A 72,089-nucleotide genomic window follows, 5' to 3' on the forward strand; every position below is an offset into this window, starting at 1 on the left:
CTGTCCTTGTTTGTCTCTCCTTCCTCTGACAATGAGAAAGCTGGCTTTAATTACTCATAATATATTGACTTATATGCTCAAAATTATAATATACATCATTTCAAAAATTCTAACCCATACACTTGTGAGAAATTAGAGTACAATATTTGAATAGAATTATTGCCTTAGAGTCAATGGTTAGAATACTATTTTCTAAGTTACCTGGGTTGATTCTTACTCCCCTCAAGTTCCTATCTAAACAGAGATGTGGATTTTTGTGACTAGGTAATCACCTTGACCATATTGCACATACTAACTATGTGAGATATTCGTGAGGGAAGGGTAAGTTTACATTATCAAAAGTTTTCAAAGAAGCTCTGATAGTACTATTCTATAAAAGTCAGCATTAATTTATTTCAAATCTCATCATATATTTGCTTTAGGACTGTTGTCAAACTTTCAAATACAAAAGATTCTCGTGTTTCCATTAGTATGTCATTTTCCAAAATATCTCTGATCCTTTCTAGATATATCAGCCCATACTCCACAGCTGACTTTTATTTGGACCTTTATATAGGCCAGGTTTTATGCTAACAATTTAAATGCATCTGGTTGTATAAATTTGCATGCACAGCACTAAAATGTACAATGAAAATATAGCTTCCTGTATGGCATTCCTCAATAAAGCTCACTTTTTGGGTATCACAAAAACACCCCTACCTACACAGAGTATATGTGAGTAAAATAAGTCTGATTCAATAATTTACGTGTAAGATACATACTGAGATTCTTTGAAAAAAAAAATCTAGTCTTTCAGATCTCATCTGCCTTTGCCAGTCGTCTCCAGGATGGTTATCTGTTGGCCCAGCAGTGGGATGGAAGCAGTGATAGGACAGCATGAATCCCTACATTCTCAGTGGTGTAAGCTGCAGAGAATGTTCCAACTTTTCTGGAGACTGCTAAGTATGACTACCTCCAACCTCCAATTAGTCTTTAGGAATGATACATAGGCAGCAAACCCTGGAGCCCTCAGTCTTATAGTCCTGCCCACCACCCCTGTCCAGAGGCCTTCTCCTCTTTATTCGGCTGAATAGGACACACAGATCTGGGGAGACCAGGGAGCACTATAGTATGCTCATTGAACCCACCATCAACTGACACTTCTACAACATCCCTTGTATGCCACATTGGTACCCAGCTAATGTCTGGGATCCTTGGGGGCCTATAGCCTTTGCACATGGCTCCTACAGAAGTAGCCACAGAGTTAACTAGGGCACTTCTAAAGCCTCCAGAGACAAGGCCCCCAAAGTACCCTGTGCATGAGAGGGGTACTCTGTACTTTCTCAAAATCTCACTTCTTCCCACAACTCACTAGGCCAAAAATGGATCACTTCCAGCTTTCCATCTAATGGCAAAAATTTTACACTTTCTGTACCTATGTTCTAAGCATCATTGCTCCAGATATCTGCCTGACTTGCTTTCTCACTTCTTCAAGGTACACACTCAAATGTCACCCAAGCATGGAGCCTCCCCTGATCCCTATCTGCCGACTTTGTCATACTTCACAGTAGGCTTTACCATCCAACTTTCAAGTCTTTTTACATGCTTGTTTGTTATCTGTTTCTTTCCCTACACTATCAGCTCCAGTGGGGCAGGGACTTTACTCCCTGATGTAGCCCTAGATATATATCTAGAACAGTGCCTGGCATGTAGGGATGCTCCTTAAATATTGTAAAATGGATATTGAACACACAAATGGCTATATGAAGCAAAAGGAGTAGCTCCTCTAGTGCTATAGAAGAAACACTAAGATACACAAAAGAATATAGAAAAAGGGTGGCTTTCAAATCTATTGAATTCCTGAGAAGTCCAGCAAATATCTGCTTTGATAGTCCAAGCTGAGAAAATACACTGTTCTTTTGGTTATGTCTCATTTCCTGACACTACTGATTCATTGATAAGAACATCTAGAATAGTAAGATTTACAGGATGAAAACTATAGTTTCCCAGTACACACATGTGCACATGCCAAGGCCCTGTGGGTAAACACAGTTGAATATCACTGCAGGAAGGAAACTGAACTGAGATGACAGAGCACCTGGCCTAAGGCCATGGGGGTACAAAGGGCAGGAGAGGAGCTAAGCGCACTTTTATTTATTTTTTTAACGTTTTTATTTATTTTTGAGAGAGAGACCAGGCATGTGAGCAGGGGAGGGGAAGAGAGGGAGACAGAAGATCTGAAGCAGGTTCTGTGCTGACAGCAAAGAGCCCAATGAGGGGCTCAAACTCATGAACCAAACTGTGAGATCATGACCTCAGCAGAAGTCAAACACTTAACCGACTGAGCCACCGAGGCACCTCTGAGCCCACTTTTTTTTTACTTAAAGTCTAAACAGGACACTCAAAGCCATTGCTCATCTTTTACATTTTAAGACCTTTTTTTTTTAAAGATTTTTCTGGGTTTTGCGCATGTACTTATGAAAGAATTAATGAGAGGTAGTATGATATAGAAGCTAAGAACAAAAATTCAGAGCCATATTTCTGAACTTAAATCCTCCATCTACTCTTTTCTGGCTATACGATATGGCACAAATTACCCTGACTGGGCCTCAGCTTCCTCATCGATTAAGAAAAGAGTTAATAATAAAACACTTTTTTCACAGGACTGTTGTAAGCAAAAAATTAATTCGCACACACACAGCACTTACAAAACAGCTTGCAAATAACTCCTATCAAACAATCATGAATAAAATTTAGGTTCAACTTTTAGCCTTATTCGTGTGATCCTTGTAGCTATTACTGAAAAGTTCCCTTTATGTTCAGCAACACTAAAATGAAAGATACAATCTCTCTTTTTAAATCTTTTCATCAAACCAATGATGCTATTTTTATCCAATAGTTATGTTTGTAATCAACACTGATTTCACATTTCTACTTGTTTTAAAAAGGGAAGTACTTGTAGGACATACATGACCTAGTTAATAAAATAGTGAAAGAAATCACCAAACAACAAAACAAAAATAAACAGCAAGAAAACAAGCCAGTAAACACACACAAATTAAGTACTGCTTGCTACAGGAAACATTTCTTTTCAACTCAAGTTTGCAAAAGACTTCTTTCCACTAGTAAGAGAATGATTTTTCATTGTACCCAAATCTTACCAGAATAATATCCCTGTTGCAATCTCAAGTTGAATAAAAAACCTTTTGAGGCTTGCTGGCTCTCTGAGATTCACTTTGGAATTTAGACAGAAGATTTCAACCTCATTAGTTCCTTCTGGGGACACACATGGGAAGCAGGGTAGATAGAAACCCACACTTGTATGCAAAGGGCGTGCAGGCCAACGCAGAGGCTTTTTTTGTACCCTCTTATGAAACTCAACTAAAACAGAAGAACTGAGCTTGTAGCATAATGTCCTTTTTCTTCCTATATTTGTATTCCTGACACTTTGCATTTCTATTTCTGCATGGACTATGACAATGACAGTAATACCATTTAGAAAGAGTTTATGTCGAAATTCAGTAAACAAACAGAGAGAAACAAGTGGGAGAGCTCTCAACAAGAAAAAGGAGACCTTGTGTACCACTTTGCACTGTTGTGAAAATGATTACAATAGGGGTGCCTGGGTGGCTCAGTTACTTAAGCATCTGAGTCTTAATTTTGGCTCAGGTCATGATCTCATGGTTCCTGACCCAAGCCCCCTGTTGGGCTCCATGCTGAGTGCTGACAGTGGGAGCCTACTCAGGATTCTTTCTGTCCCTCTCTCTGTCCCTCCCCCCTCTAAATAAATAAATAAATAAATAAATAAATAAATATTTTTTAAGTGATTACAATAGCCTGTGCCTCCTGCAAAAAGACCATGTGGCTGAAATGGGTAATGAATGATATTTGTATATTGATTATGTTCATTTCTTAGGGAATAAGGTCAACATGGAATTTTATAGATAAATAGATGCAATTACTCATTAATTTTATCATGTTTGAACACCCTTAAAAATAGAAGATACATCCATAACCCAGTATCTAGTGGAATAGTACAATTATTTTCCCATCAGTATAAAGCAGAAGAGAAATATGCTATTCAGCAACATGATAAAATTACAAGGCATAATCTATGCTTTGTTTTAAGCTGAGGTGTAAAGAATTTTAACAACAGTTTGTAGGGAAGGAAATAATAAAAAATGACAGAAACTGCAGTCTTGAAGAGTACTGCTTCTGAAATTGTTAACAAAATGTTCCTATCAGGCATCTTCCATCCTGAGATTGATGAAAACATGTTGGCAACATCAGTCTGTGAGCCAAACCTCTGCAGGGGGGTGCCCTGGACATCAGGGGAGAAGGCCAATGCCCCCATGTAAAGGGCCACATTTGACTCTCATGGGGAGTTTGGACACTCCAGGGTTGTGGATCAGGAGCATAGGGCAGCTTTATGACCTAAAGCAAAGTAATTAATTAGTTGGTATGTGTTTCTATTTCAACATCACACCATGGAGGTTCTTGTGAGGATTAGCAGGTCCCAAGTGTTCAGTGCATACTGACTGAAGGAACAGATACCTAAATGACAATAGGCCTTGACCCAGAGAAGGGAATAGCCTGAAGACACTGCATGCATGGGCATACCCTTAAACACATAAACACTATCACCAGCGTTTTCCAGGTTAGGTCCGGAAAGAGTGCATTTTCCAATAAGGAGGACAACTGGCAAAATGCCACATTTTCTCTCTGGGCTTGACCTTCTTGATTTTCCACTTAGTCTCTTGTATCACTGCTAGGTCTCCAGGGGCCACCAATGACCTCTAGTGTGCTGTCTCACTCAAAGGCAGGGAAAGAAACCCTCTGCATGCATTCCTGTTAACATAGCTGAGGCCACCAGTACTTTCTTCCTTCTTGGTTTGTAGAATATTTGACTATAAAAGTACCATGTGTCTGTGTAATTTCTGTTCTGTGCTTCAAAAGTCTGAGACCTCCAATGCAGTGACAACTTGATAGCCCAGGGGGAAAAGAACTCACTAAGCAAAATAGGATATTGGATACAGAAAAATAAGAGTATAGAAAAATCAATCATTTCACTGTTCTTACATAAAGATAAATTTTATTTCTTTGGGTAAGTTAAATGTAAAATTTTTCAAGATAGAATCTGAAAACATAGATGAATATCGCAGGCCAATGGGAAGAGATTCTTCTGATCAGTTTTCACACACCTGTTAATGCCAATATTTTGATTTATTAAAATATTTTATGCAATTTATTGCATATAATTTAACCTTATATGAACATTATCCCATAAGAAAATAGTCTCAAAAACATTTTTATTGCTAGGTTATTACCTAGTTCTACCATTTCAATTTGTACCATAATTTGTTTATACATTACTCATTGGACATTTAGTATGTGTGTTTTTGCTATTAAAACTATAATGTGGCATAAGTCTTTGTCTAAGTTTATGAATATTTCTTTGAGATAAATTGCTGGAATAGAAATAACTAGACAAAGATATCAACTATTTTAGGGTCTTCTACTTATTGGCTTGCAGTGGAACACCATGCTTGCAGTGAACACCCCTGTCCACTGAGCTTACAGAGAACATTGATTCTCTAACAGGGACTGTTGCCTGTTAGCACCCCTCACATTATCTTCACTCCATGACACCTTCCACACTCTGCTCCCATCCCAACCCTGGAATTTATTCCCAGATAACATGCATCTGCATGGAAGCAATCAAGGAGAGGGTGAGGTTCACTCTCTGGGAAGCCTAACACTTGATTGAACTCTGTCCTCACTTCCTGACTCCCTGAGCTATCACATCCTGAGGGATGGATGGGTTTACCTGTGAAAGATCAGCCATATATCTTAATACGTTACAAAGGATTAAATGATAGAGTAAAAGAAGGTGGGTTTTCACGTTTGACAGTGACAGAGAGAGGAACAAAGTGGGAAAGACCTAGGATATATTGAGTGCACTCAATACTCTTTTTTAATGACATGTCTTACTTATTATTTTTTTTTAAGTTTAGAGAGAACACAAGTTGGGGAGAGAGGCAAAGGGAGAGAGAGACAGAGACAGAGAGAGACAGAGTGAGTTAGGCAGGCTCCATGGAGCCTGATGTGGGGCTCAATCACAGGGGACCATGATTGGGGCTCAATCCCAGGGACCCAATCCCAGGACCACCCTGGGACCATGACCTGAGCCGAAATCAAAAGTTGTATGCTCAACTGACTGAGCAACCCGGGTACCCCTTAATTTGGTTTTAACAACAAACATGCAAGGTCATTATCAAAGATAGAAGCTCAACTTGGGCTTAGTGATGTGACAAAGTGGACACAAGTGGTCCAGTTCCTCAGTTGCCCTGTGTTGGTTGTTTTGTCCAATGTTATGCCGCTGACACTAGGAGATGGGGCACTTTCATCCAGCCTGGCCCACTCTCACCCAGTCATGCCCACCTCCACCTGGGTCATCTTTTTGGTTGATGTTACACTCAATAAAAACAATGCTTATCGAAACCCATGACAGACCTTTTCTCAAATGACAAGGACCCTTGAGTAGATAAATACCATTCTGTGCATATTATATCCTGTGTGACTGTGTCAGAAGTGACAAGGAGAAGGAAGAGCTAAAAGAAAACCAAGACAGCTTTATCATTACTGACAGAAATTACTTGTTTACCATATTTGGTGGGTCCAATATTGTTGCTAGGAAATCAGAAATATTTTATGGGATTAGTAGGTGTTCAATAAATAGTTGTTGAATGAAGTAATGCATTAGTTAATTCACCAATCTATACCCTGTAGATGGTCAGAATGCAATGAGAGGCTGAAGCAGCAAGATGGATAGATTGCACCTTTTCTTCCTGACTAGATATTTCTCAGTAATAAGTGCTTGGTATGTTCAGACCAGTAATTTGGAAAAGTAGACTATGGGGATGTTTCAGGAAAATATTAAGAAAAATGTATCAAGTAAAAGTGGGAAAATGGAGTTAAAAATCTTTATCTCCAGAAGTAAAAGGGGATGCATGCAAGAACTATCCTCCAGATCTCATATCTAACTGAATATAGACCTTGCTTCCTCCTGCTTTGACACATGCACAGGCTGCTCATTTGTCTCCGTCTCTATGACTCCCTTGCTTTTAACTGCCTCACCAAAAAAGTAATCTGCTTACAAATCAGTTTTGGTGTCTGCACTCCCTCACTCAAACAATATTCAGGAGCTTCCCAGGACCACCGCATTCCCCATCTTCAAGGGTGCCAGGCCCTGGGCTCAGATTGGCAGGCAAGGCTAGGCCTCAGCTCTCCAGTAATGGGGAGTTTAGCAGAGGACATGCTCTAGTGAGCCAACACTGGTATGAACTGGGAAAGTGCAGTTGCAGTGTAGACAGGGCTCAGGGATCCATCAAGGATAGAAGGTATCACTTCACCCTGGCTGAGTCAGAAAGTGACCTGCCATGAATGAGGAAAGCATGCTAGTTCTTAAGGAACAAAACTATCTCCAAGCAAGTAACAGGGGCACTGCAATGAGACCTGAGGACTGGGCCATGTTCCTGGCAGGAGAAACGTCTGACATAAGGCTGAAAGAGCCCCTTGCATCTGATATCCCCTCACTAGGTCTGTCTCTCCTCTGCAGCATCTAGGTTAGCCCCTCCAGTTCTGCATATCCTGCTCAGACAACCTCCCTTCTGCCAGTGCTGCTCCCTACAAAGACATTCCTTTTCCCATGACTGGACTCTGCACTTATTCTGAACTCTCACAAGATATTACCTATTCTGTGCCATGAAACACCTTTGCTCTATATTAGACAATATGAGACACACCCAATTTGATGTCAGTTGTAGGTGGACCCACTTTTCCAAGGGCAGCCATGGCTCACTCCTGTTTGTCCCACAATGGTTACTAATGCTCTTTCACTTTCAAAGTCTTCCAGTGGACTGATAAGCTATAAAGAATCTTCCCAGATTCCCCAACACATACATGTGCATTCTTGGAGGTGCTTGGAGGGTAGAGACAGTAGGAGATGCAAAAAGCCAAGACAAAGAGCACAGACTCTGAGTCTGACTCCCAGCTGGCTGGAGTAATAGAACACTCCTAGAGTGTTCCATTTCTTCACCTGTAAAATGTCATGATGACAAAGGTACTTACCCCTAGGGCTAAGGGAGGGGTGTGTGTGCATGCACCGATACTTTACAGAAGTACCTGGCACAAAGCAAGCACTGTATGGTCTTCATCTCTTGCTACTTCTTTTATTTATCTTTTTTTCTTTGCAGTTCCAAGCTTAGGATCAGAATGGAAGATGTTTAAGCCTTGAGTGAATTGAACTGAATTCCCTGTAACACAGTGAATACTTGCTTTTGGTGATTTCCATGAATCCTTAACAGAGAAGGAAGGAGAATTAATATTGCAGCCATTCCACTGGTTATCAGTGCTAATGCCAAATACAGAGACGTAAGACACACCAAAGTCTGCTATCAATACTTCTAATCTCCATTTGAAAAAAAAATCATTTTAGCTGTGAAACTAAAAAAAAAATTATAAAATGAAAGTACCTTGTAATTCTATCTCCCTTACACCCTCCAGAAGAGTTAAATAAAACACATTGTATAACTGGTGAGTATCCTTTCTGGCCATGTCTAATGTATATACATTTTTTTCCAAATTTATGTTCATGCCACGCATGCTGTTTTGTGAATATTTATGAATATTTATAGGCCATAACATGTAGATATATTTAGTAAATTTTTGAAGGGTTTCACTGCATGCTATTGTCTGAAAATATCCACTCTTATTTAACGAACCTCCCGTACTATGGACATTTACTGTAGTCACTTATGAGTTTCTCACTGCCCTAAACAATGATGCAATTATCTTTATAACAATTATGCAAATATTTTTAAAGGAAAATTCTCATGATGCAACCTCTCAGTTAAAAGCATGCAATTTTTAAAATGCACTGTACGGTGCCAAATGGCCCTTATCTATTGTATCCATGTGCACTCTTACAAGCCATGTTTTAGAAACACACTTTCCTATGGCCTTATTAATGCTAGATAAATAATTATTTGTCCTTATTGTTTTACTAGTGTCTCTGTAAGCATGTTACACATACTGGCTGCTTCTCCATTACCACTATTAACATTCCTGCTTCTTCTGTAGCTTATCTATTGGGCCCCTTACCAGGACAAGCTCTCTGATGTTTTAGGTCTAGGAGTCCTTTTACTACAATGGACAGTTACCCTTTGTCATGGTACAGTCCATATTTCACCCAACTTTTAATTTTAACTCTGTTTTCTTTATAGTGCCTGATCTTGGTGTGTTGTAGAAAGAAAGAAAGAAAGAAAGAAAGAAAGAAAGAAAGAAAGAAAGAAAGGAGGGAGGGAGGGAGGGAGGGAAGGAGGGAGGAAGGAAGGGAGAAAGGGGGAGGGAGGGAACACAACATTTTCTATCCTAGAATTATAACTTACATCCAAGATGTAGTCCAAATATTCTCCTATATTTTCTCCCAGTTCTTTTTAAAATGTGCAAGCTTTGGCTCCATCAGGAAGATATTTTACACTCAACATAAGGTAGAAAACCAAGTAGCTGATGTTTTCACCCAAAACCTTAAATAGATTATCATTTTGTCCCTGGTTTGAAACATAATTTTTGTTAACTGCCTTAATTCCCATATATGAATGTATCTGCTACTAGACTTTTTCTTCTCTTCCACTGATTCACTATATCATCTTTGTTGCAACTTATAAGCTCTCATTTTATGCTGCTTTTTAAATATCTAATAAGGAAAGTTCTCATAATAAATCTTTTTTCTCCCAGATGGTTATTGCTATTCTTACCCATATATTCTGCCATATGAACTTTATCAATTTATCAAGTTCTTGCCAAACATTTAGATTGTAACTGGGATTTTATTTTAACTACATATTAATTTGAAAATCATTAACATCTATGTAATATTAAGTTTTTTCATCCTGTCATTACAGTCATTGGACTTTATTTTCCTCATGAAAATAGTACACATGAAATGGATGATATCCTTTCCTTTGTCTTCCTATCTCCACACCTCCCACAACCTCTAACCCAAGGTTCTGTACTCCAAAAGGCATTCACTTCTATAGTAGAAAGATTTCAGACTGGGGTTGAATACTGGCTTTATGCAAGCTATGTGGCTTGGAGAAGTTAAACTCTTTCAGTTTCTGTCTGTGGCATATAGCAATGAATGTTTAATTATATAACCTCTTTACCTGTTATAATTGTAGGTGCTTGATTATTAGTATGTATTATAAACATTTTCTGATTCAGAATGATGCCAGTGTATAACTAGGTGTTCCCATGAGATTTTTTTTTTTAGTTTATTTGTTTTGAGAGAGAGAGAGAGAGCGCAGAAATGAGGGAGGGGCAAAGAGAAAGAGAGACAGAATCCCAAGCAGGCTCCACAACATCAGCACACAGCCTAATGCAGGGCTCAAACTCAAGAAACTGCGAAATCAGACCTGAGCTGAGATCAAGAGTCAGACACTTAACTGAATGTGCCACCCACATGCCCCATCCCATAAGATTTCATTAGGTCAAGGGACATTCTATGCCAGAGCAAAGAAAATTCAAAATTGTGGGAAAAGTGAACACCACATTAGCTTTTCTGTTTTGTTACTAAGCAAAATGTAACATGACAGCCTTAATACAAAAAGGCTATTTTCTGGCATCATAATGAATTTTTTCCCCATCTGCCAATTGATTCCTCCTTGTGAACATTTGCTTTGTACCATTTCCATTTCTACCATCTTAACAAATGACTGGTTCAAAGTAGTGATTGGATTGATCACCAGAGATGAATGAATATGCATCAAGGATCAACAGCAATTTGTATGCATTGAGCACTTGTCTCTAAGAAGTACATTTCAGGTTTCTTTGAAAGAAATTCTCTTTCCTAGTCTTCTCACTAAGGAGGAAGATTACATGTACAGATTAGGAAACTAGGGAAAAAGACTGATGCCAGTTACCAAAAATAAAGTCCGATGTACGTAATTTCCCCTCCAGTGTGCCAAAATAACTGGCAAAGCTCAACACAACTTGAAGTGAAGGTTTCTACACAGAGTGAGGTCTTCTGAATGAGGCCTATAAAAATAGTACAATCTACATGCTCTTCTCCATGCCATTTAGTACAGATCAGGACTAGCCGTTCAGTAATTGCATTTGATACTAGGATCAAGCATGAAAATTCTCAGTTCACTTAGAAAATCAGATAGGCTATATGGACATTTAACCACTTTTGTAACTCCTGCTTCTTTTCATTTTGTATTTTTTTAAAAATATAAACTATGCTTACTTCCTGCAATAAATATAGTTGCCAGATATTGTGGAAATTATTTTCAACATAACTCAACAAGAGCAAAATATTTTATTAAAATTTGAACAACCACTAAATTCATTTTTTCAATTCTGAATTTATATTCTCCAGAAAATTATCATTTATCATATATTTACATATGTATACTTATATACATATTTACCCTTATGTATAGATACACATACATACAGAATTTTGAATTTTGAATTTTGAAATAATTATCAATTTATGGAAGATTGTAAAAAAAAAAAGTGTTCAAGGAGATTCCAGTACACTTCACCTAGTTACCCCCAATGGTAACATCTGGCATAACTATAATGCAATATCAAAATCAGAAAAGTAACATTAATACAATTCACAGACCTCATTCAGATTTCACCAAGTTCATATGCACTCATTTGTGTGTGCATGTGTGTGTGTGTGTGTGTGTGTGTGTGTGTGTGTGTGTGTATGCATGTACGCATACATATTGGGTGGGTGGGTTGGGGCATAGTGGTTATCATTCTATGGAATTTTACCACTTATGAGACTCAGGTAACCACAGTCAAGATACAGATGTGTTCTACCCTCACAAGCCTCCCTCTATTCCTTGTTTATAACCACACTTAACCACCATTATTTCTCCTTCCATCTCCAATTTCTAGCAACCACAAATCTGTCCTTTCTCTATAATTTTATTGTTTTGAATTTTTTTATGCAAATGAAACTATACAGTGTGTAACCTTTTGAGATTAGTTTCTTTTCAAAAGCATAATTCCATAAGATCCATTAAAATTGTTGGATGTATCAATAATTCATTCCCTCTTACTGATGCGTAGTATTCCATGGTATGGATATACCACCATTCCCTTAACCATTCACCCACTGTAGTACATTTAGTTTTTCAGTTTTTGGTCATTAAAAATAAAGCCTCTATGAATAGTTGTTTACAGGTTTTTGTGTAACCATTCCTCTGAGATCATTTCCATTTCCGTTATTCTGAGACCAATGCCAAAGAGTGCAATTGCTAGGATGTACAGTAACTGCATATATTTTTTAAATGTTTATTTATTTATTGTGAGAGAGATATATTGAGAGTGAGCAGTGGAGGGGCAGAGAGAGAGGGAGACAGAGAATCCCAAACAGGTTTTGAACCATCAGCATGAAGCCAAATGTAGGGCTCAAACTCACAAACCATGAGATCATGACCTGAGCTGAAATCAAGAGCCAGATGCTAATCAACTGAGCCACCCAGGTGCCCCTAGTAAATGCATATTTAATTTTATAATAAACTGTCAATGTATTTTCCAGAGTGGATGTACCATTTTATAATCCACATACAATGTACTAGTGATCTAATTTTTCCACACATTTTGGCTAGTATTGGATGTTGTTACTATTTTTTTTATTATAAACATCTTAATAGGTGTTTAGACATTAAACATCTTTTCATGTGCTTGTTAGCCATCTATATATACCTTTTGATGAAATGTCTGTCCATATCTTCTGACCCTTTTCTAATCAGATTGTTGATTTTGTTAATGTTAAATTTTGGGAATTTTTTATCCTAAATCCAACTCCTTTATCAAATATAATTTGCAGATATTTTCTCTGACTATATATCTTGTCTTTGTCTTCTTCCCAGGGTCTTTGCAGAGCAAATATTTTAATATTGGTGAAGTCCAATTTATCAAATTTTTCTTTTATGAACCATTTTTTTGTTTTAAGAATGCTTCCCCTAATGCCAGGACTGAGGGATGTTATCCTACATTTCCTTCTGAAGTTTTACATATTACATTAAAGTCTATATTGTGTGAATTTTTGTGTAAGTCTGAAGTTTAGGTCAAAGTAAATTCATTCTATCAACACAGTTGAAAAGGTTGTCTTTCCTCCAATGAATTGCTTTTGAACTTTGTTTAAAATCAGTTGGGCATGTTTGTGTAGGTGTACTTCTGTATTCATTATTCTATTCCACTGATCTATATGTCCATCCCTCTGCCAATACCCCAACTGATATGATTACTGCAGTTATATAGTAAATGTAAACAGTAGAGAGTGTTCTGTCTCATGGTTTTCTTCTTTTTGAAGTTTATTTTAGCTCTTCTTGCACCTTGCCTTTTCATATATGGTTTAGAATAAGTCTATCTGTGTCTACAAAAAATCTTGCTGGTATTTTTATAGAAATTGCATAAAGCCTATATACCGATTTGAATCAATGTCTTGTTATAGTGAGACTTCCAATTCATAAAACAGTAGTTCTCACCATTTATTTAAGGTCCTTTTTTATATCTTTTATCAGAATTTTGTATTTTTAGCATACAGGTTCTTTATCTGTTTTATTAAGTTTATATCTGGGAAGCCTGAGTGGCTCATTTGGTTGAGCGTTGGACTTCAGCTCAGGTCACGATCTCTCAGCTCATGGGTTTGAGCCCCAGACTGGCCTCTGTGCTGACAGCTTGGAGCTGGGAGCCTGCTTCAGAGTCTGTGTATCCCTCTCTCTGCCCCTCCCCTGCTCACGCTTTGTCCCTCTCTCTCTCAAAAATGAATAAACATTAAAAAATTAAGTTTATATCTAAGTACTTCATTTTTTAAGTGATTATGAATGTTATGTGTTTATTTCCCCTCAGTTTCCACATGCTTATTGTTAGTATATAGATATGTGATTGGTTTTTGTATTGAACTCATATCCTGCAACCTCATTGAATTTAGTTTTAGGATTTTTGGTTTAAATTTCTTGGGATTTTCTTCATAGATGATGGTGTCATCTGGTAAGAGAGAGCGATATTTTTATTTCTTTCTTTCCAACATGTCTGCCTTTTCTTTATCTTTCTTGTTTGACTGAAGTGGCTAGAGTAAGAAAGGTGAGAACAGACATCCTTGCATCATTCCTTATTTTAGGGAAAAAGCATTTAGTCATTCAGCATTAAGCATAATGACAGATATAGGATTTTTGTAGATTCTCTTTAATGGTTGAGAAAATTCTCTGTTGTTTAATGAGAATTTTTATTAGGAAGGAGTATTGTACTTTTCAAATGCATTTTCTGTACCTATTGAAATATTTATCATATAGTTTTTTTTTTCTTCTTTAACCTATTGATATGGTAGACACAGATTGATTTTTGATTACTGAACCAGGTTTGGATACCTCAAATAAATGACACTTGGTCATGGTATAGAATTGCTTTCACACATTGCTGGATTTGATTTGCAAGTATTTTGTTCAGGATTTTTGTGTGGATGTTCTTGAGAGATCTTGTTATTTTCCTCTTATGTGCTGTCTGTCCTTCTCTGGTTTGGTGTCAGAGTAATACTGGCTTTCTAAAATGAGTTAGGACCTGCTCCTTCCTCTTCCCGTTTCTATGGGAAATTATGTACCTCTAGTGTTCTTTTAAAATGTACTATAGTGAAATTATATGGCACCAAAGATTACTTGTTTGGGAACTTCTAATTACAAGTTCAATTTATTTAGTCATTACTGGAGTATTCAGATTAATTAATTCATCCTGGATATGTTTTAGTAATTTACGGTTTTTAAGGAATTGTTTTCTTTTTTTTCTATGCATAAGTTGTTCATACTATTTTCTTATTCTCCTTTAAATGAGTGCAGGATGTGTAATGATAGATCCCATGTCATTTTTGATATTGGTGATTTGTGTCTTCTCTCTTTTTATGTATGTCTAAGGTTTATCAACTTAATTTTTTCAGAGATACCATTTTTCATTTGATTTTTTCTTTAATGCTCATATTTTCAATTCCATTCATTTCTGCTCTTTATAATGTCCTCATATCTCCTTAATTTGGGTTTATTTTAACGTTCCTTTTCTTGTTTATAGTGACTTAGATTTGAAATGTCACCTTTCTTTAAATGTAAGCATTTGGCACTATAATTTTCCTTCTCAGCACTGTTTTAAATGAATTCCACAAATTTTGACACACTACATTTTCATTTTCATTCAGCATTATGTATTTTTTCATTTCTTTTGAGACATCCACTTTGGTTCCTGGATTACTTAAAAGTCTATTTTCAATTTCCAATTATTTGGAGATTTTCCTCTGGTCTTTCTGCATTGATTTCTAGTTTGATTACATTGTAATTAGGAAACATAAACTATATGGTATGAATTCTTTTGTATCCCCCTGTTTTTGGAAGGCAATTCTTTTAAATATGTTGAGATTTGTCTTATGACTCAAAACATAATTTATCTTGGGGAATTATCTGTGAGCACTTGAAAAGAATGTGTATTCTGCTGTTGTTGGGTGAAGTATTCTTTAAATGTCAATCAGCTCTTGTTGACTGAGGTGCTATTTAGTATATCCTGGAAGCATATCCACCTGTTTCTATTGGGCAATGGGTGGAAGATTAGCTTCCTATTTGGCCCTACTAAAGCCATGGGGGGGGGGGGAGGGTAAATACGTTGTTTTTGGGTTTGTTTGTTTTGGTGTTAGGTGAAAGTAGGATAGGTATTATTAAAAAGTTTCTGTTCTGTTAGGCCATTCCTTCCCTGTGGGGGAAGGGGATGGGGCTTTTTTTGGAGTTTATTTGCTTTGTCTCTGTTTGTTGGCAGTTCTATCTAGGCTGTAGGCTTTCTAGTACACTGTCTGAGACCTATGAAAGGAAGAAAGAAAACCTAGGGAATTCAACACCAAGCCATTCCTCATGTCCTGAGATCTTTAAGCAATCCTTTTTTTTTTTTTTTTTTCTTTAAACCTTCAGAATCTTCATTAAGTAGCTGTGCTATGTTGAGGGCTTTTTAGTTGTAAGAGGGAAGACTAAGAGAAATGAGGCTACTCCATCTTGGCTGGAATTAGAAGTCTGTTTAGACGTTTTTAAAAAACAGTTTCATTTAATTCCTCCCTTATGTTTCATGCCTTTTGATTGCATTCTTGCTTATGAGCACCTTTATCAGAAAGAAGGCAGGGAAATAAAAGGAGCTAGAATTCAAAATCAGTCCATTTTGCTACTCATTAGCAATTCTGGAAGAGGTTCAGTGAAGGAAGAAGTTGAAACTACTTACTACAATGAGGTTTTCAATAATCTGTGGGTGTTAATTATCCATTCAACCCAAGCCATCAATTAGCAGTAGTGGAACCTAAGACTTAGACCCCATTCACTGCCTAGATACTGCCCTTCAAATGCTTTCTAGATGGAACTGCTCAAAGAATGGTAAGATACTTCCATCCCAGACTGGAAACCTGCATGACAAAATGGGAATATCAACTTTTTGTTATGAAAAATATAAATTATACTTCTAAAAATCGCTTTGTTTTGTATCAAGTGAAGGGACTAGCTGGCATGGTACCCATCTCTGCAGCATGCTCAATTAAATAATAAGAGACAAACTGTATATATGAAGACAAGTAAACCAATATTACTGAAAATATAGGATTTACATCAGATTTAAATAAGCTATTATTGATTATGAAAAATAGAATTAACACAAGGAGCTATTTCATTGTAAATGGCTCTGTGAAGTTAAAGAAATAAAATTTCATGAAATGTTTAACTTATGAATGATAGAAAACTGCCAGAAATATGGTACCTATGAAAGTTTGTGAAGTAGGCTAGAAAAGTGAAGAGGTCAAGAGTAATGCTGTGTAGACTTGGTGAATAAGAAAAGATTTGCTAATAAATTATTGAAACTCAGAAAAATCATAAATTATAAGTTTTCCAAAGCTAATTTATTTTCAGATTTCATTATGACAGAATCACTTTTTTTCCCTTAAGTCCCCCACTTAACAGTGCAACATTTCACTCTGTTTTCTCCTCTAAAATAATGTGTTATAAAATGAAATCAGTATCTAGGAATAGAGGAATCTCTAGATTTTTATAATCTTTCTAGATTATGAAAGATTCATGAACTGCTAATATTGAAACTTATATAATGCATTTTATAAGAGTTCTCCAAAATCTAAATGTTTGTATTTTTTATTTTAGCCAGCTTGGAAAAAGAAATTTGATAACACAGCTATCTAGAATTCATGGGACTCCTTTTCTTTCTTTCTTTCTTTCTTTCTTTCTTTCTTTCTTTCTTTCTTTCACAAAGCATATTTTACAGTTTATGTTAATCAAATATTTACAATATAATAATAACATTTTAAATATCAACTGGCAACACTAGCAACAAATTCATTGTGGAAATTCAAACCAGAAATGTACCGGAATATATCCAGAACAATTGCAGATGGAAAGCTGCATTGTTCCACAGTCTGTGGTTTCCAACTCCTGGAACAGGCCCAATGGTAAAAACAGAGCAGTGATCAGAGTTTAAAAAGAGCTCTCTATACATAAAAGGTCATGAGATAAAGGATCTTAAACTAACCACCTCTCACCTCTTCCTCCTGATTTGGAATTTAATGTATGGGTCTTCATTTTCATCATATCCCAATATTCTCAAAGCACCTTAGAAAAAAACCAGTGCTGTATGTAACACCTCAGCACTTTTTTCAGGTGACTTTTGTTGTTGGTTCAGCATCTCAGTAAATGAAATTTGGTCAGTTCACAAATCTTGTCACCACTTCTCCAGTTTTCATATATGTCAAATTTGTTCTTTTTCTAATTTCAGGTTTTTATTATTTTAGGAATGAAAGCAATGCTTTTGACCACACTCAGTAAGCCTTACCTCTAATTTTCTGATACAATATATAACCTGACTTCTAATGGGTACTGGGCAAGGAGGGAGGATACATATTAAATACAAGCATTAGCTGAGAAAGCACCCTTGCCCCTCCCCAAAATATATTTTTCTATCCAACAAAAGCATGCTTTCAAATATTTTAAAAAAATCAACATCATAGTCTTACTTAACTAGCAGACCAAAAGCCTTTATCACACCCACTCCTTTCCATCTCTCCTTTCTGTTCTCCTTTTTAACTGTGTACACAGGGTAAATGTGATGGTTTGGGGGAGAGGAGCCCATAGCACACATCCTGCTGACTCTCACAATTTCATAATTACTTCCTCAACATTCATTGCTTGCTCTTGTTGATGAATACCTTTAATGGTTCTGTTTGCCTCCCTGCACTGTGTATCAAGTTGATGGCTTCCTTGAAGAATAGGTCCTTTTCTGCTCCTGGCCAACTGGACAATCAAAATATCGTCACTATCAATACTCATTTTTAAAGTATCTGCTTATGGCTGATAGTTGAAATATACAGAAGTAAAGGGGTACATAATATGGGAAAGGGAAGAAATGTACAAGGGAAGTAACTGGAAGCAAATAGAAAAGTAACAGAAAAATAAATACATTAAAGGTTGTACTGCATATTAGAATGGATTGAAATTAAGTAATCACAGGGAAAATTGGTCATATTAAGGTAAACCCTTCACTATTAACCTAGCTTTTAGATTCTGAGGGCTTTCTCAAAACCCAACATGTATAGTCAACACCATCATCCAGAGCCATCACTTTTGTTCTTGCATTTTATCAGGAAGAACCCAAAATCTTGTCCCTTGTATGAACCAAATGGGGAAGGCCCTGATATCAGCTTAGACCTCAAAACATCCAGCTCCACTCTCTTCCCTTATGATCAACCTGATGTACACAGACATAGCCCAAAGTCACTTTTCTCCAAATCCTGGAGTTGGTTCTTAATCCTGTCACTGTGGGTATTTGTGTCAATCATCCATTTTACCACACATCCAGCAAGCACTCTGGGGCCAATTAGGTGCTCCCATCTTGGAAATGACAGGAAGAATAGAGTGACAATATTCTATAAGTGGAACCAGAACACAGGAGAATCACAGATTTCATACAGATAGTGATCACTGCATTTGAGGGCTCCAAAGTGGAGTCATGGGGGAAAAAAAGAGTGAGCCTCAATATATTACCAAAATTATTGGGGCAAGACATGCCAAACAACTGGATATTAGGAAAAAAAGGAAAGGCAAAATTATCTATAGGACCAAGTGACGAGGTGAAGAAGCACAATTCAGGAAGCCTAACCAACAATAATATACACAACAATAATTGCTGACCACAACATGTATATACATACACACACTCCTCAGCACCTTTAGTGAGGGTATGGGTAAGGGCTACAGGTTGATACTAGTCTCAGAAATAGTGTCCTGAAATATGTGGTCAAGGAAGATAGTAGAGCCAAGGGAAGTGCTTGGTTTATCTCTTTTACATCCAGTTAATTCTTTTTCTCATATGAAGGCTAACTGACAGAACCTAATAGAGAGGAAGATTTGTTAAAAAGTATAGTGAATGTGAGTACAGGAAAAGTCAAGCAAACATAGCAAGATGGATTTCATACAGAAGGAAAAACATCTCTCTCAGAGTAAGACATCAGGAGCAGGAGACAGGACAAAGGATACAGGACAAAGGAAGCCTGTGCTGTTAATCTTCTGAGGGAAAGATTTAAGTTCAACACCACCAGGAAAGATGTGAAGGTAGAATGGACACCTTAGGGAGAGAGAATATTCTGGGTGGTGAAGACAACGAAGATTAAATAATAAAATTATAGGGGTGCTTGGGTGGCTCAGTCAGTTAAGCACCAGACTCAGTTTCAGCTCAGGTCATGATCTCATTGTCATGAGATAGAATCTTGCATCAGGCTCTGCCCTGGGCCTGGAGCCTGCTTAAGATTCTCTCTCTTTCCCTCTGCCCTTCCCCCACACTCAAATGTGCATGCAATACTCTCTCTTTCTCTCTCTCTCTCTCTCAAACAATAAATAAAGAAAAATTAAAATAATAAAATTATATACTGGGAGACTTTTTGTAGTCAGAAACTATTTCCTCCTAGTGGGCATGCTTCCTTGTGGCACTTGGACCATTATGTTTTTGAAGGCTGGGCAAAAGCTGAACACAACCATGAGGACTAGAGAAGCCTGAAATAGATTTCTTTGGTGTCTGGTATGAGAGGCAGAACAAGGTGCTTAAGGAGTCAAACTAAAACTTCTGACAAGGGAGACATTTGGGAGAAAAAGACAAGATGATCAGCAGAAAGGGTCTTCTCAAAAGCAGAATGGCACCTTCAGTCAAATGTGTGACTTTGATGTAAAAAAGGTAAGAACAGAGGTCAGGGGTAGGCAAGTAATTGTGAAAATATGTGGTTGTTTCTGAATGGCTTTCACTGCTATTTCTGGGCATCATGGAATCAGGGCAGTGAGGAAGAATGGTTACCCACTAATCTCATAATCAATGTGGAAAAATCCAAATTCCCTTTTCAATTAAATGGTAATGGCTACTTAATATTTTTTTTTCCCTGCATTAGTAGACAAAACTTTGTATCAAATTAAATGATGTCTGGGTTTTGCTCATTAACTCTACAGAAAATAGTCTCCTAAAGTGTTACTCATGTAGGCAAAGTAAGTTTCATTAAACAATACCTGAGATTAATCAGGAAGGCCCTTCAAATCAGCTTCACTGTGTCCCTGATAACTATCAAGGCAGTGACCCACATGAGAACCCTCCCTTCAGAGACAGTTAGTGGTGATGGTCTCCTCCAGGCTCTAGGCTTTTCTCCTCAGAGTTTCCCCATGTTTGCTTCACCAACTGTCCCACATATTCAAACACCCAAAGGGGCAAGGCTTAGCTCAGTTTTTGAGATTAAATATGAGATTAAATTCAGATTCAAATATCTTGGTAGATTCTGATAATGTGCACTTTCATATAAAAATGACCAATTGTGACCTCAGAATCTCTAACAGTAATTTTTTTTTTTCCCAACTACCTAGGCCTGATATGTGAGAAACATTCTAATTTTTTGGTGTAAAATTTATTCGGAGGATTAGAATGAATTCTAATTCATTTAAAACAATGACCTGAACTTGTATATTTTGTTCCTTATACATATTGTCATGCCAAAAATAAAACTAAAAGGAAATCAATTTTAATATAAAGCCAAATTATTCATATATTTTTCCTGTTAGATGAGATTATGTTGGAAACATGTCAAAGTTAAGAATAGTTTTGGGGTTTAAATCAATTTTAGTTTTAAATCCTGCTCTTTTGTAAGCTGTATTTCTCTTTCCATTTGCCAACAGAACTTTATTCTAGAGTTATAAATATTGAATATTTTTAGGCAATTCAATGAGAGCCCAAATTGAAAGATCCTTTCTTGAAAGCTACTTGGTTACATGTATCAAACACCATAAAAATGTTTATGCTATTTGATTCAATAGTCTTAATGAAATATCACCCAAGGAAATAATTCATAATCCATACAATAATTCATGTACAAGATATTCACCAAAACACTATTAAGTCTAGCAAATAAGAACAAGTGACCTAAATATTCAACAATAGGAAAATATTAAGTAAGCTATATTATTTCAGCCACAAACAGGAATACTATACAGCACTTAAAATATCTGTGAAATATGTTCAATAGCATGGAAGTATATATAATATAAATTACATGGAAAAGCATGATAATAACTTATATAAAAATAGTGCATACATATTGTATATGTATAAAACAACTTAAAAATACATCCAGTATATTTTTCCAAAAATTCTAAAATTTCTTAGTGGTTAAGTATATAATTTTTTTTTTAATTTTGTAAAATAATAGTACTGTTTTGTGAAAGCAGGAAAGGCGTAACGAGTTCCAAAGTTCCCAGTAGATGATGCTCATGTCTGCTCCAGCCAAGAGGGCCTTTGTTTTATAATGAATATACAGAACATTCATCCCTCCAGGGAAAAAAGTTCTTGCCTGACACAACTGTGTATATAACAATCCATAAGTGTGCTGATTATTTAGAGAGTTCATAGATAGATAAGAAAGAATCTTGCCTTCTTTTTCACTTAACTATTCTCCTTCCTGCTCTGCTTCTCCCATCATATCTGAAAGAAACATATATCAAGCATCTGGTAAGTTTTGTTGCTCTGAAAACACCTAGGAATTTCTGCACAGGTTTCTTGTAGATTGTAAATCTTAGAGACTTGTACCTGAAGTGGCTGCCACCAGGAGGATGATAGGCCCCACTTCAGGGAATCAACACCCTCTGTAGTTCAACTTTTATCATGGATAAATGTAAGAAGAGCAGAAATAAACAATTTAATTTTTTTTCATAGTACAAATTGGTATATATCTATTTTCTAATTACACATGACAAGCTACCTCAGTATCTGAAGTATTTAAAGAATAAAAAATACATTTACTGCAATAATTTTACCCATTTTTGCTATTTTTATCCCTTAAAGTCTTTCCCATGCCTTCTAGTCCTATCCATATTTCCTCAAAACTGCTTTTTAGAATGCCAGTGGTTGATTACATATCTCTCAGCTTCCCAGGCCCAACTGTCTGTCAGCACTTTTTTCATTCCTACCATTGCTGCAACCACGGAGTTCATAATTATTCAGCCCTCACACATTTATTGTCCAACTCGCTCATAGCTTACTCATTCCTGGCTCTAGTCAAGCACTCTCTTCATGAGTTTCTTTGGTAACTTTATGTGGTCCTGAGGCTGTGCCAGTGTTTCAAGTCTGAAGTGATATAGGCAGTTTGAACAGGTGTGCTTAACTGAAGAAATGTGGAAAATCCCCAACTATCATCATGTGAATTTCTGACACTGGGCATTCTATTTGTTGTGATAATGGTTTTATACTAGTTAAGCTACCTCTTAAATCTAAAAGTGTTTAGAATGAAAAAGACAACACAAGAATCTACTATTCAACATAGAGCAATTGAACTAAAAAGTCAAGTCATGAAAGATAATACAAGAAGTAATTATTAAGTGATATTAGTTATTTTTAAAATTAAAAAAAGAAAGTTTGTTGCTTTTCTCTTTCTAGTAAGTTCTAGTGTTGACCTATAAATGCAGGGTGCTTTGATAAGCTTGGGATTTTAAATATTTATTTAATATTTAGTGTTTGGTCATACATATTCACAAAACAAGCCTCCACACCCCTCTTCTATACCATCTCAACAGGCTCTACTATCAGTATAATGGAATTCCACCATTTTGCTTTTATATTTTAGAGTTTTGTTGTGATTGTTGTAGTTTTCACACTTCCATTATAATGTTAATAGTCATACAGAAAAAAATCTCCATAGAAGCGAGAACTAGAAACACTCACACTTATCTGGTAATAGACACAGAAAATAGTTCAGTAATATATGAGACTGATTTATGAATCCTTCTTCTGGTTAACTGACAGTTTCTATTAATACTGTAGCATGAGTGGGTTCTGATTTTTCTGTTTACACATATTGCATAATCAAGCACAGTCTTGGGCAAAGATTGGCATATCAGGAAACTGGATGTCAATTTAATAGATACCTGCTTTCAGGTCAACCTTTGTTTAACAAGTTTCATTGTGCTTTCCTCCAAAAAAAATGTTGAAGAAAAAAGGATTTTCCTAAACTGTTTTAGAAACTGAGAGATATGATAAAAGGAGAAACATTTCTCAGCCAAACTGGCTCTTGAGATATCCAAAATTTTGAATTCAAAATCTTAGAAAGATAAATGGTGAGAAGAACTTGCAGGTATAATCCTCATTTCTTATCTGGTAAGGGGAGATAAATGTCACTCAGATAAGCAGCAGAGAGACAATAGAGAACATCTACCCCTTTATTTGGCCTTTTCTCCTTAATCTCAGTAAACCAGCCATTGCTCATGATCCTCAGAGTGGGCTCTACTCTCAGAGTGCTAATTTGGTTACATTTAGAACAAACTGTCTTTCCCTTTTAATATCTGAACTTTGCCAGAACCTTCATACTCCTCTTGTCTGTGGAGGAGAAGGAAAGGGAGGGAGAGAAAGAACATGCACAAGAGAGAAAAACTTTGAGGAACATGTGTACATGTGGCTATCAATGTAGACAAATTACTTCAAAATGGTAAATTAGGAAATCATTTATTTACCCTGTTTAGACTATGCCACAATTCCCCTTAATTATATACTACAAGTTAAAAGGATTTCACCTACACTGAAAAAATATAAGCTGATTGCTTTGAAAATTATTATTATTATTATTATTATTATTATTATTATTGGTTACTGATCGATTATATCTAAGTTTAGGTAACACTATGCATTTTAATGTGTATCATCCTAAATAGGCAATTTCCTATTAATTTGATAACTGGCACACCCACATTTTTTCCTTTTATGGAATAAAATTAGAAAATTTTACATATTTCATTTTGCAATCTCTAATAAAGGCAAGCCATAGTATCATTCCTGCATCCACACAGGTTTACTTTCTTGGATTTTATGTATAAGAAATTCAATTTTAAATGAAACTAGGAATCAAGAAAAAGGTATAAAATGGTAAAACTTCACTTTTTGTAGAGGCATTACAATATGCAAATTCTATCTTTGAGGTCTAAGTTTAAAATTTACTTCACTGAATGTTGGCTTATCATCCTAACCTGGCTGAATGCAGCTGTACAGATGACATGGGCCAAACCTATGTCCTCTTCCTTTTGGACTGGATTATGAGCTCAAACAATATTAAAACGATGCTATGCTGTGGGGTGAGCACTGGGTACTGTATGGAAACAAATTTGATAACAAATTTCATATTTTAAAAAATGATGATATGCTATTAAAATAACACAGAAGAGTAAAAAATGGTTCATGAATTAAATTCGAATAGAATGTTTTTAAAACCTGAATATAGGGGCGCCTGGGTGGCGCAGTCGGTTAAGCGTCCGACTTCAGCCAGGTCACGATCTCGCGGTCCGTGAGTTCGAGCCCCGCGTCAGGCTCTGGGTTGATGGCTCGGAGCCTGGAGCCTGTTTCCGATTCTGTGTCTCCCTCTTTCTCTGACCCTCCCCCGTTCATGCTCTGTCTCTCTCTGTCCCAAAAATAAATAAAAAACGTTGAAAAAAAATTAAAAAAAAAAAAAACCTGAATATAGAAAATTTGGAGCCCAACAGCAACTAAGACATTTTCATACTATTTTTTTTAGGTGATAATGTAAAGGTTATATTTTGAATACAAAAAAAAAAAAAAATCTTAACAGTTCACTGTTCACTACAGTTTTCACTCTTAAATTAGTAATTCTACATTCAGACCAAAAAAGCAAATGCCACTGTTTGAGACTGAAAATTAATGGGCATGGATACAAATGTTAAAATCCCAGCTCTTCATGTACAAAATGTCTGAAGTTCATAGCACAAAAAATAGCCTGAAAAAATAATTCTTGGTTTCACACTGGCCATGCTTAGAACACAAGGTTGCAAGCTGCCAGATGACCACCACTCAGATAACCAATTAAACCACATGTGGTACCAAATGACAAGTAGTGGTATGTGTAAGGCAAATAGAAGGATCCCTTATGTTTCTAACTGCTCACAGACTCTAAGAAACACAGAAGCCAGAGCTGGAAGGCAATTTAGAGAATCCTATTAACACAGTCTTTAAAAAGATCAAATTGAAGACTATCGAGTCTGAATGACTTGCTAAAGTTCCAACAAACCCTTCCATGGGATCTAAGTGTTCTGACAAGCAACTCTTTCCACTGCAGAGAGCAATCTTGCAAGTTAGACCCCCTATGGTCTCTAAAGGCAACACAGCCTAGAGTATTGAGGAAATCACCTAGATAATTAAAATTCCAAACCATTTACAATAATAAAGTAAAATCTGAAGCTTTGAGAGTAGCTTTTCAATTGTAAAATTAAGATTAAATTTTGAAGAAATATAGCATTATACTAAATAAAGCATAGCATGGGAGAAAAAATATATATATTATATTTATATTTCTTATAAATATATTTTTCTTATATTTATATTTTATATTCACAAATATTTTTATAAATCTATTTCTATATATTATATATTTTTATATGTTTTCCCATATATATATAAACATATATATATGAGAAAGATACTATATTTCAAAAATAAGAATCCTCCCTTTTTAAAACCAGCTTTCTATACTTCTAAAAGCTAAAAACAAACAAGCAAATAAACAAAACCCCATTTACTATTATAATCAATTAACATTCTGAGTCTCTTTATACTTTCTGGATCTACTTTGATTTACCTGCTCATTACCACCAGTCTTTTACAACCCCTAAGCCCACTACAGATCCCCAGTGGAGCCTCCACAGTGGTGGAGGCAATATTAAGCAATATTGCCCCCTTATGACATTACTGTGGCTTAAAGAAAAATCCAGAAAATGCATCTACCCTCTAGGCTATTTTCACTGACTGTTCATAAACATGTATAAACTCTTCTTAGAACTATAGATAATTAGTCATAAAGGAAAAGTTTAGAAGTGACTTAATCTAGGGGATGTTAAATATGTTTATCACAAGAAACTTTCATCCAAAGAGAATCTTATTTTACATATAAATATGAATAACATATAGATCACCATCTAAAAACCACCAGCCAAACCCAACAACCTCAAGGAGCCATATTTTGCTTTTAATATTAATCTGTTGCTGTTGACCCAAGAGACTTTTGCATCTCCTCTAACATATATATCTCTGCCTCTATATTGTGTACTTATACTCTTATAATACAAGAAAACAAGGAAGGTAAAAACACACAGACTTCCCTCAATATGACAGACTGTTATTGCAGAACAAAATCTTTGTGGTTTTTATCAGTCAATTATAACGGATGCTTAATCTTCATTTCTAGAAAATATCACCCATCCCTATATGTACTGATAGATTCTTGATCAAAACTGTGCATTCCATGCTGTGGACACAGTCACCAGAAAAACCTTTATTAATCTAGTAATCTTCTCAGTTATCATTCACAAGAACTGGCCATATTGACAACCACTATGATTCACTGGATTAGCCCCACATTTTCTAATCTGTGTTCTACAAAAAAACCTCTTGAAGAAGTGCTTATTGGGTCCCCCATTCCTCCACAAATAAAAGATGCCCAATGAAACATAATCCTTAAAATATTGTATTTTTCACTGCTCTCATGAAGATTTGTAAAATCAGCGTATTATGGGCCTGACAATTCCTGCAGCAAAAAAAAACCCCTATTTTACATATTTAACATACTTTCCAATGTGATTTGAGCAGAAATATTTTGAGTACGGGGCCCACATTTACATTCTACAGAACAGTATTCTCCTAAGGAACTATTATTTTAGCCCACACCACATAAAGTGACATTCTCAGAGGAAATTTTGGTGCCCAGGGCCAAAACAAAGGAAAGATTCAGAAATAAAAACTCATTCAACAGCACAATTAAATATGCCTTCATACTAATGAATTATCTGCAGAATGTTTAATAGCATAAAAAGGAATATAACACAATCAATCCTGGTTCTCATACAGTCAGTTATTCCCATTCTTTTTTTTTTTTCTATTATGTTTACTCACCAATGGTGAGAAATTATGCTTAGAGAACACTTAGCTATGTCCATCCTTGCAATAACTCTAGCACCACACAAAGATTCTTGGTCTATAGTTTTGGAATAACTGGTCTAGATCACAGGAATGGCACTGTTTTCCACAACTCAGATGTCTTGTTTTGGTTTGTTTTGTTTTTGCTGTTTTTCTTTTTTTTTTTTTTCTCTGTGACAAGTTCACAGCAATCCTCACACATGGTTCGTTTTATGTGCACAACACCCAAATAAAGGAATCTATGCAATAAAATAAATCAAAGGTAAAGCTTTACCACAGGGTCATTTGCTACACAAATTCATTTAATAAAGCATATTCTACAGAACAGGCCCTGAACTCTGTAACCATTGTAGTCTACTTTCCACCTGATATTTGGACTTAACTCTTGGATGGATTTTTAGAGTCAGCATGATTGGAAAGCTCAGTAGTATTACATTAAATTACCCAAATTGTTGCTTCTTTTAAGACAAATGTTGGTTTGCATAGACTCACACATGCACACATACACTGAACATGTAGCAGTGGGTGACACATAAAATTTGTTTCTTGTACTCATTAAAGTTACCAACTGGTAAGTCTTATTCAAAAAGTTAAAGTTAAAAAGAACAGGGATGTTATGCTGAACTAAGTAACAAATACTTTATATGGAAACATATACATATCATATATACATATATATCAAACACAACCAGGATTATATAGCTTTAAACCATAGACTTTCTTGTCCTTTAAAGTCAATCCAAAATAAAAACAAATGTATTTCATATCACAAATCATAGCATGTGGATTTAGCAAATATTTAACATAAAAGGAATTATTTAGTTGTAAAACGAGGATAACTGGGATAAAACACAATAATGTAATCAATAGAATCCATATCCTCCTTCAGATTGACTGCAGAAGCACAAATTAGGGCATTTAAAAAGCTGTGACATTCTCACATCTTAATTTTGTTCCCATTAACCTGAAATGTCAGATCCATGCACTGTAAAAGTTTTGTTAATTGTATTAATGTTTCTTTGTGATGCTTAAGTTTGATTGAAAATGAAAAGAGAAACGGGTGCCTAGGTGGCTCAGTGGGCTGTGTCCGACTTTGACTTAGGTCATGATTTCACAGCTTATGAGTTTGGGCCCCGCCTCAGGCTCTGTGCTGACAGCTCAGAGCCTGGATGACTCTGTCTCTCCCTCTCTCTCCTCCTCCCCCCCAACATAAAATAAACATGAAAAAGAAAAAGAAAAATGAAAAGAGGGATATATGAGTTAATGCTTACAAATGATTTCTACTACTTGATGTGGTCTCCTGATAACAAGGAATAAAGGAATTCTACATCTCCAGCCAGAGAGATCAGAAGCTTGACTTTCCACTGAACTGATAACACTGAGAAAATTGCCGAGAGGTGAGACCTATCTTAGTCTTTGTGTTCCAAATTTTGCAGCTAAAGAATCTTCTTAATGGCTGGCATAAATGGTCCAGAAGTAAACTGTGCTGGAAAGCTAGCAAACAATAAAAACCACTGCAGCCTCACTGTACTACTGACTGGCCATCAGGAAAGCAATGCAAAACCCAATGAATGCTTACATAAAAACAATCAAAACTTCTGTGGCATATAAAAAAACTGAATCAACATTCGACAAGTAGACATGAAACTTTGAGTGCAAAAAAGGCAACAATGAATGGTGTTTAGATTGTCTACACCAACCCTTACAATACTTTATTCTCCTTTCTACTCTGAACTCAGCATAAAAGCTCTCCAGTAAAAAGGATAACAGCTATAAAATACCAGCTCACAGTATTATATTCTGTACAATTATACAAATTCTGATCAAATTAAGTCCCCTAAGGTAAAATCTCTATACATCACATTTAGCCAGTAAAAGCTTCTTCTTGGCCATAAGCCCAAATTCTGAGTTACAAAAATATTTAATTGGAAGGCTACATATCTATTTATTTATGCACTTATATATTTATTCATTCATTCTTCATTCATATACTATCTTTCAACAAATGTCTAATAGGTGCCTCTCAAGTGTCAGGCCATGCAAGGACTATCCATAGACACAGTTCTGCTTCATGGAACTTATAGTCTGAAAGGCTTTAAGCAAATAAATACACCTTAATCATATGTAACACTGTAATAAGTGTTATAAGCAAATAAGATTTCTTGCAAAAGTAGAATGGAAAGATCAAATTTAGACAATGAAAATCACAGAAGAAGGTAAAATCACATGTGCTCCGAACAGAGGATATTTTGCTGCTCTGTAGCATAAGGTTGAAAAACCAAAGACACAGGACCAAGTGCCAGTTTTGCCATGTAGTAAGTTAGTGCTATTCCTAAGTTTGTTTCTCTTCTGAAAAGTGGAGATGAAATTAACACCCATATTACCTACTTTACCAAGTTCATCACCAGGTCTGCAGATCAAATATAACAGAATACTTGAAGTATTTCATAAACTGCAAAATGTGTAAAACTGTTAGTTATTTCCCTAAGTTGCATCTCAACATGTATTATAAAATTATTTAAAGGATTCCATATGGTGATAGGCTTCTTATGCAATGACAGTATGCATGATACAATACAAAACCCATATGAGAAAGAAACATTCTGCTACCAACAGAAGAAAACAAGAGTCATAATAGCAAAGTCAAAAGTTGAATCCATATTGCTTTACTTGCAAAAATCAGAAAAATCTTTATATGTAAATAAGCATATTTGCACCACCAATTCAAGCCAAATACTCCTAAGTGCAACACACCATACAAACTCTGAACCAGGGCACATGCTCAAATAAGAGGTGGTTCACAACAGGACAATGTGTGTAAGATCCATCTTTTAAGAGATGTAGCAACATAAGCTTTACAACCTCCCTGAAGGAAAACACAGAAAGCATTCTCTTTGCATTCTCAATACCATGCCTTCCAATATTAAACACAAACCTCCCTTTGTAAAAAGCATATTATGTAAGGTATTATTTTCATCCATCTCTGAAGTTCATTATATGCTTTCTTATCAGTGCCCCAGCATTGATGTATGATCATAGCTTATGCATGAAACATACTGCCAGTGAAAAGTAATGTCCTCAATAAACAGCCTTACCTCCAAAATGCAGCAACCTGGAACCAAATGTCAACACACTCTGTGGACCTCACCCCTGGAGTGCCTTCCATGTAAGCAGTTTTCCAATCCCAACTGGGTCAGAGAAATACTTTTCCTTTCTGCTGAGTCATCCCCCAGCTTACTTTGTAATAAGAGCATTAGCACATTTCCAACCTTTAAAATGCTAATAACAATTAATATGCAATTAATATGGCCAAGGACTGGAAAAATCAGTTAATGATAGCTTTCTACCATGTGTTTGTGTAGCTGTGATTGTCTTTACCATGATTTTCTCTGTAGAGCTTAGCCCTTTGTGATATAACACGTTGCAATCAATTCTGTAGGGCATCTGGAAAGCCTTCTACTATTTTACTGAGTGTTAAGTGACTTGCCTAAGTCTAGGCGTTCTCACAGACCTGAAAATAGAACCCAAAACTCCAATCCCATTAGGCTCTTTTCAGCACACGACCTGGACTCCTGGGATTCAGTTCTTCCACCTGAGATTCTAGCACAGTAGTGGACACTGAACTCAGATTCACCATTCACTATTGCAAAGAAACCTCTAGACTCTGAAAGGTGGGAGGGGGGATTGAGTAACATAAATTGGACAAAAAAGCCTAACTGAATTCTCCAGACCTCAGACCCCACTTTCTCTGAAAAGGGGAAAGACAAAGTGATAGTGCAAACGTTTCTGTGCATGTGTACATGCATGGTTTTGTACTTGAATGAGACCTATGCATTTTACAGTGAGGCAGCTCCAAAGCAGCTTTTTGAGATGTGCCAAAACTACGTCATGTACAATACTTATTTTACACCTAGACATTTTTTAAAAAGTGGATTTTGTAATAAGAAAATGCAACAAACAAGAAAGGAATACAATATAACTAGAATAATGGATGAATATACATCTCATTAAAACTAAGGATACACATTATATGTTACTTAAAAGGAACTCATGATATATGATATATATATATATATATATATATATATATATATATATATATATAATTTACATGCATGATAGCAGAAAAAATTAATCCTGTAGTTACATTCTCATTAGGATTAAGTTATTTTTAATGGACTAATTAAATATAAAGTAATAACAAATACAAGATAAATCCTAAAAATTACTATTAATACTACTAGATTTTGAATCTAGTGTTACATCCTCAATACTTTAAAGTTAACTAATTAAAAATTAAGTATGTGTAGTTTCTCCTCTAAATTACTATATCAAATAATGGCTTATTCTATTAAAAAAAAAGAACTCATGACTACTTTAAAATACTGTTTCCATTTTTTAATTTATTTTTAAGAGTTATAGAATTACTTCATTCTCTGAGTAAAAATACTGTTTTGAAAATAAAATTTTCTAGTTGCTTTATATATTTAATATTTATGTTTTCTATACTTTAATTTATTCATATTTCATTATTGGTACTCCATTTATTCATCTCTCCATCTACCTATTCAACACATGTTTATTATACACTGGGACCAATGCTTAAGCATCAGAATTATAACAAATATATATAAAAGTTTTCAGCCAACAGTGTTCTTTCACATATACAATGTCACTTAAAGAAATATGTAGACTAAGTCTAAATAATTTCTTAACCATACATAATCTTAAAAATATATAAGAAATTTTAAAACAAAGGCTAAGAGAAGCAAATGAAGTTATAGAAGACAAAATGGTCTTCGTTTGACTGCTGTTGAGTCAGCTAATTTCTTAAAAAGTGCATGAAAAGAAGAATTAGAAGGTTGGGGAAAATGTAAATGTAGAATATATTTTCCATGAAACAAGTTATAGCAAAATAATGTTAAATAGTAAAATACTCAAATTCATTCTTAGAATGGTTCTACAAAATACCAAAAAGCATGATACATGCACACATGTATATACACAAATATGTCTATTTATTTGTTTATTTGAGGACAGAGGTGTTCTTTGGAGGCAAGATCTATAGGCACTCTCAGTAGATAAAGATTGTGCTTCCCAACTGTTTAAAAAGTAACAATATTACTATTATGCAGTGTATAGTATTATTCTTTCCAATCACTCCCAAAAGCTCATGAACAAGTACATATCTGTCCCACATTGAGATACACATGCTTTGTATATTCTTATTTGAAACATTAGTAAATTTATTAAAATTTATTTCACTAAATATATGTTTTCAAAAATATATCTATGAAAAGAAAAAGAAAAAAAATCAAGGAATAAAACTTCCATGATTTATCCTTAATTTTCCTGTAAATTTTGCTTCTGCTGAGACATCCTCACTCTTCTTTCTAAATTTATATTTTAGCCAAAAGATTCATCTAAAACCACATCTCAAATCATGTCAATCACCTGTTTAAAACATTTATGGAGTTACTTGACAACCAGCATTTGAAATCGGCACGGCAGAGCAGAAGGTAAGTGAACAGGGGTTTGTATTACTTTCCCAATTTTATCTTTTGAATCTCCACTTCACAATCTCCTATCCTGCTCATCTATCCATCCATACCTTTGCCATTTTTCTTCCCTAATCTAGAACACCCTCCATCTATGCCTGTTGCAATTCTACTCCCCCTACTCATCCAAGAAACTTTCCATGTCAGAAATAATCTATCTCCCTCTTCCCCAATATCTCCCTCCTTCTCTCTTCTTCCTTCCCTCTCCCTCTTCCATATGCTCCTTTCTTTTGTTCCTCTAATGAGACTGACCACATCCTACTTTTTGTTACAAAGATTTGACATATCTCCTGTAATAGCTACAAAACCTTTAAAACAAGACCATTTCTTATTTAGTTTCATTACCTCACAAAACTTACTTTTGCGTGGCTAGTAAGGGGATTAAAGAGGCTCATAAATGGGATTTATATTTTTAAATAACATGATGGAAGGATGGTTCTAATCTTATGCATTTCTCTGCTCTTTCCTTATAAAATGTGAGCTCCAAAATTATACTTAACCATTGTTATATTTGAAGTTTCTTTAATAATAGATCAAACATCATAACTATAACCATGAGCAAACACGTTAAGGGAAATCATATTTTTCCAGCATATGATTTTACTCAATCCACTTGTTGAGGCTATTTCAAATGTGAAGCAGTCCCATCTGTCCAAAAGCCTACAGTAAACTTATGTTTATAGAGCCACAAAAATTACCATCATGAGAATGCAAAAAAAAAAAAAATACATACAAGTATACTATGGCTATGTTATGCAAAATTATTGACTTTGGGATATAAACTAAATTAAAGATTATTCAGTATAATGGATTGTATCTTCAATTTGTCTTTCTATTATTAGGTCCAGAGAAAATTGGGACACTTCAATTTATGGTGCATGATTATTGATGGAAGTTTTTACAGGTGCCAAATATCAGCATGATGACAACTGGATAACTAAGTTTAAAAATTAACTCAAAGAAAATGTGCAGTGGTCTGCAAGAACATTCTCCTTATTCACCTGGTTGTTTTAATATTGTATAGAGCTCTTAAAGGGCCACATCAATCTATCTTCTCTGTCATTTGGCATCTAATATAATGATTTTGATATAATAATCCACTAATTATTCAATTATCTTGTTTAAAGAATTTTCTCTAGAGGATGTGAAATTCTCAATTAAGAAAATCACAGATTATGTCAACTTGTTCCTTTAAGATCATAAAGCATACCTTATGGACAGGAATATTTTTATAAAATTATTTAAAAAGTAAAACATATGTAATGTTAATTTTTAATATTATGTATGTAAAGTCATATTATTTCTGTTTCTTGCTAACACTTTCATTATTATAATTCCTTGTACAAAAAAATGTCCTTAGTAGTATACATTGAAAGAAAAGTGCATTGCTTTAAAATCACATATTATAACTCAAAAACTTTAGGTTAAGAGTGAAAATATGATGAAATTAATTTTGTGTGGTCAAAGATTTCTTCCTAAAAAATCCACAGTAAAATATATTTTTAAACATATCTTGCTAAACAGTCTATGTAGTTTATTTGTAAATGTTTGTATTTCTATAATTTATTGTGATATTTCCTAAAATACTGTCCACAAAATAGTGCTTCAAAAAAAAATGTGAGGCACTAGTTTTAAATGCAGACACCCCAAGATTCCACTCCACGGTTGGATCAGAATCTTTTGGAGTGAGGAACCTGGGAGTATGCATTTAAAACAAGTTTTCTCAGGTACACCAGACTTGAGAAACCTACTGGGTCTATCTGAAACCATGCCTCATTATATTCTTAATGCTATGTTAGAGTCAGCAAATGGTTTTTCCCCAAAAAATATCCTTTCCAAATGCTCGTTCTTACAATTTCTAAAGTGCCACTCAACAGAAAATCAAATGTTTCCAAATCCCAGAATATTTCATCTCAATTAACAAATGAAAGGGGTTCTTTTGCTCCTTATTCCCAGTTGTCCTAGTGTCCTGAGCAAAAAAGCCCATGACACCCACTTCGCACCTCAGGACACGGACCTCCGGTTTCCACAGGTTACAATACTGAATCCCGTTCACATTAACATAGCTTTAAGTGACACTGGGCTCACTAGCCTTCGACTCTCCTGGCACAGCGGCCCCTTCCGAAAGCCCGCCAGCTGCCCAGGCTCTCCAGTTCTCAGAGACGTCTGGCTCTGTCAGCACCTCCGACAGCGACTGGAGGAGCGGGATTCCGGGTTTCACTGTCCAGGAGCCTGCCCTTACAAAAGCCACTGAGACCAAGGAAACTGACCCGAGATACCCTTGAGTACACAAATCATTGCCCCTCGTTCTCTCCAGCTGCCAGCATCTCTTTCCAAAAAAACAACAAAGGAAACCTTAAGTACCTCTTACCTAGAATCTGAGCCACCCCCACAACTCGCCTCTCTTCCCTGGTTCCCCAGCGCCTGTTGCTAAGGAGGCGAGATGGCACTAGGGAAGCCTCAGGCCCAGGTGACAGACCGCTGGAGGAGCTGGGAGCACGAGGGCTGCGGTGAAAGCCAAGCGCTAGGCCGGCCTAGGACCCCTTCCTTCCGCAGGAAGGGTGCGCCCTCCGCACGGAACCGACGCCAACTACGCCCCCCGCGCACACCGGGAGGGTGGAGGGAGCCGCACCAGCGAGAGGCTGGCTCCCGGAGAGCCGCTCCCTCTGCGGGCCAGGGAAGATCGGCCCCGGCAGAGAAGGCCTCTGGCCCAGTACTGTGGACCCAGGCAGTGGGGCAGGGGCTCGGGGACAGCCCTGGGGAGGGAGGGCACTCACCATGTTGACTTCGGAAACCATGTCTATGCTGGCGATATCGATGTTCATCCCCACGCAGACCGGGGGACCTGCGGGAAGAGCACCACACAGAGATCAGCCAAGCTCGGGCACGGGGTGCGGGTGGCACTGAGGAAAGCGGTGCCCACCCGAGGAGAGGTAGCAGGTTAAATGCCTCCCACCCCACCCCCCCACTCCACCGCAGCTCGGCTTCAGCGCCCCCCACCTCCTTCCACCACCCAGGCCGCCAGCGCGGTGGGTCGCGCATCCCGCAGCGGCCGCGCACACCCCACTTACCCCCGAAGTCGGGTCTCAGGCGAATGTCGTAGCCTTTCAACAGCTTGTCCACCGTCTCCTTCACAAAGGACATGTTCCCGGGATCGTTCACGCTGGGGAAGGGGGCAAGGGGCACAGAGAGCAGGGTCAGGCGGTGGCTCACCCGCCAGCGCCCGAAGCGTACACCCGCGCTCCCTGCCCGCTGCCCGGCCCGCTTCCCATCCACCCACCCACGACCCTACCTCTGGGCGCAGCACACCACAGCCACCAGCACTGGGGCCGAGAAAATGCCGAAAAGCCTTCCTCCCGCAAAGCCCCACATCCCTCCGCCGCGCCCCGGCACGGGGGAGGGGGCGCCCCGCCGCCGTCGCGACCCGCAGCCGGGGCTGCTCCTGCTGCTGCCGCCGCCGCCGCCGCCGCGCTGGCCCTAAGCGGAGGAGGGCGGAGGGGGAGGGGGAGGGAAGGAGGGGGAGGAGCGGGCGCGAGGGGAGGAGGAGCAGCAGGCTGGGGAGCGGAGGGAGGGGGAGGAGGCAAGGCGAGCCGGAGGCGGAGCCCGCTGCGCCGAGCACCCTAGCCTCCCCCGCGCTAGCCGCGGCTGGTGGCCCCGGCCCTTGGCGCTCCCTCCCGCCTCCGCGGCTGCGGAGCGGGACCTGGAGCCCGGCCGGGGACAGCAAGTAGTAGCCGCGGCTGTGCGGCACTGAACAGGGCCCGGCTCGGCCGCGAAGCCAGCTCCGCCGCTCTTGCTGCGACCAGGCGAAGGACCTACGGCTACACAGGCAGCGGCGGTGAGGGAAACGCCATCCGCTTCCCCCCGCCCCTTTCCTGGTCCGACCCCCTCAACGACCCCCGCCCCGCTGCGACGCAGGCCAAGAATCAGTGGGTGCTGTACAGTGCCTGTGCCCGCAGGTCTGCGCGCTACAGCGTCTGGAAGGAGGCTGCGGGTCGGGGGAAAGCCCCCACCTCACCTGCGGGGCTCAGAGCCTCGAATCCCCAGAGTCCAGAAGAGCCAGATGGGCAGCAGGAGAGCCGGGAGCCTGGAGCACATGGCGTTGCTCCTCCGACCGAATCTGAGTGGGATCGGCTCTCCCCCACAGCCACCCAGTATTCAAACAGCGACGCGGGGATCCCCGCCCCTGCCCCCACCCACGGGCTTTCCCTCCTGACCCATCATCCAGCCCCTTGCATGGCGGCCGGATTAATTATTTATGCACCATAAAACCATTTTTTAAAAATCTGTACCTTAAACTATTCCTCTCACTTCACCCCTGAACATTTCATATGAGCAATGGGCCCTCCCTGCTCATATAAATACATTTATGATGAATGGTAAAGAGAGGCCTGATCATGTACACCTTATTAGCAGTAAGGTAATAAGTAAATTGGAGTCCAGATCAGACCTGGAGACCCTGGACTGTTGTTCCAGGGTTGGGAAAATAACTTGCCTTTTCTGGCGCAGCCTGGAGCTGTCCGTGGTTCTTAATATAACACCGTGTGCCTAAGGGGTGTCTATTCACCCATGACCATAGGTTGCATATTTTTCTTTAGTGAATAATCTTCAATAAAGTTTCTCTGTGCCTCAGACTTCCAATATTGAAGAAGATGGTTGCACAATCCTACTTGTGGTTAAAGAACAAAACCTACAAATCAAGTTCAATTTTGTGCTTGATAGGCTTTCTTGAGCCATTCCAGGACTTAATGAATGGCTAATAATAGATACCTGCTTTTCTGTATTGACTTATTTTTTTTTTCTGTAAAGCTTAAAGTTTTCTTTTCTACTGTCAAGACTTTATGTAGGTAAATATCTAAATCTAGACCTTAATTATCAACTTGGCATATTTCTGTGCATTAATTTTAAATATCATTGCCTTTTAAAAAATCAGCAATTTTATTTTTGGAGCAAAAAATGTGACTGCAGTACCTGAAAGGTTGATATTAAGATGAGTTAAGAGATAAATATAGCTCCCTAATTGTTTTATGGAAAAGTCTGTTCACAACTACTTTGTGTTCTGTGTCCTGTTAATGTGCAATGGAATTATAAGAAAAATGAGGTCTATGTTATCATACCTTCCACTCTACATTATGTTTTAGTCTATGTCTCCTATTTGCATATACCTCTTAGAGAAAGGCCCTGCTGGGGATCACAGCTATAGAAAGTAAACAATGAGAATAAGGTGTTTGAGTACAGCCAATAACATAATAAATATTATCCCCCTTTCTACTACTTTTATGTTCTAAAACTTGCAAAACCACACTACAGATGCAATTGTTATTTAACTGTGTACCACTTCAGATATTGGCTCTAAGCAGTCTCTGAGGTTCTTGCCCTTATTTTTCACCACAGTTGCTACTTTAGCACACAGATGCATAAAAGCTCTGATCAGCTTTACCAGAGAACAAACTTACATCCATCACCTCATGTCCACATTCCTTGTCTCTCACCTCCCACTTTCAAGTTTCTCACTTGACAATGAGGTTCAAGATGCTACAGGACCTTTTCAGTACTCACATATGTGCAATCTGAAGTTGCAGGAGAATTAGCGATTCATGGGGTGGAATTTGACAAATGGGAAGTGGGAAACAGGTAGATAAATAATTTTCTCTTTATTGCACCTAAGAAATATCCTGAGATGCAGCAGTAGCTCCTATGTTTTCTCTCTTCTTCCATGCCTTCACTCCTGTTTTCATCAGTATTACGCACTCTTGTAAACTGTAGCATTTACATTTTGCCTCAATATGTTTTCTGGGGAACCCAGGCTAAGTCATCACCAATTGGCAAATTACTAAAAATATCACCTAAAATGATATGAAGACAAAATCAAAGAGAAAAATTGTGGTGAGTGCATGCAGGTGTAATCAATGTTCATGGGTTATAAGACTCATAATAGTTGCTGCCCAGCTTGCACTTACATAAGCAACAGAGGCTGGACATGCAGCCACTGGACCCACCCTCCTGCATCAGCTCCCTCTCACATAGCCATTTTGGAGGGTTGGATGAGCACTGAACCCCAAGCACCTCCATCCTTTGACTCTTCTTGCCAGGATTCCTGAAACCAAGAATAGTTACATATCTTTACTAGATGGTGCTAATGTATTAGCCAAACCATCAGGAAATTATTGATTCACTTTTCACTTTATTTGCTACTGAAAGAGAGAAAGGAGATGGGGTTGCACAATGCATAAATTTTCATGTCATAAGAAAAAGGAGAGGAATGCCATTTTTTTCATAGCAAAGTGGTTATAAATAGACTGGAATAATATTTAGGGGGTCCATAAGGTAGGAAGAAGGAAGAGAAGAGCATCACATGATCACTTTATCTGCTCCATATTTGTGCGTTTTGGCTGAGCCATATACCTTTCACCAAACTGTCTTTTGTTCAGACATAGTTGCATCTTATAGAGAATCAACCTGGTTGTTTAAATAGTATAAAATCTTCTGATAGTATATTTTAAATATCTGTGAAAAATAACTCAATTAATTGGAGGTAGAGCATATGAAATAAAGTGTTACATGTATAGTTAGATGAGTTTTGACAAATATATAAACCAATGTTCATTCTCATCACCCCCAAAATTCCCTGTCAGTCCTTAAACCTACATGTCATTCATAGGGCTTGTAGACAAGCACTGACCTAAGTTCCATCATTACAGATTTTTTTCCCTAGCATTCCATCTAAGTGAAGTTATGCAGTATATGTTATTTTATGTCTGGATTATTTCTTTTACTACACTGTTTCTGATATCTATACATGCTGTTGCAGACCCATAGTTTATTTCCCTATTTTTTAAAGTTTATTTATTTATTTATTTATTTATTTATTTATTTATAGAGAGAGGACGGGAGGGGGGCAAAGAGAGAGGGAAGGAGAATTGAAGGGCTCAATTATACAAAATATGAGATCATGAGCCTAAATCAAGAGGTGGATGCTCAAATGACTGAGCCCCCTAGGCACCCCTATAGTTTGTTTCTCTTGACTCCTGAGTGTGTTCCATTGTATAGCTATTCCACAACTTATTTATCCATTCATCTGTTATTGAGACTTTCCAGTTTGGGCTATTACAGATAAAAAGTCATATACAGGTCTTTGTATGGGTATATGGTTTAATTTCTCTAGTGTAAATACCTAGGAGTGTAATACCTGAATTGTATATAAGCTATTGTTTAGCTTTATAAGGAACTACAAAATATTTTCCAATGTAATTGAAGATTTTATATTTCAACAGCAATGCATGAGAATTGAAGTTGTTCCACATCCTTTCCATCTATTCTTTTTTTTTAAATTTTTTAATGTTTTTATTTATTTTTGAGACAGAGAGAGACAGAGCATGAGCAGGGGAGGGGCAGAGAAAGAGGGAGACACAGAATCTGAAGCAGGCTCCAGGCTCTGAGCTGTCAGCACAGAGCACAACGCAGGGCTCGAACTCACAGGTTGTGAGATTATGGTCTGAGCTGAAGTCGGATGCTCAACCGACTGAGCCACCCAGGCTCCCCATTTCCATCTATTCTAGCAGGTATATAGTGGTATGTCATTGTGATTTTAATTTGCATTTGCCTGATGACATGTAAGTACACAAACAAGTATATTTAATTTCATAATGACAACTCATGTCTTCTTTTTGAGTATGTAAGATTTTACCCACTTTTAAATTACATTCCTTGTCTTTTTTTTATTGAGATGTAAGAGTTCTTTATATATTCTGGATACAAGTCTTTTGTCAGATATATTTAATGTGAATATTTTCTCCCAGTCCCTGGCCTTGCTGTTACATTTCTTTGATAGTATTTTTCAATGAAAAGAAGAATATAATTTAGATGAATTTCAATTTATAACCTTTCTCCTTTTTGGTTCATATTTTTGGTATCCTCCCCAAGGAATCTTTGCCTACTCAAAAGTTATGATTTTGGGGGCACCTGGGTGGCTCAGTTGGTTAAGTATCCAACTTTGGCTCAGGTAGTGATCTTGCAGTTGGTGAGTTCAAGTCCAGCATCCAGCTCTCTGTTGTCAGCCCAGAGCTGGTGGAAGATCCTGTCTCCCTCTTTCTGCCCCTACCCTGCTCACATCCTCTCTCTCTTTCAAAAATAAATATATATTTTTTTAAAAGTTATTATTTTCTCTGTGCTTTCTTTAAGAAGTTATCAGTAATATTTAGTTCTATGATATACTTATAACTATTTTTTATGGATGATGTTGATAAGGGTAAAAGTTCTTTCACTCCATATGGCTGTCTAGTTGTTTCATCATGATTTGTTGAAAATATTATTCTTTACCCACCGAGTTCCCTTTGTATTTATGTTGCAAATCAACTGATCTTATATGTGTGGACATATTTTTGGACTCTATTTTATTTAGCAATTTCATTGACCTATATGTGTATTCTTTCACCACTTCCATCTTGCTTTGATTAAAGTAGCTATAAATTAAATACAGAAATCAGGTATTGTAATTCATACAATTTTGCTTTTCTTCCTCAAACTATTTTTGGCTACCTAAGATCTTTGCATTTTTTTTCCTTTTTTTTTTTTTAATATATGAAATTTATTGTCAAATTGGTTTCCATACAACACCGAGTGCTCATCCCAAAAGGTGCCCTCCTCAATACCCATCACCCACCCTCCCCTCCCTCCCACCCCCCATCAACCCTCAGTTTGTTCTCAGTTTTTAACAGTCTCTTATGCTTTGGCTCTCTCCCACTCTAACCTCTTTAGTTTTTTTTTCCTTCCCCTCCCCCATGGGTTTCTGTCAAGTTTCTCAGGATCCACCTAAGAGTGAAACCATATGGTATCTGTCTTTCTCTGTATGGCTTATTTCACTTAGCATCACAATCTTCAGTTCCACCCACGTTGCTACAAAAGGCCATATTTCATTCTTTCTCATTGCCACGTAGTATTCCATTGTGTATATAAACCACAATTTCTTTATCCATTCATCAGTTGATGGACATTTAGGCTCTTTCCATAATTTGGCTATTGTTGAGAGTGTTGTTATAAACATTGGGGTACAAGTGCCCCTATGCACCAGCATTCCTGTATCCCTTGGATAAATTCCTAGCAGTGCTATTGCTGGGTCATAGGGTAGGTCTCTTTTTAATTTTCTGAGGAACCTCCACACTGCTTTCCAGAGCGGCTGCACCAATTTGCATTCCCACCAACAGTGCAAGAGGGTTCCCGTTTCTCCACATCCTCTCCAGCATCTATAGTCTCCTGATTTGTTCATTTTGGCCACTCGGACTGGCGTGAGGTGATATCTGAGTGTGGTTTTGATTTGTATTTCCCTGATAAGGAGCGACGTTGAACATCTTTTCATGTGCCTGTTGGCCATCCGGATGTCTTCTTTAGAGAAGTGTCTATTCATGTTTTCTGCCCATTTCTTCACTGGGTTATTTGTTTTTTGGGTGTGGAGTTTGGTGAGCTCTTTATAGATTTTGGATAATAGCCCTTTGTCTGATATGTCATTTGCAAATATCTTTTCCCATTCTGTTGGTTGCCTTTTAGTTTTGTTGGTTGTTTCCTTTGCTGTGCAGAAGCTTTTTATCTTCATAAGGTCCCAGTAATTCACTTTTGCTTTTAATTTCCTTGCCTTTGGGGATGTGTCGAGTAAGAGATTGCTACGGCTGAGGTCACTGAGGTCTGTCTTTTCCTGCTTTCTACTCTAAGGTTTTGATGGTTTCCTGTCTCACGTTCAGGTCCTTTATCCATTTTGAGTTTATTTTTGTGAATGGTGTGAGAAAGTGGTCTACTTTCAACCTTCTGCATGTTGCTGTCCAGTTCTCCCAGCACCATTTGTTAAAGAGATTGTCTTTTTTCCATTGGATGTTCTTTCCTGCTTTGTCAAAGATGAGTTGGCCATACGTTTGTGGGTCTAGTTCTGGGGTTTCTATTCTATTCCTTTGGTCGATGTCTCTGTTTTTGTGCCAATACCATGCTGTCTTGATGATTACAGCTTTGTAGTAGAGGCTAAAGTCTGGGATTGTGATGCCTCCTGCTTTGGTCTTCTTCAAAATTTCTTTGGCTATTCGGGGCCTTTTGTGGTTCCATATAAATTTTAGGATTGCTTGTTCTAGTTTCGAGAAGAATGCTGGTGCAATTTTGTTTGGGATTGCATTGAATGTGTAGATAGCTTTGGGTAGTATTGACATTTTGACAATATTTATTCTTCCAATCCATGAGCAGGGAATGTCTTTCCATTTCTTTATATCTTCTTCAATTACCTTCATAAGCTTTCTATAGTTTTCAGCATACAGATCTTTTACATCTTTGGTTAGATTTATTCCTAGGTATTTTATGCTTCTTGGTGCAATTGTGAATGGGATCAGTTTCTTTATTTGTCTTTCTGTTGCTTCGTTGTTAGTGTATAAGAATGCAACTGATTTCTGTACATTGATTTTGTATCCTGCTACTTTGCTGAATTCATGTATCAGTTCTAGCAGACTTTTGGTGGAGTCTGTCGGATTTTCCATGTATAATATCATGTCATCTGCAAAAAGCGAAAGCTTGACTTCATCTTTGCCAATTTTGATGCCTTTGATTTCCTTTTGTTGTCTGATTGCTGATGCTAGAACTTCCAACACTATGTTAAACAACAGCGGTGAGAGTGGGCATCCCTGTCGTGTTCCTGATCTCAGGGAAAAAGCTCTCAGTTTTTCCCCATTGAGGATGATGTTAGCTGTGGGCTTTTCATAAATGGCTTTTATGATCTTTAAGTATGTTCCTTTTATCCCGACTTTCTCAAGGGTTTTTATTAAGTAAGGGTGCTGGATTTTGTCAAAGGCCTTTCTGCATCGATTGACAGAATCATATGGTTCTTCTCTTTTCTTTTATTAATGTGATGTATGACGTTGATTGATTTGTGAATGTTGAACCAGCCCTGCATCCCAGGAATGAATCCCACTTGATCATGGTGAATAATTCTTTTCATATGCTGTTGAATTCGATTTGCTAGTATCTTATTGAGAATTTTTGCATCCATATTCATCAGGGATATTGGCCTGTAGTTCTCTTTTTTTACTGGGTCTCTGTCTGGTTTAGGAATCAAAGTAATACTGGCTTCCTAGAATGATTCTGGAAGTTTTCCTTCCCTTCCTATTTCTTGGAATAGCTTGAGAAGGATAGGTATTATCTCTACTTTAAACGTCTGGTAGAACTCCCCTGGGAAGCCATCTGGTCCTGGACTCTTATTTGTTGGGAGATTTTTGATAACCGATTCAATTTCTTCGCTGGTTATGGATCTGTTCACGCTTTCTATTTCCTCCTGATTGAGTTTTGGAAGAGTGTGGGTGTTTAGGAATTTGTCCATTTCTTCCAGGTTGTCCAATTTGTTGGCATATAAATTTTCATAGTATTCCCTGATAATTGTTTGTATCTCTGAGGGATTGGTTGTAATAATTCCATTTTCATTCATGATTTTATCTATTTGGGTCATCTCCCTTTTCTTTTTGAAAAGCCTGGCTAGAGGTTTGTCAATTTGTTTATTTTTTCAAAAAACCAACTCTTGGTTTCGTTGATCTGCTCTACAGTTTTTTTAGATTCTATATTGTTTATTTCTGCTCTGATCTTTAGTATTTCTCTTCTTCTGCTGGGTTTAGGCTGACTTTGCTGTTCTGCTTCTATTCCTTTAGGTGTGCTGTTAGATTTTGTATTTGGGATTTTTCTTGTTTCTTGAGATAGGCCTGGATTGCAATGTATTTTCCTCTCAGGACTGCCTTTGCTGCATCCCAAAGCGTTTGGATTGTTGTATTTTCATTTTCGTTTGTTTCCATATATTTTTAAATTTCTTCTCTAATTGCCTGGTTGACCCACTCATTCGTTAGTAGGGTGTTCTTTAACCTCCATGCTTTTGGAGGTTTTCCAGACTTTTTCCTGTGGTTGATTTCAAGCTTCATAGCATTGTGATCTGAAAGTATGCATGGTATAATTTCAATTCTTGTAAACTTATGAAGGCCTGTTTTGTGACCCAGTATATGATCTATCTTGGACAATGTTCCATGTGCACTCAAGAAGAAAGTATATTCTGTTGCTTTGGGATGCAGAGTTCTAAATATATCTGTCAAGTCCATCTGATCCAATGTATCATTCAGGGCCCTTGTTTCTTTATTGACCGTGTGTCTAGATGATCTATTCATTTCTGTAAGTGGGGTGTTAAAGTCCCCTGTAATTACCACATCCTTATCAATAAGGTTGCTTATGTTTATGAGTAATTGTTTTATATATTTGGGGGCTCTGGTATTCAGTGCATAGACATTTATAATTGTTAGCTCTTCCTGATGGATAGACCCTGTAATTATTATATAATGCCCTTCTTCATCTCTTGTTACAGCCTTTAATTTAAAGTCTAGTTTGTCTGATATAAGTATGGCTACTCCAGCTTTCTTTTGGCTGCCAGTAGCATGATAAATAGTTCTCCATCCCCTCACTTTCAATATGAAGGTGTCCTCAGGTCTAAAATGAGTCTCTTGTAGACAGCAAATAGATGGGTCTTGTTTTTTTATCCATTCTGATACCCTATGTCTTTTGGTTGGCGCATTTAATCCATTTACATTCAGTGTTATTATAGAAAGATACGGGTTTAGAGTCATTGTGATGTCTGTATGTTTTATGCTTGTAGTGATGTCTCTGGTACTTTGTCTCACAGGATCCCCCTTAGGATCTCTTGTAGGGCTGGTTTAGTGGTGACAAATTCCTTCAGTTTTTGTTTGTTTGGGAAGACCTTTATCTCTCCTTCTATTCTAAATGACAGACTTGCTGGATAAAGGAATTTCGGCTGCATATTTTTTCTGTTTAGCACACTGAAGATATCGTGCCAGTCCTTTCTGGCCTGGCAAGTTTCAAAAGAGAGATCAGTCACGAGTCTTATAGGACTCCCTTTATATGTGAGGGCACGTTTATCCCTTGCTGCTTTCAGAATTTTCTCTTTATCCTTGTACTTTGCCAGTTTCACTATGATATGTCGTGCAGAAGATCGATTCAAGTTACGTCTGAAGGGAGTTCTCTGTGCCTCTTGGATTTCAATGCCTTTTTCCTTCCCCAGTTCAGGGAAGTTCTCAGCTATAATTTCTTCAAGTACCCCTTCAGCACCTTTCCCTCTCTCTTCCTCCTCTGGGATACCAATTATGCGTATATTATTTCTTTTTAGTGTATCACTTAGTTCTCTAATTTTCCCCTCATACTCCTGGATTTTTTTATGTCTCTTTCTCTCAGCTTCCTCTTTTTCCATAACACTATCTTCTAGTTCACCTATTCTCTCCTCTGCCTCTTCAATCCGAGCCGTCGTCGTTTCCATTTTGTTTTGCATTTCGTTTAAAGCGTTTTTCAGCTCCTCGTGACTGTTTAGTCCCTTGATCTCTGTAGCAAGAGATTCTCTGCTGTCCTCTATACTGTTTTCAAGTCCAGCGATTAATTTTATGAGTATTATTCTAAATTCACTTTCTGCTATATTTTTTAAATCCTTTTTGATCAGTTCATTGGCTGTTGTTATTTCCTGGAGATTCTTCTGAGGGGAATTCTTCCGTTTTGTCATTTTGGATAGTCCCTGGAGTGGTGAGGACCTGCAGGGCACTTCCCCTGTGCTGTGGTGTATAACTGGAGTTGGTGGGCGGGGCCGCAGTCAGACCTGATGTCTGCCCCCAGCCCACTGCTGGGGCCACAGTCAGACTGGTGTGTGCCTTCTCTTCCCCTCTCCTAGGGGTGGGATTCACTGTGGGGTGGCGAGGCCGTCTGGGCTACTTGCACATTGCCAGGCTTGTGGTGCTGCTGGGGATCTGGCGTATTAGCTGGGGTGGGTAGGCAAGGTGCACGGGGGCAGGAGGGGCAGGCTTAGCTCACTTCTCCTTAGGTGATCCACCTCAGGAGGGGCCCTATGGCAGTGGGAGGGAGTCAGATCCGCTGCCGGAGGTTTGGCTCCACAGAAGCACAGAGTTGGGTGTTTGTGCGGAGCGAGCAAGTTCCCTGGCAGGAACTGGTTCCCTTTGGGATTTTGGCTGGGGGATGGGCGAGGGAGATGGCGCGGGTGAGTGCCTTTGTTACCCGCCAAGCTGAGCTCTGTCGTCAGGGGGCTCAGCAACTCTCCCTCCTTTTGTCCTCCAGCCTTCCCGCTTTCCGAGCAGAGCTGTTAACTTATGACCTCCCAGACGCTAAGTCACGCTTGCTGTCGGAACACACTCCATCCCCCCTCTCCGCTTTTGCCAGCCAGACTCGGGGGCTCTGCTTGGCCGGCAGGCTGCCCCTCCACCCCGGCTCCCTCCCGCCAGTCCGTGGAGCACGCACCGCCTCACCGCCCTTCCTACCCTCTTCCGTGGGCCTCTCATCTGCGCTTGGCTCCAGAGACTCTGTTCTGTTAATCCTCTGGCGGTTTTCTGGGTTATTTAGGCAGGTGTAGGTGGAATCTAAGTGATCAGCAGGACACGTGGTGAGCCCAGCGTCCTCCTACACCGCCATCTTCCCTCCCTAGATCTTTGCATTTTTATAGACATTTTTGAATGACCTTACTAATTTCCAAAGAGAAGCCTCATGAGATTTTAATTTTTTTTAATGTAAAATCTATGGGTCTATGTAGGGGAAAATAACATCTGGGCAATATTGAATCTTCCAATCTATGAAAATTCTATATATCCTGATTTATTTAGACAATCTTTATTTTTTCACAAAAATATTTTGTAGTTTTCAGTGCAAAGGTCTTCATTTGATTCACTAGATTTATCTCTAAGTATTTCATACTTTATGCTATTATAAATGCTATTTGTAGTACTTTAGTTCCCATTATTTATTGATAACATATAGAAATATAATTGATTTTTATATATTGAAATTGCACCCTAAAACCTTGCTCAATGCACTCATTATTTTAATAGAATTTATTTTTTGTAGATTCTTTAAGATTATATAAAAATTATGTCATCCTTGAATACAGACATATATATTCTTCCTCTCCTATTTTACAATGTAAAATGGAAATGGTGAGTGGATGTCTTTGCTTTATTCCAGTATTAAGGGAAAATGTTTGTTTACCATTAAGTATGACATTAGCATCTTCCTCTTATTTTTTTTCTGTTCTCTCTACCTTTTCTTCTTTTCCTTTCTTTTTTTTTTTTCTTTTTTTTTTCACCTTTGTGAAAACTTAAGTCTGAAGAGTAGGTCAGGACAAAGTATGCATCTGTCATAGAGTAAAATGCTTTTAAGGCTCTGGCATAGTGTGTCAGAGACCAGGAGGAGGTTATGAAGTTTTAAGGCTGGAATGGGTGAGAAAGGTGTGTTTTTAGGTTAAAGGCTTAGTTTGGAAGTCACAGCCAAAGTAAAGTAAGGACAGTATCACTGGGGTGGGATACCCTACTGGGTGTCACGGCCCATGGAAGATAAGAAGGCAAAGATGTGGACAAAGCAGCCCATGTTTGAAATCAGAGCCAAAGCAAGGTAAAGCCACATCTCAATGGAGGTTGATCTACTATGGTAGTTGGGGTCTCAGAGGGTGAAGATAATATCCAGGAATGGGGTGTGAGGCTCTTAGCCCAAGCAGAATGAGGAGTGCATCCATAAAAAGTGAGCTAACCTAGAATAAAGAGTTAGAGCCCAAGAAGTGTTAGGAAAGCATTCCCAAGATGGGCATCTGCAAGGTGAGAAAATGATGGGCATCTTTGTGCTGTGGAGACCTGTCATGGAAACTCAGAACTTGGGAAAAATGAGGAGGACTGCTATGCACTGGGATGGCCCAAAATGGGATTCAGAAAATGAACAGGGAAAGAAGAACGTATGCCGGAAATTTGGGTAGGGGCAGCAATGGGAGATTGGTTACATAGTGGGACATTGATCAAATGAGTAACTATATTTAGGGTAATGGAAGCTAGGTTTCTCTTTGTTGGAAATGAGAGTTACACATACCAAGAAGAGGGAAAAAATCCCTGTGTTGTGAGACTGCAACTGAAAGCATTAGTGTGAACTAAGAATTTTCAAAATATATAGACAAATACAAATGTATATGCGTATATATTTACTGTATACATACATATATTCTTTAGTTCTATCCATCAATAAGGCCCGGGAACAGTGACAGTTCAATAGCAATCAGCATCCCCTACACATAGATTTTGGCTTCTACATATAATTTTACACTGAAAAAAAATCCATGGTTCTTTGGAAAATGGGTAGTTCTTGAGATGGGCAGGGAAAATATGAGGAGATACTGGAAATATCTACTCCCAGAAAATAAGGAAGTGTTCAGGGAATGACAGAGAGTTGTCAGAGACACAGAATTTAGCTTCAACGTGTTTATGCTGCCCAATTATGGGAAAATTTCAGCATAACAATAAATAATGGCAATAATGAACTACAACACACAGGAGAAAATAGGAAAATTTGAGTTCATGCACATTAAGTGTTTGATCACAATGGTATATTTACATAGTTTTTAAGTATGTCCCCAACAAAATACTAATTTTAAGAGAAAACTTAACAGTACAGCTTGCAGATAGTACCTTAATCAAGTGATTAATATGAATAAATTAAAGAATGGAATGAATCAAAATAATTTTCTCCACAATACAATACATTAAGAATAATATTGTATCAGTTCTGTAACATTTTCAATAAAGATGTGTAAACTGACTATAATCAAGAGGAAACATCAGACAATTCTAAATTGATACACTCCAATTACAACTTCAGTTACAATGGCCCTGTATTCTTCAGAAGTGCCAAAGTGACCAAAGAGAAGTCTTCCAGAGAAGACTGAGAAACTGTCCTCAAACTGAAGAAAGCTAAAGAGTAAAGGAAGCTTATAGCATGTATAATTCTGAGCTTTACCATTTTCCTATAAAAAGATATTAATGGATCAATTGGTAGATCTTGAATGGGATCTAAAGATTGCATGGTAGTAATTTAATATTTATTTCCTCATTTTGATTATTGCATTGTAATAACATAGGAATATCTCCTTGTATGTATGAAAAGCCCTCAGATATTTGAGGATGGTAGTCATCAGCTTGGCTTCTTATGCATAAATGGTTCAGGGAAAAGTTTGTTGTGAACTACTTCAAACTTTTCTCTAAGGTTTTTGTTTCTTTTAATTTTTTTAAATGTTTGTTTTTGAAAGAAAGAGAGAGTGCACTAGTGGAGGAGGGGAAGAGAGAGAGAGAGAGACAGAAACTGAAGCAGGCTCCATGTTCTGAGCTGTCAGCATGGAGCCCCACAGGGGGCTCCAACCCATGAATTATGAGATCATGACCTGAGCTGAAGCCAGACACTTAATAGACTGAGCCACCTAGGTGCCCCAGTTGTTTGTTTGTTTTTCAAGCTAAAGAAAAAAGTTTTCTGTAGGTATCCTTTATCAGATTAAGAAAATTGCCTTCCATTTCTGGTTTGTGGAAAGTTGCATCAAGAAGGAGTGAAATTTGTCAGATTCTTTTGTCATTGCTGTTGTATCTATGGAGATTTTCGTATGAATTTTATCCTCTATCCTTTTAATTTGGTAAATGGCATTGATTTTCAAATGTTAACCAATCTTTCCATTCCCAGGGTAAATATCACTTGGCAATATGGCTAACATTTTTAATATGTCAATTATTTTGACTTCCCAATATATTTGTTAAATGTTTAATATAATTTAACAGGCATAAGGCTATTTAGATTTCTACTTCTTTGGGTGACAGTTTTACAAATTTATATAAGGTAAGAAATTTGCCGATTTCATGTTAGGTTTCCATATTTATTATCAAAAAATGTTTATAATATTTTGTTATTATGATTTTATAGTCTGTAGGTACATACTTATGCTCCCTCTTTCTTTCTTGATATTGTTAATTTTCTGTGTCTTTCTGTTTGTTTGTTTTGATAAACCTAGTTTAAGGTTTATTGCTTTCATTAATGTTTTCAAAACATGTGCTTTGGGTTTGAATTTCTTCATGTGTAACACTTTTCTGCTTAAGTCTAGCACCATTTTATTTGCTTTCTGTTTCATATGTTCTTTGACATTTCCCACTTTTTCCTGCCTTCTTAAAAATCAATTATTTTTTTAGCATTCAATTCTATCTTTACTGTAGACTTATTAACTATGCCTTTCTATTTTATTAAAGGTTTAGAGCATTCATCTTTATGTAGCCAGTCCATCATCAAATGTAATAATGACAATTAATATTTAATGTAAGAGCCTTAATCCCAGTAAAACTCCACCAACCCTGTGTCCTATTTTTGTATATTTTAGTTTAACATATATTATAAATACCACAAGACATTGTTACTGTTATAAATATCTTTTAAGAAATGTTTTTAAAAAGAAAATAATTATTTTCTTACATGTTTTTTGTTCCTAACATTATTTATTTCTTTGTGAAGAACTTACATGTTTTTTGTTCCTAGCATTATTTATCTCTTTGTGAAGAACAGAATTTCTATCTGATATCATTTTCATTTTGTTTAAAGAGCTTACTTTAGCATTCTTCTAGTGAATGTCTGGTAGTGAAATATTGTCTTAAATTTGGTTGTCAGAAAATCTGTATTTTGCCTACATTTTCATAACATTTCTTTGTTATTATAAATTTCAAAGTTTACAATGTTTTTTTAACAGTTATTTGGCTTACATATTTTTGAAGAGAAATTAATAAAATTTGTTTCTGTCTCATTGTACATCATATCCTCATATACATTCTTTGGTTACTTTTAAGATTTTTTTCTTCTTTTAGTGCTTATCAGCAATTTTATTACGATATTTCTAGGTGTGGTTTTCATTTTGTTTATTCTGCCTTGGGATTCACCAAGTTTCTTGGCTTTGTATATTTAGAGCTTTCATCCATATAATTTGGATAATTTTTGGCTGGTATTTTTAAATATATTATCTCCTCTCCCTCTAGAAGTCCATTTACACATATGCTTAATACTTTGATCACTTTTTTTCAGTTTATTTTTTCCCCTAAGCTTTCGTTTGGATAATTTATGTTGTTATGTCTTCAAGTTCTCTTATCTATCCTTCTGCAGTGTCTAATCTGCCTTTAGTCATCTAGAGGGACATAATCATTTAAGAAATGTTATTTAAGTTTTAAGAGTTCCACTTGGTCTCGTTTTTATATATTCCATTATTGCCATCATTGTGTTCACTTCTTTACTAATTAATAGTAAGTTTTTAAAAATTTCTGTATCTGCTTATTTAATCATCTTTCATGTTTGAGACTATTTTTAATGAATTGCTTTTTTCTAGTTATAGGTACATTTCTTTGACTCTTAGTATGCTGATATTTCTTATTGGAAATCTGCACATTTTCAATTTTATGTTGTTCTTTGCTGGATTTTGTTATTTTCTTTTAAAGAGTGTTGGACTCTGTTATAGTAGTTTACTTAGTTGCCGATCAGTTTGATTTTTTCAAGAGTAGTGTAACAGCTTTGTTTAGAGAGGGTCTAAGTTAGTCATTAAAGTTAGTTTGTTCATACTACTAAAGTGTTTTCTTCTGTAATACCTACTGAATGTCTTAGGTGTTTAATAATGACTTTCCATTCTAGCTAGTTAGATCTTGGATATCTCTATGTAATATCTGAAAATCATACAGCTTATAGGTCCTTGCTTATTTTCTGCTTACCATTGTAGATACTCACCCTATCATGTACAGTTTAGTACTCATCAACAGATGCAAGAGGGCATATAAGCCTGGAACTCTCTGTTTGCACAGAATTCTTCTTCCCTGTTCTATATTTTGCAAGTATAAGTTGCTGTAATTCTCAGAAAGCTGATCTCTGACTTCTCAACCCATTGAAACTGTCATATCCAGTTGAGTTCTGCCTCACTACATTGTGTTCCATAAAATCTCAAAACAAAAAGCTCAATTATAGGACCCCTGTTTCCCTTCTGTAAGGGAATGGATCAAAGTACTATAGTGCCTGTTGTTCAATGTTTAAATATAACTGCTTCATATATTCTGTTCACCATTCCTAGTTGCTTATGGTGGGAGCCAAGTCACATTTACATCATTATGTTTTTATATGAAGTTTATTATCAAATTGGTTTCCATACAACACCCAGTGCTCATCCCTACAGGTGCCCTCCTCAATTTCCACCACCCACTTTACCCTCCCTCCCAACCCCCATCAACCCTCGGTTTATTCTCAGTTTTTACAGTCTCTTATGGTTTGCCTCCCTCCCTCTTTTTTTTCCCCTTACCCTCCCCCATGATCTTTTGTTAAATTTCTCAGGATCCACATAAAAGTGAAAACATATGGTATCTGCCTTTCTCTGTATGACTTATTTCAATTAGCATAACACTCTCTAGTTCCATCCACATTGCTACAAAAGGCCATATTTCATTCTTTTGCATTGCCACATAGTATTCTATTGTATATAGAAACCACAACTTCTTATCCATTCATCAGTTGATGGACATTTAGGCTATTTCCGTAAATTGGCTATTGTTGGTTATTTATTGCTGCTATAAACATTGGGGTACAAGTGCCCCTATGCACCAGCATTCCTGTATCCCTTGGGGAAATTCCTAGCAGTGCTATGGCTGGGTCATAGGGTACATCTATTTTTTAATTTTTTGAGGAACCTCCACACTGTTTTCCAGAGTGGCTGCACCAATTTGCATTCCCACCAACAGTGCAAGAGCATTCCCGTTTCTCCACATCCTCTCTAGCATCTATAGTCTCGGATTTCTTCATTTTAGCCACTCTGACTGCCACGAGGTAGTATCTCAGTGTGGTTTTGATTTGTATTTCCCTGATGAGGAGTGATGTTGAGCATCTTTTCATGTGCCTGTTGGCCTTCTGGATGTCTTCTTTAGAGAAGTGTCTATTCATGTCCTCTGCCCATTTCTTCACTGGATTGTTTGTTTTTCAGGTGTGGAGTTGGGTGAGTTCTTTATAGATTTTGGATACTAGCCCTTTGATATGTCATTTGCAAATATCTTTTCCCATTCCATCGGTTGCCTTTTAGTTTTGTTGGTTGTTTCCTTTGCAGTGCAGAAGTGTTTTTATCTTCATGAGGTCCCAACAGTTCGTTTTTGCTTTTAATTCCGTTGCTTTTGGAGATTTGTCAAGTAAGAAATTGCTGCGGCTGAGATCACAGAGGTTTTTTCCTGCTTTTCTCCTCTAGGGTTTTGATGATTTCCTGTCTCACATTCAGGTCCTCCATCCATTTTGAGTTTATTTTGTGAATGGTGTAAGAAAGTGGTCTAGTTTCATTCTTCTGCATGTTTCTGTCCAGTTCTCCCAGCACCATTTGTTAAAAAGACTGTTTTTTCCATTGGATATTCTTTCCTGCTTTATCAAAGATTAGTTGGCCATACTTTTGTGGGTCCAATTCTGGAGTCTATGTGTCTGTTTTTGTGCCAACACTATCCTGTCTTGATGATTACAGCTTTGTAGTAGAGGCTAAAGTCTGGGATTGTGATGCCTCCCTCTTTTCTTCTTCAATATTACTTTGGCTATTTGGGGTCTTTTGTAGTTCCATACACATTTTAGACTTGCTTGTTCTAGCTTCTAGAAGAATGCTGGTGCAATTTTGAATGGGATTGGATTGAATGTGTAGATTGCTTTGGGTACTATTGACATGTTAACAATATTTATTCTTCCAATCCATGAGCACAGAATGTTTTTCCAATTCTTTGTATCTTCTTCAATTCTTTCATAAGCTTTCTATAGTTTTCAGCATACAGATCTTTTACATCTTTGGTCAGGATTATTCCTAGGTATTTTATGATTCCTGGTGAAATTGTGAATAAGATTAATTTCTTTATTTGTTTTCCTGTTGCTTCATTATTAGTGTAAAAGATTGTAACTGATTTCTGTACATTGATTTTGTATCCTGTGACTTTGCTGAATTCACGTATCAGTTATAGCAGACTTTTGGTGGAGTCTATCAGGTTTTCAGTATATTATCATATCATCTGCAAAAAATGAAAGCTTGACTTCACCTTTGCCAATTTTGATGCCTTTGTTGTCTAATTGCTGAAGCTAGCACTTCCAACACTATGTTAAACAACAGTGGTGAGAGTGGACATCCCTGTCATGTTCCTGATCTCAGGGGGAAAGCTCTCAGTTTTTCCCCATTGAGGATGATATTAGCTGTGGGCTTTTCAAAAATGGCTTTTATGATGTTTTAGTATGTTCCTTCTATCCCGACTTTCTCGAGGGTTTTTATTAAGAAAGGATGCTGAATTTTGTTAAATGCTTTTTCTGCATGAATTGACAGGATCATATGTTTCTTATCTTTTCTTTTATTGATGTGATGTATCACATTGATTTACAAATATTGAACCAGCCCTGCAGCCCAGGAATGAATCCAACTTGATCGTGGTGAATAATTCTTTTTATATGCTGTTGAATTCAATTTGCTAGTATCTTATTGAGAATTTTTGCATCCATATTCATCAGGGATATTGGCCTGTAGTTCCCTTTTTTTACTGGGTCTCTGTCTGGCTTAGGAATCAAAGTAATACTGGCTTCATAGAATGAGTCTGGAAGTTTTCCTTCCCTTTCTATTTCTTGGAATAGCTTGAGAAGGATAGGTATTATCTCTGCTTTAAACGTCTGGTAGAACTCCCCTGGGAAGCCATCTGGTCCTGGACTCTTATTTGTTGGGAGATTTTTGATAACCGATTCAATTTCTTCGCTGGTTATGGGTCTGTTCAAGCTTTCTATTTCCTCCTGATTGAGTTTTGGAAGAGTGTGGGTGTTTAGGAATTTGTCCATTTCTTCCAGGTTGTCCAATTTGTTGGCATATAATTTTTCATAGTATTCCCTGATAATTGCTTGTATTTCTGAGGCACTGGTTGTAATATTTTCATTCATGATTTTATCTATTTGGGTCCTCTCCCTTTCTTTTGGAGAAGCCTGGCTAGAGGAGTATCAATTTTGTTTATTTTTTTCAAAAAACCAACTCTTAGTTTCATTTATCTGTTCTACAGTGTTTTTAGATCCTATATTGTTTATTTCTGCTCTGAACATTATTTTTTCTTTTCTTCTGCTGGGTTTGGGGTGTCTTTGCTGTTCTGCTTCTAGTTCTTTTACATGTGCTGCTAGATTTTGTATGTGGTATGTTTCTTGTTTCTTGAGATAGGCCTGGATTGCAATGAATTTCCTCTCAGGACTGCCTTAGCTGCATCCCAAGTGTTTGGATTGTTGTCTTTTCATTTTCATTTATTTCCATATATATTTTTTTAAATTTCTTCTCTAATTGCCTGGTTGACCCATTCATTCTTTAGTAGGGTGTTCTTTAACCTCCATGCTTTTGGAGATTTTCCAGACTTTTCTTGTGGTTGATTTCAAGTTTCATAGCATTGTGAACTGAAAGTGTGCATGGTATGATCTCAATTCTTTTATACTTCTGAAGGGCTGTGTTGTGACACAGTATGTGATCTATCTTGGGGAATGTTCCATGTGCACTCAAGAAGAAAGTATATTCCATTCCTTTGGTATCCTGAGTTCTATATATATCTCTCAAGTCCATCTGATCCAATGTATCATTCAGGGCCCTTGTTCCTTTATTGATTCTCTGTCTAGATGTTCTATTCATTGTTATAAGTGGGGTATTAAAATCCCCTGCAATTACCACATTCTTATCAATAATGTTGTTTATGTTTGTGATTAATTATTTTATATATTTAGGGGCTCCCGTATTCGGCACTTAGACATTTATAATTGTTAGCTCTTCCTGATGGATAGACCCTGTAATTATTATATTATGCCCTTCTTCATCTCTTGTTGCAGCCTTTTATTTAACGTCTGATATAAGTATGGCTACTCCAGCTTTCTTTGACTTCCAGTAGCATGATAGATACTTCTCCATTCCCTCAATTTCAATATGAAGTTGTCCTCAGGTCTAAAATGAGTCTCTTCTAGACAGCAGATAGATGGATCTTGTTTTTGTTTTTGTTTTTGTTTTTCCATTCGGATACCCTATGTCTTTTGGTTGGAGGATTTAGTCCATTTACATTAAGTGTTATTATAGAAAGATATAGGTTTAGAGTCATCATGATGTCTGTAAGTTTCATGCTTGTAGTGGTGTCTCTGGTACTTTGTGGTCCTTGCAACATTTCACTCACAGAGTCCCCCTTAGGATCTCTTGTAGGACTGGTTTAGTGGTGATGAATTCCTTCAGTTTTTTTTTTTTTTGTTTGGGAAGACCTTTATCTCTCTTATTCTGAATGACAGACTTGCTGGGTAAAGGATTCTTGGCTGCATATTTTTTCTGTTCACCATATTGAAGATTTCCTGCCATTCCTTTCTGGTCTGCCACATTTCAGTAGATAGGTCTGCTAGTACCTTTATGTGTCTACCTTTTTATGTTAGGGCCTGTTTATCCCTAGCTGGTTTCAGAATTTTCTCTTTATCCTTGTATTTTGCCAGTTTCACTATGATATGTTGTGCAGAAGATTGATTCAAGTTACGTCTGAAGGGAGTTTTCTGTGCCTCTTGGATTTCAATGCCTGTTTCCTTCCCCAGATCAGGGAAGTTCTCAGTTATGATTTGTTCAAATATACCTTCAGCCCCTTTCTCTCTCTTCTTCTTCTGGAATTCTTATCATATGGATATTGTTTCATTTGATTGCTTCACTTTGTTCTCTAACTCTCCCTTCATACTCCTGGATTTTTTTATCTCTCTTTTTCTTAGCTTCCTCTTTTTCCATCATTTTATCTTCTAATTCACCTATTCTCTCCTCTGCCTCTTCAGTCCGTGCTATGGCTGCCCCTATTTTATTTTGCACCTCATTTATAGCATTTTTTAGTTCCTCATGACTATTGTTTTAGTCCCTTGATCTCTGTAGCAATAGATTCTCTGCTGTTCTCTATGCTTTTTTCAAGCCCAGTGATTGATTGTATGACTATTATTCTAAATTCTTGTTCTGCTATATTGCTTAAATCTGTTTTGATCAATTTGTTAGGTGTTGGTACTTCCTGGAGTTTCTTTTGAGGAGAATTCTTCCATCTCATCATTTTAGGTAGTCCCTGCAGTAGCTCCAAACTCAGGGCACTTCCCCTGTGTTGTCTGGAGAAACTTGTGTTGATGCACAGGGCTGAAGCCATAACCAATGTCTGCCCCCTGCCCACCGCTTGGGCCACATTCAGACTGGTGTGTACCTTATCTTCCTCTGTCCCAAGGGTAGGTCTCAATGTGGAGTGTATGGCCTCTGTTTGGGGTGCTTGCACACTTCCAGGCTTGTGGTGCTGCCTTGATGGGATCTGGCCAAGGGTATATTGGATGGGGTGGATCTGCAAAGTGCACAGAGGTGGGAGGGGCAGGCTTAGCTAGCTTTGCAGTTGGTGGTCCTCTGGAGGAAGGGCCCTGCAGCACCGGGAGTGAGGCAGGCCCTTCAGAGTGAAGTATCCCCAGAAGCACAGTGTGTGTATTGCAAGCATGTTAGGTGATGGGAACTGGTTCTCTTTGGAATTTCAGCTGGGGGGTGGGAGAGGGAAATGGCGTTTTCCAGGGCCTTTGTTTCCCTGTCAAGCTCTGTCCTTCTGGAGCTCAACAAGTCTCCCTCCTGGAGTCCTTTTGCCCTCCTGCTCTCTGAGAACAGAGCTGTTGACTTTTAACATTCCAAATGTTAAGTCCCGTTGTCTGTCAGAACTCACAGAGTCCGGCCCCTCTGCTTTTGGAAGACAGACTTTGGGGTCTCTGGCCTTGCCTGGTGGGCTGCCCCTCCACTGCCTGGCTCCCTCCTGCCAATCTGTGTAGCACGCACCACCTCTCTGCTCTTCCTACCCTCTTCCATGGGCCTCTTGTGTAAGCTTCGCTCCAGAGAGTCCATTCCACTAGTCTTCCAGTGATTTTCTGGCTTATTTAGACAGATGTGGGTGGAGTCTAAGTGAACAGCTGGAGGAGGTGAGCCCAGCGTCCTCCTATGCCTCCATCTTCCTTGTTCATTTACATCATTACTGTCAGAAGAATTATTGAGCTGATTTTGATTTTAGGAAAATCACAATGGGAATTAAATGTCATTACTCTCAGGTCAGGTCTAGCGATTGAAAGTAGCAAGTACTCTTATCAGTGATAAGAACACTTATCCACACGATACCCACTATGTAGTCATTTAAATATGTAATAAATTTACTAGCAAAACAAGCTTATATATTCTACCAAGTGCATTTGCATCTATGGTAAACCCCAATAAGAAATGCTATTTAAAAAATATTTTGTACTAGGGATAGTAGTTCTTTAAACTCCAATGGGAATAGGAAAATAAGCAGAAAAGTAATGCTGCAATTTTAAACTGAGGAGATCGAAGACAAGATTCCCTGGAAAAAAAAAATCATCAGTGATAACACAAAATATATTTTAGGCAATAAATAATAGAGTTTATTGTTGTTCTTGTGCCCCTGAAACCTTTTACCACCTAAGTTTACCAGAGGTATTGTACTTATACCAGAAATGCCAACTAGTCTTAAACTAGACTTATGGATCATTTAAGTGAACTTGAGATGTCTTATACCTGTTACTAAAGACAATCACTTATCTGCGGTCATAAGGCAGTGAAGGAGAAAAGATATATAAACTATTCAGCCAGATTAGCTCAGCTGAATTTAACCTACAAAGTACCAGATAGCAAACATGACAGTCATTCCACACTTCATTTGTGTTTCTATCAATAGGAGGAATTCATAGAGTCACAGAAAATACTTTTGTTAAATATTAGCCACAGTTTATCAGCTGAAGATTTAAGGAAAATATGCTAATCAAATAATAACATTAAAGAGAGAGAGGTAAGTGGAAGAGGGTCGTTTTACTCTCTTTATTCCTTTATACAAAGGACTTCTACACTTAACATAGTAATGTGTATTGGGATGGGTCCTAGACAGCTAGCTATTAAACTTCATATTCTGTGTAACTTGTTTATTAGCCCTTATGTTAGATTCATAAGTATTAAAGGTGACTTTGGTGCATTTATATAAGCACACACATGCAGTGTGTCATATCAAAGGGTATGTGTATCTTCACATTTACTAAATATTGACAAATTATTTTCAAATCAATTTACAATCACAATAGCAGGCATTAAAAGTTTTCTTTGATCTATATACTCAATACTTGTATTGTCTCTGCAATACAAGACGTACGTTTTTACATTTGGTATAAAATTAAATATTAGTGTGATAATAGTTTGCAATTTCCTGTTTATATATAATTTTGTAATTTTGCAAATATTAGTGTGATAATGATTTGCAATTTCCTGTTTATATATAAAATTAAGCATCTTTTCATATTTACTGTCATTTATGTCTGTTTGTATTCTCAAACAAGGACAAATATATTCTTTTTCTTATTAGATTGTAAAAGATTATGGATTATGCTGTGCTACTTTTTTATAAAAGTGTTTTATATTCTAAGAATGTCTACCTCCTGCTTTATTCTTCTGCTTTAATTCTACTTTTAATTTCACTTCTACAGGGGTTTGAAACCAACAACACAATCATTTTGTTGTTGTTTTTAGAACATTTTCATTCATCTGAAGAAAGTCTTGTACCCATTAGCAGTCAATCCCACCTCATCATCCACTGACTCTACATCCCTTCTTAGTTGTGCTTACCTAGTATATTAAAAAAATATATTCTTTATTTATTTTTGGGAGAGAGACAGCAAGACAGAGTGAGGTCATGGTGAGCTCAGGTCATGACCTACAATTAGTGATTTCGAGCCTTGCATAGGGCTTTGCACTGGTAGTGCAGAGGCTGCTGGGGATTTTTTCTCTCCCTCTCTCTCTGCCCTTCTCCTGCTCACATGTGGTTTCTCTCTCTCTCTCTCTCTCTCTCTCTCTCTCTCAAAATAAATAAACAAATAAATAAACTTAAAAAAAGAAAAAAATGAAAAAGAAACTGCCAAACTTCTTTCCAGGTGGCTGTGCTATTGAAAAATGTGTGAGAGAAGCAAGTTTACCAGATCCTCCACATCATTTTAGTACTATTAATTTTTATTTCAGTTGTTCCAATAGGTGAGTAGTGATATCTCTTTGTGTTCTTAGTTTGCATTTCTCTAATAAATACTGATGTTGAATACCTTTTCATGTATTTGTTTGCCATTCATATATACCCATTGAGTAAACACTTCTTCATGTCTTTTGCCCATTTTCTAATTGAATTGTTTTTTTCTTAATTTTGATTTTCACAGTTTTTGTGTATTACAGATAATAGTTCTTTGTGAGACATATGATTTGCAAACATACTCTCCTGGTATGTAACTATCCTTTTGTTGACAGAAAAAGTATTTTAAATTTCTATTTAGTTTTCTTCAATGGATTAATGGATTAATTAATGGATTACTCAATTTTCTTTAATGGAACATGCTGTTGTTATGTCATCAAACCCTACTTTCAGAAGATTTTTCTCCAATATTATCTCCTATGACTGTTTTTGTTTTACATTTCACATTTAAATATATTATTCACTTTGAGTTAACTTTTGTTCAAGATATGAAACTTAAGTCAAGTTCACACTTTTTTTTTACTATGGATATCCAGTTGCTCCAGCACCATTTGTTAAAAATATGATTATTCTTCCATTGAATTGCTTATGTACTTTTGTCAAATATAAGTTGAGCACATTTGTGTGTGATACTGAATTCTCTATTCTGTTTCATTGATCTATATCTTATTTTTTTAAATTTTTTAGAGAGTATGAATAGGGGAGAAGGGCAAAGGGAGGCAGAAAGAAACTTAATCAGGCTCCATGTTCAGCACAGAGCCCGACACAGGATTGATTCCATGACCCTGGCATCTTGACTGAGCTGAAATCAAGAGTCGGATGCCCAAACTACTCAGCCACCCAGGCGCCCCTCATTGATCTATGTTTTGATTACCATAGCCATAAAATAAGTCTTGAAATTGAGTAAAATAAATCTGCCCACTTTATTCTTTTTCTGAATTGTTTTAGCTAATGTCATTCCTTTGTCTTTCCGTATAAATTTTAGAATAATCTTGCCTATATCTACAAATAGTATTGCATAAGTTTTGATAAGAATTGCATTAAATCTGTACATTAATTTGAGGAATGGACATTTTTACTATGCTGAGTTTGCCAATCCATAAACAAAATATCTTCCCATTTATTTAGATCTTTAAAATTTTGTTAATCAGTGTTTTGTGATTTTCAGCATATAAGTCCTGAATAACATTTGTGAGATTTCTGCATAAATGTTAAAATTTTTAGGAGCAATTGTAAATGGTAGTGTATTTTTAGTTTTGGTTTCAATGTGTTCATTGCTATTATATAGAAATAAAATCAAATTTTGTATATTAATCTTGTATTCTGAGACTTGTATTCTGAGGCCTCCTAGTTTTAAGAATTCTTTGTTATTAATTTCTTGTGATTCTTTACAGTTATATAATCTGCAAACAAGGACAATTTTATTTCTTATTTTTTGATCTGAATGTCTTTTATTTCCTTTCCTTGCCTATTGCCTAGTTAGAACTAGAACAATATTGAAAGAAGTGGTGAGTGTTGACATCTTTGTCATGTTCCTGATCTAAGGGGACCATTTTATCATTTCTGCATTTTATTGTTGTATATTATGTTTGCTCTAGATTTTTGGTAAATGTTCTTTATCAAGTTGAGGAAGTTCCCCTATATTACTAGTGTTTGAAAAGATTTTATTGAAAGAGGTGTTCAATATTTTCAAATGGTTTTCTGCATGAATTCATATGATTATGTTAATTATCTCCTTGATCTATTAATATGGTGGATCATATTGATTGATTTTCTTTTTTTTTTAATTTTTTAAAAATATTTTTATTTATTTTTGAGATAGAGAGAGACAGAGCATGAATGGGGGAGGGGCAGAGAGAGAGGGAGACACAGAATCGGAAGCAGGCTCAGGCTCTGAGCCATCAGCCCAGAGCCCAACGCGGGGCTCAAACTCACGGACTGCGAGATCGTGACCTGAGCGGAAGTCGGACGCTTAACCGACTGAGCCACCCAGGCGCCCCCATGTTGATTGATTTTCAAGTACTGAACCAGACTTCTATCTTTGGAATATACATCATGGTGTATAATTCTTTTTATATATTGTTAAATTCCATTTGCTAATATTTTGTTAATTTTTTCATCTGTATTAATTAGGGGTATTGATGGCTAATTATTTTGTTTTGTTTGCTTTTTGTAGTGTCTTTGTTTTAAGTATCAGTGTGTCACTGACCTCATAAACTGAGGTATGAATTGTTCCTTTCTCTTCTACGTTTTTCACAGGAGATTGTACAGAATGGAATTTTGTTGTCGTTCATTTTTTCTTTAAATATTTGGTGAAATTCTCCACTGAAATCATCTGGGTCTGGATTTTTTTTTTTTTTTAGAGATGTTACAATTATGAATTCAGTTCCTTTGAAGGTTGTAAACCTATTCAAATTGCCTATTTTATGTTGCATGTATTGTGTTTGTGTTTGTGTGTTTTTTAATTGGTCCATTTCATCTAAGACCTCAAATTTTACGTAGAGCTGTTCATAGCATTCCATTTTTAACTTTTGCTGTACACATAATCTGCAGTGATATCCCCTCTTCCAGTCTGTACATTGTCAATTTGTGTCTTCTGTCTTCATTTTGTCAGTATTGTTAGAGGTTTGTCCGTTTTATTTTTTTTAATTGACATTTTGTTTTATTCATTTTTTTCTCTATTTTTTTCTGTTTTCAATTTCATTGATATCAACTCTTTTTATTATTTTCTTTCTTCTGGTCTTTTGGATTTATTTTACTCTTATTTTAATTTCTGGAAGTAGGAACTTAGATTGCTGTTTTAAGATTTTTTCTCTTTTACCATGTAAGCATTTGGTGTTATAAAATTTGTCATTTATGTAATATTCCTTTCTGCCCCTGGCAATTTTCTTTTTTTTTTTTTTGACCTATCTTATGCATTCTTTCTTTTTATTTGTGTTTGCATGGTATATCTTTTGTACATTCAAACTTTCAATCAATCTATATCATTATAATTGAAATTTCTTATTGGCAGCATATAGTTGGATCATAGTTTTTTAAATCTACTCTCCCAATCTTTGACTTGATTCATGTATTTAAATTATTTTATAGTTAATGTAATTATTGATCCATTAGGGCTTAAGTTTGCCATTCTATTATTTTTTTTCCTGCCTGATTTTCATTTCTCTGTTTTTCCTTGATGGTTCTTGAACATTTTTTAGAATTCCATATTGATTTATCCATTATGTTTTTGGTGTATCTCTTTTTATAGTTTTTTTTTTTTAAGTTATTGCTTTAGATATTACATTATATATACCTAACTTATCAAAGAATACTTATGTCAACATTATCAGTTTACATGAAGTATAGAATACTTACTTCTCTTTATGTACTTCTAATTTCCCTCATATATGATTATCTTAAATTACATGCATTGTAGACCATGTTACAATTTTTGCTTAAACTGCAAACATAAATTTAAAAACTCAAGTAGAGAAAGAGAGTGTTTACCTGTATTTTTGCTTTTTCTGATTTTTTCTGTGTCTTTCTGATGTTTTAATTTTCCTTCTTTTAAAGAGAATTTCTTATAGCCATTCTTTGAGCGAAAATCTATGGGTAACAAATTCTCTTCACTGTCCACCTGAAGTTGTCTGTCTTAGTTACATTTTCATCCTTTAATGATATTTTCACCAGATGTAGAATTCTCAGTTGATAGTTCTTTCAGCACTTAAAAAGTACAGTGCCATTTTCTTCTGGCTTCCATCATTTCTGATGAGAAATTTTCTGTCATTCAAATTGTTTTTCCTTTATTTGTAATGTGTCATTTCTCTATCGGTGCTTTCAACATTTTTTCTTTGTCTTTCATTTTCAGAAGTTTGATTATAAGGTATCTTTCCATGAATTTCCTTGTGTTTATCTTATTTGGAATTTGCTCAGATTAATGAATCTGTAAGTTCATGTGTTTTTCCAAGTTTGGGACTTTGAATACTTTTTTTAGCCCAAACCTTTTTCTCTTCCTCTGGGATTGTGATAGTATGAATGTTAGATCTTTATATATCTATATCTATATCTATATCTATATCTATATCTATATCTATATCTAGATGTCTAGATATCTAGATATATATAGATCCACAGGTCCCTGGCATGGTGCTTATTATTTTTCTTCTAGTTTATTTGCTCTTTGTTGTTCAGATTGAGTAATTTCCATTCTGCTTTGGAGCCCATCCATTGAGTCTTTTATTTTTTTAATGCATTTTTCTGTTCTAAAATTCCTGTTTAGTTTTTCTGTATATTATCTATTTCTTTGCTAATACTCTGTTTTTTTTCATACATATTAAGTGCATTCATAATTCTTGTTGAAGTGTTTTTATGATGGCTGCTTTAAAATCTTTGTCAGATAATTCTAACATCTGTCATCTTAGTCCTGACATCTATTTATTGTTGTTTTTGTTTTCATTCTGTTTGAAATCATTCTTGTTCTTGGTATGATGAATCATCTTCTGTTGAAACCTGGACATTTTGTATTACAATGTTTGGATCTCATTGAACTCTTGTTTCATCTAGCATCTTTCAATTCCACTCTGGAAGCCAGAAGGCACATTGCCTCATTACTTCCAGATAGGAGTGGGAGTCTAGGTTGTTCACTCTGTTCTCATTGACACCCAGGGCAGAGAGGTAATCATCTGGGTAAATGTGGCATTCAGATTCCCCAGTGGGCCTCCTTACAGTATACCTGGAAGGACAGGGAGGACTGTCTCATTACTGATCCTCATGTGACCTCCACTGACACTTCAGGGTGGCAGCCTTATTGTCTTTGAGTCATGGTAAAACACCTTCTCCACCAAGCCTCCTCCGGCAACACACCAGTGGGGAGTAGAATGTGCCTTATTACTACTGGGTGGAAAGAAGTCCAAGCTCTGAACATGGTTTCCAAAGACACCATAGAGTGTAGGGAACTTTTGTTACCATCTGTTAAGAATGAAAGTCCTAGCTTCCCATTCAGCCTTCTTTGGCAGTGCCTGTGGTGGCTGGGGACATTAGATTCCTTGTACAGTCTCCATGGGGGTGTTTAGACACTACTCAGCCTTTGAAGGCAAGAGTGGGTGGGATCACAGTTTTTTGATGGTGTTTGGCTACAATACAAATGTTATTGTCTAAAAGTTTTTCTGTCTTGCTATGTTACCCTTTTCTGGTCTTTTGGCTAGGAAGGGAAGCCTTTTCTTAGGGTTTATTTTCTTTTCTTTTGTCTGTACCTGCTGACATTTCCAGATAGCTTGTTTATACAGTACTCAGTCTGAGATATGTGAGACAAAAAGAGAACATGGGTAAATCACTGTTGTGTCAATCCTGAGTTCCCTAGGTCATTTGTATTTTTCTCTCTTCCTTTTACTGTATTCTGGTGTTTTCTTCTTTTTCTTTTTGTTTTGTTTTGTTTTAATTTTGGAGCTCCATGCCAGAAATGGGAATGAAGACCAAATGCATGTTTGTTCTAAATCAGAATATCACAAGTGGGCATTCCACAAGTGGGATTAGAAACTGTGTCTTCCTTCCCTAGTATCTAGCACCTTAATTTTGTTGGGAGGATGCAAGAATACTTTTAGAGATTCTAAAAGGTTTGCCCATATTGTGTTGACACTGTCCGGTCAGTTGCAAGAGATGCTAACAGCTGAAATGACCACTCTCCTTATGTTTGCTTCTGTAAAAAATGTAATATGCAGTGTTTTTAGTTATACTTACTGAGAAGAATAGGAAATACTAAATTTACTCCATTTTAAAGAGTAATTTTCTCCCTTCCTTTATTCTCGTAGAACATGTTAAATTTTTTTCTGTCATTTTAGCTAGTAAAAAAAGAGTAAAGAGGGAAGATAAATGATTGTAATCTGACATGTTTAACCCTAAACGTCATTAATAAATTCCCCAATGTTACAGCGTTCTTACATTCACGAAACAAAACCATAATTGTTCAGAGTATATCACTTTATTTTAATTAGGCCTCATGTATCAATATAATTTTCATTATGTTTAATTATGAAGGCAATATTAATTGAGAATGACCATTAAATTTGACCATTTTGTTGTCAGTGTATTTTTTTGCATTCTCATCCTTTGTTTCTTACTTAATTTCTTCCTGATTTCTTACTTTATCCATGAGATCCTGTTCTTTTGTTTCTATCTTTCGAAGAATTATTTATTTTGTCCTTGTTCTGGAATATTATTTAGCTAAATGTAGAATTCTATTGTATAAGGCTGTCAAAATGGAAATAAAGGTTTATGTCCCAGGGTATCAGAAGTGGAACTTACTTACAATATTGAATATTAAATATGACAGGCTTTGTCAAATATCTGAACAGCTAAAATTTTCTATCAGTAGTTTTATAATAGCAGCTTATTGCCTTCAGGCCTGTTTTCTGTTTGTGTAAAAACTGATATAAACTTTATGGTTTTACTTTTTGTGTCTTTGATGAATTTCTTTGAGCTTATCTAACTATTTGGAATTTTCTCAGATCCATGGGAATTGTGATATTCTACATAGTTACTAAAGATAGTCTGGGTGTGGATTTCTTTTAATCCTACCTACTTTTGTGAGTGTTCAATCTGAGAAGTCATGGCATGTAATAAATTCCAGACAAAATATCTCTTATGTTTGCCTTCTTGCCCTCTCTGGTCTCTGATCTCCAGCATATTTTTTTGGAATACTTAGGTTTGACATCAGGGTTTACCTTAATAGTTTCCTATAACACTGGTTATGAAACTCCCATATTTTCCATCTCATTTTCTCTTTGTGTTGAATTGGAAGTAATTTTCTAGATCTAATCTCTAGTTCACCAATTGTTTGAATATCAAATAATGTTTTACTTTTTGACCTAATAACCATTGAATAAATAGTCATTGAATGAATCCTGGAGTTAATTAATTCCCTAGTAATCCATAGAAAGGCATCTCACATTTTGGCCAGTAACCTGTTCCAGAATTTTAGATGTTTGGCTAGAGCATCATAACCAGGAGACTCTTTCTTATTATTTTATGTGGGATAGATGATACTGTAGTATCTATCCACCTAAAAATCTCAATTAATTTCCTAACCTTTTGTACATAAGTGACAAACTAGCATGTCAGGTTCTAAAATGCTTATAACATTGCTTCCTGAAAATCAAACAAGTGTGTTTTTAATGAACAGTTGATTTGCACTCAATAACATGACATCTCTCTGATGCCCACCTCTTTTTGATTTTTGACACTCTGCAAAACATTTCTGTATGATGCTAGTGTTCTGTCCATTGTGACTGGATGTTACTTAACAATTTTACCACACGCCATTTTGTAAAAAAAAAACATACTGCACTTGGGAACAAATATATTTTGCCTCTGCAAACAGCAACAGAAAAGCATTTTTAAAGATACAAGCATATTGAGGACTCCAGCTCCAGGTCAAAACCCATGTGTGATTTTTTTCAGGCCCAACCACAGGTAATTACAAAATTCTACCTGACAAGCCTTCTCCACACCAGGCTTGTGGCAGCTTCTCAGGGGAGTTGCAGTCAAGGACAGCCCACCACCACCCTGCTTTTATGCCTATCTGCATTTCTCACCCAGACACCTTCATGTGGAGGCCTCTTTACTAGGGTTCTCAGCTAAAATCTTCCTTCTGTGCCTCCCCTTTTGATCAGGAATAGATGACCTTGACTCTTCTCCAGTCTGGCTCAGGGCTCAATACTTTCCACTCCTAGCCCTTCCTCCTCTCCTTTGCCTGGCCTCTGGGTACAAAAAAAAAAAAGAAAGAAAAAGTCAGAAACTTTTGTTTGGGGTTCCTTAGGCAGAAAGATGATCCCCGTGTCAGGGCTGATTCACTGGGCCTCGATGGCACTGCTATAGGAAAAATGAAAAGTGGGGGAGCTGGCTCTTTTCCTGTTTAGCCTCTTGAGTCTGCTAACATCGCAGTTTGTGGTTCAAGGCTTAACATTACTTTCACTTTGGCTTGTATTAATCAACTACTCCCAAAACTAGCAACCTAGCCCTTTACAGCTCTGCCTGGCTCTTGACATATGTCTTATAAAGATAAGACATTAAAAACCAAGTGGTCTTCTACTAAGAAAATGTTGGCTGCTGAGACATTATGCAAGGCATGTCATATTTAATATTCAATATTCTAGTAAGTCTCGTTTCTGGCATCTTGGGACCAAAACTTTGTTTCCATTTTGACACTTTCCTTCTGAAACATTTCAAGGAACAAAATTACTTAGTCAAATGGTATGGATATTATATTTAAAAAAAGCTCTATAAATATTGCCAATTATTGTTTTCCAAAGGTTATAAAAGTTTCTTTCACATGAGCTGAGTATGACAGTGGCCAATTGAGAACACCTACATAAATGTTTATTTAATTTTCTCACCTGTGAGCATTTGATGCATGAAAAAATAGTAACTCAGGTTTTCTTTTTAATAAAACATTTTTATTAAGGCAAATATTTTACAAATATCATTGAAGACATTTCTAATTTCTCTTAAAATATTTACTTATGTGCTTCTCCTAGGGGACACACACACACACACACACACACACACACAGACACTATGTATGTATGTGTGTATGTATGTATTTATGTATGTAAGCTTCATGCCCAGCGTGGAGCCCAATGCAAGGCTTGAGCTCACAGCCCTGAGATCAAGACCTGAGCCGAAATTAAGAGTCAGATGCTTAACTGACTGAGCCACCTAGGTGCCCCCTCACCAAATATTTTTTTAACAGTTTTATATTAACAGAAAAGTTGGATAAAAAGTATAGAAACTCCCCCATGTAAACCATACCCACCTTTCCCTATTATTAACATCTTACCTGATGGGTACATTTTCACAATTAATGAATCAATATTAATACAATATATAAAGTCCATTCTTTACTCAGATTCTCTTAGTCTTATCTAATGTTCTTTTTCTGTTCCAGGATCCCATTCAGAATACCACATTATATTTAGTAATTATTTCTCTGTAGACTAGTCTTGGCACTGATGGTGGGGATTGTTATGTCTTGGAAAATTGACCCCTTTATCCCCTACTTTGTCTGAAATTACTATAACTACTCCAGCTTATTGTGATGATTGTTAGCACATGTGGTAGTCTCTTAGGGCTGCTGTAACAAATTATCACAAACTGGTGATTTAAAACAACAGAAATTTATTGTTTCAGTTCTGGAGGCCAGAATGAGATCAAGGTTATCAGGAGAACCATGCTCCTTCTGATGGCTCAGGGGAAGAATCCTTCCTTGCCTCTTCTAGCTTCTGGAGCTTGCCAGCAGTCCTTGGTGCTCCTCTGCTTGCAGCTACATTACTCCTTCGATCTCTGCCTCCATCATTGCACGTTCTCCCTGTGTGTCTCTGTGTCCAGTGTTTTCATGTGTGCTTCTTAAAAGGACACCAGGTTTTGGATTTAGGGCCCATCCTAATCCAGTATAGCCTTATCTTAACTACATCTGCAAAGACTTATTTCTGAGCAAAGTCACATTACAAGGTTCTGTATGGACATGAATTTGGGGTGGACACTATTCATCAATACAGCATATTTTTCTCCATCTTTTAACCTATAACTTTATTTTTATAGTGAACTTTTTAATAGACAACATACAGTTCAATATTGTTTTTTTAATCCAGTTTGTTTATCTCTGCCTTTTAATTGGTGTATTTATGCAACTTCCTTTTAAAGTGATTATTTATATAGATGGATTAATATCTGCAATCATTGTAATCTTTTTCTGTTCATTGCAGTTATTCTTTGTGTCCTTTTTATCCCTTCTGCCTTGGTGCTTTAATTGAACATTTTATATCATTCCATTTTTCTCCTTTCTTAGCATATCAATTATATTTATTTTAAAATATCTTAGGTATTTTAAATCTATCTTCAAATAACAATATACTACTTCATGTACAATGTAGTTATCTTACAACTGAATATTCCTGATTTCTGGTCTGACTTACTGTCATTTATTTCAATTATTCATGTGCTATGATCATTTAACACAATGCTATTGTTACAACTTTAAAGAAATAGATGTCTTTTAGGGGTGCCTGGGTGGCTCAGTCAGTTAAGTATCCTACTCTTGATTTCGGCTCAGGTGATGATCTCACAGTTTGTGAGTTCAAGCCCCGTGTCAGGTTCTAAGTTGGCAATTCGAAACCTGCTTGGGATTCTCTCTCCCTCTCTCTCTGTCCCTACCCCCTCTCTCTCACTTTCTCTCTCTCACTCTTTCTCTCTCTCAAAGTAAATAATAAACTTAAAAAAAAATAGGTACCTTTTAGATCATTAAGGTTAAGAAAAATATTTTATCTTAGTTTATAACTTCATTGGTGTCTTCCTTTCTTGTTGTCATTACAAGTTTCTGACCTAAATAATCTTCCTTATTCCTGAAGAAATTCTTTTAACATTTCTTCTATGGCCAGTCTGTTGATGATGAATCCCCTCAGTTTTTGTTTACCTAAAAAGTTCTTTTTCTCCTTCCCATTTGAACAATGATTTTACTGGATATGGAACTCTAGGTTGATTTTTTTTTTCTCTTAGCATATTAAACATTTCATTCCACTCTTTTCTTGCTTGCATGATTTCTGACTAAAAATTCACTGTAATTCTCATCCTTGTTCCACTATAGAAAATTTTATTTTCTCATCCCTGACTACTTTCAAATTTTTGGTTTTGGTTTACTACAGTTTGAATGTGATTTGCCTAGGTACATTTTGTCTTTAATTGTTCGTTGTTTATTGTCTGTTTAGTATGTGTGTGTATTTATCCTTTTTGGTATTCTCTGAGCTTTTAGGATCTGTTGTTTGGTGTGTCTGTCATTAATTTTGGAATTTAGACATTCTTGCTTCAAATATTTCTTTAGTCTACATTATCTTTATTGTCTTTCTGGTATTCCAATAATGTTTATTATACTTTTTAACATGGTTCCACCTTTCATGTTCACTCTCTTTGCATTTCAATTAGATCATTTTCTCTTTTTCTCCCTAGGATTACTCATCCTTCCCTTGGCCATGCCCAGGGTCTATGAAAATTGAAAACTATGTTCAAT

The sequence above is a fragment of the Panthera leo genome, chromosome B3 (assembly GCF_018350215.1).
Source record: "Panthera leo isolate Ple1 chromosome B3, P.leo_Ple1_pat1.1, whole genome shotgun sequence".
Classification (NCBI taxonomy): domain Eukaryota; kingdom Metazoa; phylum Chordata; class Mammalia; order Carnivora; family Felidae; genus Panthera; species Panthera leo.